At 50.1% G+C, this 69886-nt stretch overlaps 3 protein-coding genes across 3 annotated transcripts; 2 read left to right on the top strand and 1 right to left on the bottom strand.

Moving 5' to 3' along the window:
* Positions 1 to 8764: 8764 nt before the first annotated feature.
* On the bottom strand, positions 8765 to 10576 carry LOC132076538 (C-type lectin domain family 2 member D-like). Its single transcript, XM_059477673.1, has 6 exons — positions 10562 to 10576; positions 10034 to 10337; positions 9556 to 9654; positions 9271 to 9452; positions 8970 to 9070; positions 8765 to 8879 (listed from the first exon to the last, which is right to left on the bottom strand). Exons 1-6 carry the CDS (start codon positions 10574 to 10576, stop codon positions 8765 to 8767), a joined length of 816 nt encoding a protein of 271 aa, XP_059333656.1.
* Positions 10577 to 14498: 3922 nt separating this feature from the next.
* Positions 14499 to 20884, top strand: LOC132076539 (protein ecdysoneless homolog). The gene is given in 12 exon segments (XM_059477674.1): positions 14499 to 14779; positions 15095 to 15280; positions 15370 to 15514; positions 16423 to 16550; positions 16697 to 16779; positions 16782 to 16822; positions 17586 to 17671; positions 18429 to 18496; positions 18574 to 18794; positions 19326 to 19464; positions 19467 to 19529; positions 20832 to 20884. Coding segments are annotated over 12 exon segments (1494 nt in total).
* Positions 20885 to 39742: 18858 nt separating this feature from the next.
* On the top strand, positions 39743 to 53440 carry LOC132076332 (microsomal triglyceride transfer protein-like). The gene is made up of 18 exons (XM_059477361.1): positions 39743 to 39809; positions 42161 to 42339; positions 43701 to 43844; positions 44305 to 44412; positions 44956 to 45072; positions 45871 to 46010; positions 46088 to 46241; positions 46409 to 46566; positions 46775 to 46940; positions 47909 to 48016; positions 48130 to 48342; positions 48439 to 48653; positions 49227 to 49324; positions 49962 to 50083; positions 50624 to 50851; positions 51129 to 51253; positions 51463 to 51633; positions 52574 to 53440. Exons 1-18 carry the CDS (start codon positions 39743 to 39745, stop codon positions 52719 to 52721), a joined length of 2661 nt encoding a protein of 886 aa, XP_059333344.1. The 3' UTR covers positions 52722 to 53440.
* Positions 53441 to 69886: the final 16446 nt, after the last annotated feature.

The following is a 69886-nucleotide window of genomic DNA, read 5'->3' on the forward strand; positions in this document are numbered from 1 at the left end:
CCCATCCCAGGTGCAGAATCCATTCTCCACATCTGCACTCACTACACGCTCCGAGGTGGCATCCCCCTGCTTATGCCAAGAGGCTTCTTGGGCCCCAGGCAAGTGTGGAACCGTGGCTGCTGGTCCCTCCTTGAGATGCTGGGGCTCTTTCTCAGCTCCACGACTGGCACAGGATTCACTCTCCTCCAGCTCACAGCCAGAATCGCTGTTTGTGGAAGAAACAGTCTTTTGCCTCAGTGACATCAGGAGGGCTGCTGGCAGATCCTTTGGGAGCTCAGCCTCGGGAACAGCTTTCCAGCCGCGCTGATGGCACCCTGAAAGGGACACGGTGAGAGGTCGCTGCTGGTGCCGGCCGTGCGGGGGCTCAGGAGGGCGGTGGCAGCTGTGGCTGCGCTGTCGCCGCTGCCCAGAGGTGCGGCAGCAGGTGCGGAGACAAGCGCAGCCTCCGGGAGCTCTGCGGTGGCCGCAGTACCGAGCTGGTGCCAAACCGACCGCGGGCCCCACCTGGGCTGGAGGCGCCTCCGAGCTCCGTGTTCCGCCCTCGCTGTTCCTTACCCGGCCAGACTCAGGGAAAAGAGGAACTGGCGACGCAATTTAAAGCCTCCACGAGTGTGTGGGAGGGGTCTGGACCGCGGGGACATGGGATGAGGTCATACTAGGCCATAGGAATCTACAATAAAAGCCCATTGAGGCTTGTGAAGAACCGCAGCCCCAGGGGGGGAGCTTCTGGGCCTTCTAACCCCTAAGGACCGTAGGGGTTCTTGGGCTGGGCTGGGCTGGGCCAGGCCAGGTGCCCGGGGCCAGCAAAAGCGCCCTGAGCATCTGCTCCTGCCCCTGGGCAGGCAACAGAACACAGCAGGAAAGGCTCGGGGATCGGCAAAGGCCAGGCAGAGATCTCTCACCTGTCACTGGTATAAAGGGACACGACTGGGGGGAATTCTTTGAATTTATTGTGACACAAATCACGGCAAGAGAAGGAGCGGTGAAGCAGCAGGGTTCAGCCTCGGAAGCAGGACTGTGCCCTCGGCCCCCGGCAGCCGCAGCAGGGGATAAAGGATCCCCGGGCCGAGCAGCGGCTCTGCCCCAGCACGGGGATGTGTCCGGAGCCCCCGCTCCGGGCCGGGCTCGCAGGGCCGAGCGCGGAGCAGGCGCTGAGCTGCTCCTGGAGCTTCCAGCGCTGCTGGATCCGGCGGGCGCGGCACAGGCACTGCCGGGGGCATCGCTCGGTGCCGGGCGGCGTTTGCCGTCCCCAGGGAGAAACTGAGCCCGGCCCGCAGCGCCAGCTCATCCTCACCCTTCTATTGCAATTGCTCCATGGTTAAACCAAGGGGAAACTCCCTCTTGTCGCCACTTCAAAGCCTGGAATCAAGGGGAGAACGGAGGGTCCCTCTCGATTTAGATCCCTAAATGATGCATAAGGAAGCTATCCCCCCAATTTAATCCCAAATAAAAAGTGAATCGAGGGGGTTTTTTCCCTCAATTTAGCCTCCTAAAAAGAGCGGAAATGCAGTTTCCCTCCTCAATTTCCCTCAACAAAGACCGTTCTGGGGGCTTTTGAAAACCTTTTTCATCTGTGAAGGTCCCTTCAAATGGAGGCTCCCCCTCGATGGAACACTTACAGTGGCACATCTAGAGGTTCCTCTCAAGGGAAGCCCTTTCAGACCAGGGACAGCCCTGTTTGCTCACAGTTTGAGCCTGAAGATGATGAAAGTGGGGCTCTTTCCCTCAATTCAAACAGCACGATGAAAGTTTTCTCCTTCCATTTAAACATGAAAACCATGGAAAACGGTGATTGACCGCCTAGTGAGACACCCAAAGCATTAAAAAGCCAAACACACAAAATCTTGGGTGCATCACAGATGCATGGGGTTCCTCCCCAGTTCAAACACAATTACAGAAAAGCTTTCCCCCCTCCATTTCAATCCCATTTTTAGGGCACTGGGGAGGGACTGGGGGCACTTCCCCCTCCTCACTGCTCACCCCTGGGGCTGCTGCCCCTCGCACAGTGCTGAGCAGTTCCCTCCCAGTTCCCTGCCAGTTTCCCTCTTCCTGGCGAGCCCCGGCAGGGATGGGGAGAGCACTGGGCAGGAGCTGGGAGCGCTGTTCCTTCCCAGGGCTCCTGATATCCCTGCCAGTGCTCCTTCCTGCTCACTCCCGCTGCTCCCACTCTCCCTCCCAGTTCCCTCCTGGCATTCCCTGTGCTCCCAGTTCCCTCCCAGTGTTCCCAGGATCTCTCCCAGTGCTGCCAGCGGCAAAGCCCTGGGGGCACAGCGTGCTCTGCTCTTGCAGAGGCGAGACTGGAGCTGTCAGGAGAGCAAACCCGGCTGGAAGGAGCCCGGGGCGGTGGCGCCCGGCAGGGCTGGCCCGGGAGCGCCCGGGGGCTGCGGAGATTTCCCTGCAGGGCCGGCCTGGAGCCCACGGGCACAGGGGGAGCGCGCAGGGAGCTCGGTGCTGCTCGGGCTGCTGTGACAGGGGTGCAAGTGTTTAATTTGCTTCTGTTTTATGAGAAGATGGCAAAGCTTCATCTTTCTTTCTTCCCCCCATCCCCTTTGTGTTTCTTCTTCCTTTCTTTTTCCTTTCCTTTCATTTCCTTTTCTTTCTTTTTCCCTTCCCTTCCCTTCCCTTCCCTTCCCTTCCCTTCCCTTCCCTTCCCTTCCCTTCCCTTCCCTTCCCTTCCCTTCCCTTCCCTTCCCTTCCCTTCCCTTCCCTTCCCTTCCCTTCCCTTCCCTTCCCTTCCCTTCCCTTCCCTTCCCTTCCCTTCCCTTCCCTTCCCTTCCCTTCCCTTCCCTTCCCCTGTCTGTCTTTCTTGACCTGTATTTACTCAGCACACAGCAGCTGCAGGGTACAGAGTCTGTGGTTGGGGCAATAACACACAGAAAGAAGCAAGTCTCCAAGTCTGCAAAGAGAACAGGACAAGTAACAAAATTATCCAACACGCGCTTTGCGTGTGCTCTGTGTTTCTCCTCTCTTTTACCATTTCCTGCCTTTGTGTCCCTTTCTCTGTGGTTGCTGATGTTACGTTGGAGCAATGTGAGAGCTGCCCCTCAGCATTCAGAGGCAGCTATTCCGTGGCTGTTCAGCTGTACAGCGCTGTTACTCCAGTGTGAGCCCACGCTGCCCTTTCCCTGCCCCTGCAGCAGCCCCAGCAGTCGGGGCACTGCGGGAAGGGCAGGCTGGGCACGGAGAGGCGCGGCTGGCACCGCCTGCCCTCCCGGCAAGGTGCACGAAAGCATCTTCACCGAGGGACAGCGAGCACGGCTGTCAGCACTGACAGACCTTGGGAGGGCCGGGGCTGCCTGTGCAGCACCGAGGGCACCAAAGGGACAGCAGCCACTTCTGTCACCGAGCTGCCAGGCTGCAAACCACGGGGGTGCAGGGCTGGGCTCCCAGCGCTGTGGTTTTTCCTTATTCGGTCCTTTGTTGTAATTTTTGTCTAGGTTTAATAAACTTTTTTAAATTTTTAAAAGTGAGAGTAGTTTCTCACACTGATTTCCAATCTGCTCTTGTAGCAGCATACTGTCAGTAGTACTGAAGGTTGTTATTGTGAGAGGACAGAGAGTTGGCAAAGCTTTGCGAAGCTTCTGCTCCTCCTTCCTCCCCTTGAAAAAGCCGAGTCCCACAGTTCAAGCTACCGCACTGATGCCCTCAGGAAGTTTAGTTTGTGTGATCCATCTTGAAAATGTGACTGAGAAAATACCTGAAATACAGTGTTGATTTCTTTAAGATTTTTCCTGAAATCGTTGGTTTCCACTTGATTTTGATGCTGAAACCATTCATTGTAGCTGCTCTGCACACAAAGAAACCTTTAGACCTGTTTACTCTTACTGCCAGTAGAAGAGAATTTTCAGTAATTTCTGCAGTTTGCAGTAGTAGTCCTAGGATTTGTGTGCATCAGTAATTGTTGTGGTTTGCAATAGGAGGAAAATTTGAACCGCTGAGAAGCTGGACACGGCTCTGTGAAACACACAAGTTAAAGAGGAACAACCCAGGAACCTCCTCTTTCTTTCTTTCCCAGTGGGCGAGGAGGCGGCGGGCCCCGGGCCCAGCCCCCGTCTCGGCCGGGCCGGGCCGGGCAGCCCTGCCCCGGGTCGGACCCGTTCCCCCGGGCCGGGCCCTTCCCCCCATCGGCCCCGTTCTGTTCTGGCCGGGCCCAGCAGATCAGGGCAGGAACGGGAGGAAGCTGCAGAGACCACAAAGGAGCAGGGCTGGCCCGGCTGTGAGATCTCATCAGCAAATCCCCTCCCCAGCGCGGCTGGAACCGAAACCACAACAGCCCAGAACCCACAGTGTAACCCTGCAGTGAGAATTCAACACAGAAAAATAAGTGAACAATCATGAAACCAATCCTATCACAGTCCCAGCTACAGCGTCCTGTCACATGGACCCCTAGCAAAATGCTAACCTTTCAAAGCTTCAATCCTACCTCGAGTAAAAGAAAAACAAAAACCAAAATACAAGCATATAAAAAAGGAACATACAACCATCAAAATCAGTAAAGAAGAAGTTAAATCCCAAATTTAAAAAAAAAGGGAACAATATCCTAATTTGAAAACTGAAATCCTCTTATAAATTATGAAGAAATAAACTTCTTATAAACTTTGAAGAAAAAATAGAAATTTTTTTCCTATTGCACATGAAACTATAGAAAAATGAAAGTATACAAAAAATATCAAACCTCCTTCAAATAATAAAACCTCCATACTAAAATAAAAAAATATTAAAATAACTATAATCCCATAAAAAGTTGAAACAAAAAAATAAAGAAAAATAATCCTATACTTCCAAAAAAAGGAAAAAAAATCTCTGTTACCAGAGATGAAAATAATTTTAAAAATAAATAATAAAATCTTCTACCTTTAAACAACTTATCTTAAAAACAATAACCTGTAAATCAACATAATCCACCAACAAACTATTGAAAAATCGATCAAAATAAGAAAAACTTCACAATAGCAAAGTTCCACAAAAAACTACTATCCATAAGAAAATTAAAAACCACAAAAAAACTGTTTTCTTTAATCTTATAAAAAAGTCTCCATAACATTAACAAAAAAAAAATTCTCTCCAAAAATGAACTAAAAAAAATATTTTAAAAGTAATAAACTGACTAGAAATTTTAGGTTTAGTTTCTTGACATTATCAGTAAAAAAAAAAGTAAAGGAAAAAAATGGGTTCTGAAAACTTTATTTTAATTCTTACTACTTTTTTTCTTTCAGTTACTTTCCATAAAATTTTATACCCTTTAAAGTTTTAAAACTACGTTAGCTTTCTCCTAATCCTACTTCACAACAAAATATAAATACCTTAGTAATTAAGCAACATGAAAACCCACCACACTCAACAACGCATTAATTTAAAAATCTCAAAATTAAAGAAATCTGAAATTGACAAACCAAAACCACAACAATGTACAATATGTACAAATGTACACTTCATGTACAAATAGAATTGCCAAAAAACAAATATTTCAAGTTGGAACTAAAGTGTTTATGGATTTTATGTTCTTTTGTGTGTCAGAGAAGATTTGGGCTTAAAAGATGAAAATCTGCCTCTATTAAAAACAAAGAGAAATTTTACTTTTATGTCCACTCATTTTACCTCAGATGTCTGTGACTCCTTATTGGTTTTGCCCCCTGAATGTGAATGCAATTTTCAGCACCAGCTGGGCTTTGAGGGAAATGGTATTGGGGACCCTCAAGAAAAGTTCCTCATTTGAGTGGCTGAGACCATGGTGAGGTTTTTAGCATTTCCTTCTCTCAGGTGGGATCTGATGGCCTGAGGTGGCCTTGTCTCCTCAGGGATTTCATGCCCTGAGGAAGCAAAGGCTGATGCAATGTGCTTGATCCTCTCCTGTCTAATGGGGAGGAGCAGCACCCAGCAGAGCTGGAATCACCTTCTCCATTCCTGATTTCTGCTGCCAACAGATCACTGGGCTCTCTCAGGGTCCAGAAGTCACTTTTCCTTTTGGATGGATGGCCTGAAGGCACCCAGGGGCTGCAGGCTGGGACTGCTTCAGAAATCCCTTTGGCTTGGAAGGATCCTTCTACCTGAGAGCTGAACTGAGAAACAGACAGATGTAGTGAGGCCGGGAGCTCACTCAGAACTGTTAGGAGGATCCCAGAGAAAGAGATCCCTAGAAAAGACTGCAATTGTTTTTTATCATAAAGTTTCCAGCAGAAGTTTCTGGACTCCAGAGGAACCATGGAACAGTTTAGCAGTATCAGAAACACAAATTCCACTCTGGGCTGGGAGTTAGGGTTAGGGTTAGCAGCTAACCCTAAAACTCTTGCAGTGGCAGTGGCAGCAGCTCCTGTCAGCATGTTTACCAGCTGAAAAAATGCATGTGACCACAAGATGTGACATTCTCTAGCTAAACAGCTGCAAACCACATAGAGCTCATTTCCTCCATGTGGCTGCCCTCTGACAGCTGGGTCTCAAAGGCTTGGTTACACTGCAGGGATTCAGATGCTCCTAGAATCTCTAGCACTGCTGTAGAAAACTGAATATATGCCTTGTAAAAGTTTACCTCAAGTCGGCACTGACAACTGTACATCAAAAAGTGATTTTCTATCTGACTGAACCAAAACTTCTTTAGAAAACAGGAGACCTTACATTGATGAGAATAATTCATTCGAAATTGCAGTGATTTTCCACTCGAATTTCCATGTGTAACACCGACACTTTTCCCCCTTTCAGTCTGAGATGAAATCTTGATGAACACCTTTGTTTCAAAGTCCCTGTCCCCCTGCAGAGAGGCCTGGAGCTTTCCTTTCCCTGTGCCCAGGGCACTGTGAGCTGCCCTCCCCAGCACCAGAGCCACACGTTCCCCTGCCCAGGTGAGGAGTGAAAGGGGCCCTGGACAGAGCACAAGCTGCTGAGGCAGTGGGCTCAGGCTGTTGTGAGTTCCTGCCCCAACAGCCCATGGGAATGCAAGGGGTGAAAAATGCCCCGAGTGCTGAGCACCAGCAGTGACCCTCAATCAACCTTCCCAATGCTCTCCCTCGAGCTCCTCAGGCTCTGGGGAACACAGGACAGCAAAAGGGGCTCAGTTTGGCCCTTGGATGGTGAGAGGCAAGCAGCAGAATCCAGCCTGGTCTCTCTCTGACCTTTCCTTTAGCACAGGCCTGTGTGTCCCCAGCCCAAAGGCACAGAGGGGGCTCTTTAAACGGTGCCACAGTGTCCCCGTGCCCACCGTGTCACTGTCCCACGAGGAGAGAGCCCGGGGGCATCGGGGCCAGGAGAGCTGTGCCAGAGAGCTGTGCCCGAGTGTGCCCGGCCCTGTGTGCCCGAGTGTGCTGTGCCCAGGTGTGAGGGCACACGTCCTGCTCTGCCATGGGCACTGTGTGTGTGTGTGCTGTGCCCAGGTGTGAGGGCACACGTCCTGCTCTGCCATGGGCACTGTGTGTGTGTGCTGTGCCCAGGTGTGAGGGCACACGTCCTGCTCTGCCATGGGCACTGTGTGTTTGTGCTGTGCCCAGGTGTGAGGGCACACGTCCTGCTCTGCCATGGGCACTGTGTGTGTGTGCTGTGCCCAGGAACACAAGCAAGCACAGGCGCACACTCCAGCCACAGAGAGCAGTAGATGAATGAAAGGTAGGAAAGGTGAGTTGTATGGAGTTCTGTTGGGCTTTATTTCAACCACACACGAAAGGGCTGCAGGGACAATTTTAATTTCATTTATTATTAAACAAATCAGAGCAAGAAAGTGAGAAGTATGCCAAATCCTAAAAATCCACCTTGCCCACATTGTTCACCCCTTCCTGGGCTTAACTTCATCTCCGATTTCCTCCCTCCCTCCTCCCCACACAGTGGCACAGAGGGATGGCTTGTTTTGGTATGAAAGACAGGGATCTGCTAAGGAAGGCAGGAGCCTCCCTGGCAATGGAAAGTGTAAATCTCTCCCCTCTAAATTATTATAATTTTGAAATTAAGAGGCTCTCAGGCAAAGATATGAGAATATTCATACAAGCCTTTATTAGTATAAAAAAGAATAACCAAGTCTAACGCGCGGCGCTGCCCGAGCAGGCCCAGCCCCAGCCCCGCCTCTCTCGCTGCAGTTCCGGGCGCGGCCGGCAGGGGCGCTGTGGGCAGCGGCAGCCGGGTGTGAGCAGGGCAGGGAGAGGCGAGCTCAGGATCCCGGGCACCCGAGCAGGGGGGACAGGGCCCTGCGGCACTGAGGGGTGACACTGAGGGGCCCGTGCAGGGGCTGCTCTCACCAGCACATGCTCAGCCCACAGCCCCACAGCAGGAGAAGCAGCTCTGGGCTGGTTTGTGGCGGTGGCAGAGAATTCCCTTCCCCAAGCAACGTCCTCCTCCAAAGACGAGAGAGAGAAAGAGAGAGAGAGAGAGCAGCTGAGAGACGCTTCCTCACAGTCAGGTGCCTGACGGCAAAAGTTGGCAAAAAAGTTGCTCAAGACTTGTCAGCGGTTCTTGTTCCTCTTCCAAGGACAATCCGAAAGTGTCACATTCAGACAAGTTCGTGATGATTTCCAAGCTCCCAGGGAGATTTGGATTTCCCATTAGAGCTCATTGTGTCATGAGGGCAATGCACTCACTGCAGGCAGCATCGGTGCCAAGATGGATTGCAGAGACTTTTCCTTTGCAGCGCCAGCCCAGCGCCGGCATTGGGGATGAAGAGGCACTGAGGTGGCCCTGAGAGGAAGTTCAAGGCACAGGGCGCAGCTGAGGAAGGACAGCGCTGTGCTGGGCTCAGAGGTGAAGCTGGCACTGCCCAGCGTGGAGAAGGTCCTTTGTGCAGCCCCTGTTACAGGGGAGCTTGGGCCTTGCTGCAGACATACGGCCGCTCATGGGAGCAGTTGTCACTCCTGAATCTCCTGTCAGCCAGGTACACACAGTCGGAATTCCCGAGGACAGGAACCCTGCAGGGAGGAGCAGAGGCAGCGCTGGCTGCCAGGGGAAGCCCTTGTGCCCCTGTGCCCCCAGGCCCTGCCCGGCTCCCCGGCACTCACCGGGAGCTGTAGCTGCTGCCGTCCCCCCAGTGCAGGCGCTCGCCCCGTCTGCGCAGCCCGAGCCAGAAATCGCCGTTCCCGCGGAGGCGGAAGAGCAAATCCTGCCCAGGAGAGAGGAGTGGGAGCTGTCCCGGCCCCTCGGGGGGACACGTGCCCGGGGCTGCCCCCGCACGCCGGGGCTCCTTCCCTGCAAGGCCCCGGCCCAGGGCTGCAGCCCCGGCCCTGCGAGCACCGAGCCCGGCCCAGGAGCGCCCCCAGGCTGCCCTCAGCCACCCCACAGCGCCCGCAGCCCCTCACTCACCATGGCCTCCTCATCCTTGGCAATGGCCAGGGAGGCATTGAGCTCGGAGCACCGTTCCTGACCCTGCTCCCACGTGCTGTAATCCAGTGAGAAGTAGTAGCAGACCCCATTGTAGCCCACCCAGCCACGGGGACAGCCCAGAACCAACAGCGGTGTCACAGGTGTGACTGGAACATGTGGTGCTGCAGGGGGAAGAGGAGAAGGTTTTGAGGATTCCCCTGTGCAGGGAGCAGGGAGCCCGCTCTGCCCCGAGGGGCTGGGCCCAGGCTGCTGCCCCTCCCTTACCTGGCTGCACTGCCAAGGCCGCCCCCAAAGCCAGCACCAGCACCAGGAGCAGCAGAATCAGCACCGCCGTGCCCACGGGATGGCATCTGAACCATTCACCTGGAGCAGGAAAGAGCTGCTGGCTGCCAGAAGCAGAGCCGGCCCTGCAATCTGCTCAGCCCACAGCCAGGGAGCAGAGCAGGGAGCCCTGAGGCAGTGTGGGCCTCCCTCAGCTGGCAGCCAGAGAGCCAAGAGCCTGGCCACAGGCAGGGACACAGCTGTGGGCACAGGCAGGGACACAGCTGTGGGCACAGGCTGCAGCAGGAGAACTGCACAGCCTTGGGGGCAGCTGGGGCTCTTGCTTCCAGCCACGGATGGGGCCCAGCAGAGCACGAGGCCTCTTCCAGACATCGGGAAACAGCCACACACCTGCCAGCCCTGGCCTTGGGAGGGGACACGGGACCCTGCCTAGAGGGCACAGGGGTGGCCCTGTACTCACCCAGGAATCTTCTGAGTCTATTCCCTGTTGCTGATCTGTTCTTCAGGGGATCCTTCACAGCTCCAGAAATGGAGCAGAGTTCACTCTCCTCCTGCTCACGGCCAGTATCTCTCTGCGTGGAATAAACGGCACCTTGCTCTCGAGACATCAGGACTGCTGGCAGATCCTTTGGGAGCTCGGCCTCGGGAACAGCTTTGCAGCCGCGCTGATGGCACCCTGAAAGGGACACGGTGAGAGGTCGCTGCTGGTGCCGGCCGTGCGGGGGCTCAGGAGGGCGGTGGCAGCTGTGGCTGCGCTGTCGCCGCTGCCCAGAGGTGCGGCAGCAGGTGCGGAGACAAGCGCAGCCTCCGGGAGCTCTGCGGTGGCCGCAGCCGCGGCCCCTGTGGCTCTGCAGCCGCTGCAGCCCAGCTCCGTGCCGGGCCGGGCGCTGAGAGCGCCTGCGAGCTGCCGGCTGCTGCTGGCCCGGGGCAGCTGCGGCTCGGAGTCCGCCTGCCGAGGGGCGAGAAGCAGCAGCCCCGGGCTGCTCACCATTGTGCCCCGCATGATTCCCTGCCCCGGCGCCTCGGAGCCCGGGCACACCGAGCGCCGGCACGGCCGCTGCGGCTCCTGCCTGGGCACACGGAGCGGCTGCCGGCGCAGAGCGCAGCGCCGAGAAGCCTCGGCCCCGGAGCAGCCAGGATGCGCCGCTTTGTGCCCGCACCCGGCGCCTGCAGCGCTTTGGGCTCTGAGGCACTGGGTTCAAGTTCATGCCGTGCCAGCCCCGAGCCGGGCACGGACACCTCCCGCCCGAGCAGCGGCCCCGAGCCCGGTGCCGCACGGGCGGGAACGCTGCCGGGCACGGAGCAGCCGCCTCCGTCCTAGCGAGAGCAGCCGCGATGAGCCATCGTTGCCGCGGCACCGGCTCCATCCCGGCCATCCGGGCAAGGAGGAGAGCGCGGGCAGCCGCTCCCAGGGCTGCGATCCCAGCGCAGGGGGCACACGGGGGAAGCCGGCACCAGGAACTCGCCAGAACCCCCCGGCACTCAGCGCGGCCCCCTCCGCACGCAGCGAGCCCCGAGCTGGGGCAGCACCGACCGCGGTCCCACCTGGGCTGGAGCCGCCTCCGAGCTCCGGATGCCGCCTCGCCAGGGTCCGGGTGCTGCCGCCACTGCTCCCATCCCGGCCAGACACAACGAGCACGGCCGGTGCCGCCTCAGATTTGAGCCGATTTGACCAATCATATGCGGAACGCGGCCAATTATGGCGCGGCCCTTTTGCTCCCGTCCCCGCCCCGGCCCCTCTCCCCAGCGCTCCCCGCTGCATTTTCCAGGATCGGTTCCTTCTCCTTTCTGGCGCCTCCCGTCGCTCCCGACCCGGATTTGGGGACCTGAACCCTTTGGCTCGGCTGAGCTCATTGGAAAATCCGGGGGCTGCCCCGCATCATCCTGAGCCCACGCTACGTCCCCGCTCGGCTTTGCCCTCGCTGCCGCCGGCGCTTTCCCCGCTCCCGGGGCTCGGCTTTGCCCGGCGGCTCCGCTTGGCCCCGGGCGAACTCACTCCCCCCGTGGCTCCCCAGCCCTGCGGCGGGGCGAACCCCCGGCATTTGCCGAAGGGCTCTGACTGCCCCTGGTACTGAAGCCTCATAGAACGTGTTCTAGAATGCCTTAAAAATGTGTTGAAATGGTTTTTTAAAGTTAATCTTGAGTTTTTCGTGAATTCTGATTTCTCTGAGAATTGTTCCTGGTGATATTCAAAGCGGTAAATGCAGTGCCTTGTCATTATTATCATGTCCAGCACAACACAATCGAATTTCTTTAACAGAAATGCTGATAACATTTACCATATGCTATTACACTAACTACAATCTCGAGAAGTTCATGGTTTGTTGCATACTTTTCAAATTTTACATTGTTGTTACTTTCGGTACAATTGCACTTTAAAAATCTTGGTAAATCTATGGTTCCTTAAAATTTGTGGCTACCATGAGTTTTCCTCGATCTTAAATTACATAGGGTCAAAGTATTTGTCACACTTTTCTAATCCCTCCAGTAAATCCATCAGACCACTATTTCAGCATGCTTGGTTCACATTTTCAGCACCTTTTGATATTAATAGCAGCAGACTAAGTTACATATCGTAGTACCCAGAACTTTTATGGATATTGATTGTTAGTTTGGTTCTGTTTTTTTTTTAATTTGATTTTAGTGTTCGTAAGACTAGGCAAAGCTATGTCTGAGTGATGTTAAACTATGTTTTATAACTCAATTGAGTTAATTTTCTTAAGAGTCATTTACGTTGAGGTGGATTTCTGTCAGGTTTGAGTGTTGCTGAGTTGGGATGAGATCAAGTTTCAGTCTCCTTCATTTTAAGCCATTTCATGTTCTATTCCAGTTTTATTAAGACCAGCTTTTACTCGGTATTAGAGATGTAACTTAAATTCTCTTAAGTGTACCTCTAATTCTACTGCGGTGACATTGAATTACATTGCAATTAATTTTAGGCCCTATGTTTATTTTGTTTAAATATGTTTTTTCACATTGCAAGATGTGGTTATTTTCTTCTAGAGATAAGACAGATCCCAGTGAGGCAGCTGTGATGAAACACTGATAAACACCTGCTTTTGCATACAAGAAGATACAGTTTGTTGGGCCCTTGATCCTCTCACAGGTTGCACAGGTGTCAGTGCTGCACTGCCTGACAGGATCATTGATTGTGATCTCTTCTGGTTTAACTCCCACAGATAACACAGGAGAGTGGGTTCTTGTTCCACATTATGGCTGTTATCCATTGTAAGCTTTTCAGTGTTTCAATGCAATGGATACAGGAATGCTGGAAGAATATTGTCTCCAATTCCTGAGACAGTCACCTCTGATGTATTGGTTCCATCATGTGAATTCACTCATTTTTATAACAGGCATTATTCATAAGACACCATTGCCAAATTTATAACTGGCTTTTCATGACTTTAGACATATCTTTGTGTGACTATCTACAAGACATGGTGTCACTTTGGGATCTCTCTGTTTTGTTCTCCAGCTGCAGGTGCATATATTTGAACAGGTGTTACAGGGCTTGCAAGGGTTGCAGGGTGAAGAGAGAGACAAGGATGTTGAATCCATGTTCAGAAGGCTTGATTTATTATTTTATGAGATATATTACATTATTTCTATACTAAAAAGAATAGAGAGAAAAGTTGTCCAAAGCTAGCTAAGCTAAGAATAGAAAAGGAAGGAATAACAAAGTTCTGTGTGCAGGCAGAAAGCAAGAACAGCTCTGCTGTGAGTGATCAGTAAATCCAAACATCCACCAATCACGAATACACCTGTTACATTCCACAGCAGCAAATAACCATTGTTTACATTTGTTGCTGAGGCCACAGCTTCTCAGAAGGGAGAAAAATCCTAAAGAAAGGATTTTTCACAAAAGACGTCTATGACAAACAGGCTGTATGCAGCCGTTCCTTGCACACCTGCTCAGCCTTTAGTCCCTTCTCTTGTTCCAGCAGGATTGCTGTGCCTTCACCCAGTGCTGTCTCGTGATTTTCCTGTGTTTTCAGAGTTCCAGGATGAGATCTCTGGACTCTGTCAAAAGCCTCATCTGAGCTGAGGGTCCTGTGGTCTTTCCCGACCCTTTTGTGACACATCCTCATGGCACAGGGCTGTGACCTGCTGAGGGCAAGGCTGCTCCTGCTCTGTGGCAATCAGACACAGCCCCAGGTATTCTCACAGGAGCACTCCAGCAGTTTGCTGTGCTTGGGGCATCTCCTAGCTGCTATTATTGAGAGATTTGTTTTTGAGGTATGTGAGGGAGGCCCTCCCACTGAGGGTCTGGGCTCTGGCCAGGCCCTGGCTCTACCTGATTGGAAAATTGCCAACAAACCCAGATGTTTTCTGCCTCAAAACTATATTCAAGTCTCTTGGACTTGGCAATTTGACCCTATACCAATAGCTGGATCAAAATCAGTTGAACATAAACCTAAGATGCTGCGAATTGATGTACAGCTCCCTAAAAGCAAAGATGACGCCATTATTCCTGCAGATTCATTACATAGAATTAAATTAAATACAACAAGAATAAACGAGCCGAGTAAGTCAGAACTGACCCAACTCTTGGGTCATGGGATAAGAGCCGGTTACAGGGATTTAATCACGTTCTGTCCCACCGGTGTCCGGCCGGGACCGGTGTTCAGGAATGCCGGGAACCACCTCCCGTCGGGGACAGGGGGTGACCGGGCCGTCCCGGGGCCCTGCTCGGTGCTGGGGGCAGCGCTGGGGGCAGCGCGGGCGGCAGGCCCGGGAGCGGGGCCGGGGGATCGCGACTGGGACCGCGCTGGGGCTCGGGGCCGCGCCGGGCACCGGGGCAGCGGCGGCCACTCACGGCTGCACCGGTTTCCGCGCGTATCGCGATATCATCCTCAGCGCCACCGCCCCGCCGCCGCCATCGCGCCGCTCCTCCCCGGGGGCGGAGCGCTTTGGGCCCCGGCGCGATGGAGGCGCTGCGGCGGCCGGCGCTGCCCGAGGTCGCGGTGCGCTCCCGCCTATTGGCGGCGGCGGCGGCGGGCCCGGGCGGCGAGGCGCTGCTGCGGCGCTGCGCTGAGCTGGCCCTGGTGCGCTTGGCCCCGCTCCTGGCCGCCTGCGTGTGGCAGCGGCAGCCGTTCCGCCTGCGCTACGTGCCGGGCCGCGGTGAGCCGGGAGCGGGCCGGGAGGCGCGGCGGGAGGAGCGCCCGGTGCCGGGGAGACTGGGAGGGGGATCCGGCGGCCGGGAACCGTGAGAGAGTGAGGGGGAACCGGGAGCGTGTGAGGGGAAAGCGGGGGTGTGTGAGGGGGAATCTGGAGGTCGTAATCGAGGAACATCTGAAGGGGACCCGGGAGCGTGTGAGGGGGACCCGGCGGCCGGGAACCGAGGGCATGTGAGGGAGAACCGGAATCGTTTGAAGGAACCGGCGGCCGGGAACCGGGAGCTTGTGAGGGGGAATCGGGAGAATGTGAGGGACACCTGGCGGCCGTAACCGGGATCTTTTGAGGGTAATCCGGCGTCCGGGAACCGGCAGTGTGTGAGGGGGAGCTGGGCGGTGTGAGGAAGACCCGGTGGCCGGGAACCAGGAGCCTGTGAGGGGGACCCGGCGGGTTCGAACCGGGAACGAGTGAGGGAGAACCGAGGCCATGTGAGGGGCACACGGCGCCGAGAATCGGGATCTTTGGAGGAGAGACCGGCGGCCGGGAACCGAGGGCGTGTGAGGGGGACCCGGCGGGCTCGAACTGGGAGCGTGTGAGGGGAGACCCGGCGGCTTCCCCGACTCTCGGTGTCACAGCACGGGTTAACCCAGTGAGGCATCTGGTGCCACCTCCCTGCTGCAGCCGGGCCGTCCCCGAGCACAGGACACAAGATTCTGTCAGCAGGGTCTGGGATATCCGCAGTGAGGGAGACTCCGCAGCCCGTGTGGACAATCTGTTCCCGGGCACGGCGTTGCTGAGCCGCCTCTCCTCTCTGTGCCCCGTGCAGGTGTGCCTGGCTGTGGCAAGGGTGTTGGAACCAGGTGTTGATCCATAAGGTCCCATCTAACCTAAGCCTTTCTATGGGTTTATGAATATTAAAAAAACCCCAGCAGACATGGATTCAGAAGTGTCCCTGAGGGTAGGGAATGCTCAGGGCTGGAGTGTGGCTGTCTGTGTAAGGACACAGGCTTTGTCTAGTACAGGTGAAATAATGAGCAGACACCTTCACCCGAATATGGATGGCTGCTAATGGCAATGAATTAAAATGGAAATAATTTATTTGGTCATTAGCAAAAAATTGTTCAATTATTTTCCCCTACTCCAATACTCTTTAAAGGGCTGGAACACAACACCAAAATGGATTGCAAGTGTGTACTTGGAGCGTCAGCCTCATACTTTGTTACTGTTTGAGGGAAAAGAGTGAAGGAGTTGAGAACGTTGCATTCAGGGCTTTTCTTAGGATCAGGAACCAGCAGAGGTCGCCTGTAGCACCTGAAATGCTGTTTTTTAATGCCTGGGATGTTCTGAGGCACTTAGGATATTTGATTCTCCTGAAGCACTTCTCTAGTTGAAGAGAAACGTGGTGTTATTGTTGTTAAGGAAACAAGATATATTTGATGAAACGTGTTGCAGTTCAGATGGGGATTTTCCAGACTATCAAGGATTTTTCCTAATGTATTTAGAATGACCAAAGTTTATATTTGCTTGGGGATTTCAATTTGGAACAAACGTTGTATAGCCTGAAAAGCAATTTATCAGAAAAATCTTTCTAAGATGTATTTTGAATGCAGTCTCAGGCAGTGCCTGTAATATGGGTGCCTTGAAAGGCACTCTGGTGACCTGGAGGGAGTTTGCTGGCTGTCCCCAGCCCAGTCCCGCTGCAGGGAGTGTTTGTTTCTGCTCTGGCTGTTGCAGGTGACTTTCACTCGGTGTTTGTATGCACAGCTGGTGCAGCAGCAGTTTGTTCCAGACAGACGCAGTGGATACACCCTGCCCGCCCCAGCTCATCCTCAGTACAGAGCCTGCGAGCTGGGCATGAAGCTGGGAATGATTCCTGGGGCATTTTGGCCTTGGCTCATGCATGTGCAGGGAATGGGTCCTTGTCTGGAGGTTGCCTGCTTGTCCAGAGAAATGTGAGCAAAGTCTGTCACACCTTGAGAACCTCTTGTTGTTGCATCTTTTGTCTGCAGGCTCATGGCTTTGAAATGTTGTGCTCCAAGAGCAGTAAAGTGGCTCCTGACGCCAAGAGAAACGTGTTAAGGGGTGCTCTGTGGAGAGATTCCTCAGGAGCTTGAAGGAGAATGATTATTTCAAGGTCTGTGGCTTTTAAACATTGCAGGGAAAATACATAAAATACATTTTAACCCTTGAACTTGTGTGAGGAGATGCAGTGGAGCCAGAGCTTGAATCCTTATCTCTGTGTGAAATGAATTAATGTGTTTAAAGGGAACATGTGCAGTTTGTTCCCCTTTGAAAGGAATTTATTTTGGAAATTTAAAAGGGAAAAGCAAGATGTGGGGATTGATTCATTCATCTAAAGCAAGGGGAGAAATACACTTGAGTGAAGAAAACCCCCATGTGTGATTGTGTGAGGTGTAACTGATTTCACTGGTTTCCATTTCATTTCCACCCCTCTAGAATTCAATATTCTTCAAGATCCATACATAACACCATAGACCTATCTGGGCCCATGCAAGTGTAATTTTGATGTGTGTGTGGTTTTTGGGACTTCTGGGGGTTTTGGTGAGGTTTTGTGGTTTGTTTGTTTTGTTTTTTTAAGATGACTTTGACTACTTTTTTGATGTTAATAAATTGGACATAAATTGACTACTTACTTGAAAGTTATAAAGCTGGACAACTTTATTGAGATTCTTAGGTTAATATCCTTTAATATGCTTCAAATACAGGAGTCCCCCTTTGCTGTATTGAGTTCAAAGTGTTCATGGACAAGAGGTTTTAGTTGTTTCGTTTCTCTCAGCATTTCTGTGTGACCAACAGTCACCCTTAGGAAGCCTGACTGTGAGGAGGAAGGGGAGGGAGAATTGTTTGGATTCATGGCTGTGACTTGCATTCAACAGGGAGAAATGGAAGGATCAGCCAAGTACCTGGAGCTGTTGCACATGGCAGAAGATCACTTCCAGCAATCTGTTGCTGTGCCAGAAAGGTGAGAGCTACTTGAAATTCATGAGTGTCATATACCCTACAAATCCTGTAAGTGACCTTTGAAATCCTTGTCACAAACACCTGAACCCTTTTCTCCACTGCACATTGAACATGGGAGCTGTGGCCAGGACATACAAGTACTAATTCCTCTGGAATGCTCCACTGGGAGAAGTTCTGGCTTGAGCAACTCCTTTATCTTGGTTTTGTGAAATGCTGAGCTCTTCCAAGTGGTGACTGCAAAGCAATTTTTGCTTGGTTGACTGTAGAAAGTGTAGAAAAGTTTCATTGAAAAGCAGTGCCAGTGAATAATGAATACAGGGTAATCTGTCTCCTTTGCTCAAGGAGCTGGCTGTGGATTTCTCTGGAAGATCAAATCCAAAAAAGAAATCACTACAGAAATATCTGAGGCTTTGGCAGCCCATAATATCTTGACTGTTATTTTCTTCAGTTTCCAGTCTGTGGTGTTTAGGATCAGGTAAGATTACCTGGCACTGGTGCAGGTTCAAGTGCTGCAAGTTGAGCTGCTTTCTGTCCCTCTGTTGGATTTTGTAGTCTTCACAAATTTTCTCCTTTATTCAAAGAATTCTTCCACTCACTGTTTGATGTCTAATGCACACAGGCCTCAAACTTCTGAGGACTTTCAAATTCAATGTCCCAGCTTCAGTCCTGGCTTGAGAGACATCAATATGACTTGTGCCTGTGTCAGGCTTAGGCAAGCATAGAAGCTTCATTTCTTTAAAAATCCTTTTATATTTCAGGTCATCTGATGAATCCCAAGTTACCTTTGATGTGGATTCTTTTACAAAAGCCTTGGACAGAATTTTAGGTGAGATTGCTTCTTTCTTTGAAACAAAAGCCAGCACTGATTTCTTTGCTGTTGTACTGACACCAAATCATGTGCAGGGGCAGACTCGGAGGAGCTGGATTCTGATGATGTGGATGAAGAGGAGGAGTTTGGTTTCTCAGCTGAGGATGATGAAGAGCTGGATGCTGGGAATGGAAGGCAGGAGCAGAAGGTGTCTCCTGAGGAGCTCGTGGGCAGTCTCAAGGCGTACATGGAGGAGATGGACCGTGAGCTGGCACAGAGCAACGTTGGGAAAAGTTTCAGCAGCCACAAGAGAGGGGTGAGTGTGCCTTGAGCTCTGATTGGCAGCAGTAATTTCCAAGCAGGAAATGTGCTGCAAGTGGCCATTCTGAGTAATGGGATTGGAACCTTCCCACGTGCAAGCAAAGTGTGCTGGACCTGCACCATCATACGTTTTTTATAAACTGAAACTTAGCTAAGCTTGGAATTTGCCCATCTTTTCCAAGGCTTAGTTTTAGTTTGCCCATCTTTTCCCTGTTTTTAGTAGTAGGGCAAGCAGCTGCAGCTTCACTTGTGAGTTCCTGTAGTAGCTTTCTCCCATAGGAAGCTGAGCCAGGACTCAGCAACACTTTGTGTCCTTCTCTTGGAACCTAATTTGGGTAATGGACAGTGGTGATTTTCAGCTGGCATGAGCATTTGGTGTCTGAATTCCTGTCTATCAGGACTCAGGAGTGTACTGGACTTTGTTGGCTGCACAATTGTTGTTTCTTTTCTCCTGTGATTTACCCTTTTTTCCCCCTTAAATCTGCTCATGCAATTTGCTAAAGCTTTCTCTTTGTACTGTCTGCAGGCAAGTTCTGTTGGAGCAGCCCCATGTGAGAGTGCTGGCCCTGACTGTGGAGCTGAGGCTGCTGAGCTGGCAGCCCTGGATGTGGACATGAACCTGGTGGCAAACCTGCTCGAGTCCTACAGTGCCCAGGCTGGCCTGGCAGACCCACCTCGAGCATTTTACAGAGCCTGGGGGTGAATTTACCTGAGAGCACAGAGCTCACTGGCAGCTGAGCAAGGCAGGGAGAGCCTTGGCACCAGACATGGCTGCTGGGGAGATGGAGCACAGACACACGAGCAGGATGGGGGAGAAGAGGCCAAAGGTTTGAATTTGGAGTATTCTGTTCATTATGTGTCACTCCAGCAGAGTGAATTTACCTGCAAAAGCTTCTGTTTGCACACTGTCTTGGGTGGAAATGAGATTTTCCCAGTGCTAGTACAATTCCAGAAAACTGGAAAAGTATGTAGAATGCATGACTCAAATGATGTTTTCTTGTATTACAACACCTCTCTCCCATTTTTTCATTCAGTGATCCAATTTGCCACGTTTCTAAAATGTCCTTTTACCCATTGCTGAGTGGGTTCAATATGTGGGGAGCAGTTCTTCTTCTGAAAATGCTGCTGCTTTCAGGGGCAGGTGGGGAAATAGCACATTGCAGGATGAGTAATTGGATCAAATGTGTGAATATTGGCCAGAAGTATTTTTGAATTTTATTTCAATAAAATCAAAAATACAACGTGATTACTGATTTTTTTGAAGATATGCATAACTTCCTCAGTTCTTGGAGTAAAAATATTTTTGTAATTGTTCATTTTCTGAATGAATTCCATTACTGCTGAATGTTGATATACAGCTACTGCTGGCATGATGTGAGCCCAGGCTGAGCAGTTTGGGGTTTTTTCAGTGAAACTGTGGCTGGAAGGCATGCAGCATGTTGCTTGCATCTGGAATGAAAAATCTATTTTAAATATGAGAACTTAGGTTTCTATGGGTTAAATTTGATATAAAATAAATAGAAATTCTTGATACACAGACACCAACAGTGCAGTCCTGCTGGGTCCAAATCAGCTTCTTAATTTCTCTTTATTTCATTTTCATTCAGCAATTAATGAGTTGTCCTGCACTGATGTTGTGTAATTCACTTTGTCAGCAGTTCAGGGAGAGCACTGGCAGGTTGGACAGGGATTAGAGATGGACAGCAAGAGCTGGGAAGTGTGAAGAAGGTTCTGCTAAATTTCAAGGAATTTGGACTGCTGAGAGGTGAGAGAGACTCAGACAAATCTGCGGTGGAAAAATGGGGTTAAGAGAGGCTTTTTTAATTGAGACAAGGCTAATGAGCAGTTAGTGGTGGAAAACAGAGGTACTTGAACCTCGGGAAGGGTTGGTGTTTGACCAGGGAAGGTAATTTACTCTGAAAATACATAAAATTCTCTACTGATGAGTAGCTAGATCAAGTTTAGATACTTTAAAACATAATTGAGTTGAAGAACATGATCACGTTGAGCTGCTGTGTGGCCTGTGCTATAGAAAAGGTCCAAATAGATGGAGGGACTCCCTTAGTGCATGAGGAGAACTCCTAAGCTGGGTTCAGAACAAAGCTGCTCTTTTGCAAACACTCCAGCTGCTGTTGCTGCTTGGATAATCTGACTTTTCCAACAGTGGGGCTGGGATTTCTCTGGGGCTCTGCTCATCCCAACTCTTTCCATTTGTTCAGCAGCTTCCCAGGGGAGCCCTGCAAGGCTCTGGGAGTGCTCCCAGGAGAGTTTGCCATGGCAGAAGAAGCATTTCCATGCTGCCTCTTCCTCTGCTTTGAGGTAACACACCAGGCATCTCCACTTTTAATTCTGAGAGTGTTTTTAGTGAAGGAAGCCTGATGGAATTAATTAGGGAAGACAAGAGGTGTGTGGTTCCCTTTCAATGGATTTCTGTCCAAGTGTATTCTGGAGTTGTTTAACTGGTTAATTTTCCCTTATTGTCTGCGTTTCAACTGGGGGAATCCCCATTCACCTGCAATGCTGAGGGGATCAATGGAAAGGAGCCCTGCCTTGGCCATTATTTCAGGGCTATCAATGGATGGGGAATCCCCATTTTCTTGCTGAAATAGATCAGGGAACACCCTTTGTGATGGGATTTTATAGGTTTGAAATGAGAGCAAACCTTCAGTTTTCATCATCTTTAAGTTTAAATTGACAAGGAATCTCTGTTGTGCCTTATTTTTAGGGTTGAAATTGGTAGAAACCCCCACTGATTCCTTTGAGGCATTTATAACGTGGGGCCAAAAAAAGGCTGGAAAAAAAGAGGCAAAAATGGCCAGCAAAAAAAAAATAAAGGTGCAAAAAATGTGGTAGAAAATGCGTGGAAAAGACGGTCTCAAAAACAGGTGACAAAAAAAGGGCAGAAAAAAAAAATGGAGGGGAAAAAACGGGCAAAAATTGGGGAAAATAAGCAGCAAAAAACGGGGGGAATGCAGAAAACAGGAAAAAAGGCAGCAAAAATGGGGGGGGGAATGGGCAGCAGGAAAAGAGGGAAAGAGTGCAAAATTAGAGACATCATAATTGTGAAAACATGGTGTTTAAGAAGCAGGAAAGCTCTAGAAAGGTGATGAGAAAAGGGTGCAAAACATGCGAGGAAAAAGAATGGGAAATATTAGGGGAAAAGAGCAGGACCCCCAGAGACACCCCCAGAGCTCAGACCCCCCTCCCCAATGCCACAGACACCCCCAGGTACCCCCAAGAGAGCCCCTGCAAACCCCACAGACCCCTGGGCCTGGGTTCCTGCAGGAACACTGGGGAACAACTGGGCTCCTTGCAGCGGGATGGAAACAACGGCCAGGGCTGGGAATGTGTGCCCACTGTGCTGCCAGGCTGGCAATCAGCTGGGTGGGGCCGTGCCATGGCAAAGGCTCCTGAACAGCTGCCAGGTTTGTGGGCTGCAGCTGGAGCTGAGAAGCAAAGGGATTAGTCCAGGCAGGAGAACATCCCATCGTGGGGCACTGCTGCAAAGTGGGCATGTTTGGAACAGAGCCTCTCCTTCAGCAGGCCAACGCTGCCAGATGGAAATTGCCAAGGGCACGAGGCTGGCAAGTGAAGAGCAGAGCTGCTGTGAAGGGAAAGCTCAGTTCATTCAGAGAGATCACACAGGTCACTTGAGTGCAGGTAGGAAACAGAAAATGAGAGATTTCCAGGAAAACCTTTGAAGTTTGGTGGGGAAATGGAGTCGTGATACCCAATGGCTGCAGGGATGGTGATCTAAATTAGTTCTGAGCCGGCTTCCTTTATTTTTTAATTGGTGAGGGTTGTTAAGCTTACCTGCAGTTATAAGGCCAAACAGTTTTGGAATCTATTCTAGTTTAATCTAGCTGTCCTCCATGCTGCATACTCACAGCAGCCATATTGAACTGTCATATGATGTGTGAATTTGCTTGTGTCCCTATTCAAATATCATCCTTCCTGGGTTTTCAGCTTCTTTTTAACATGCTAGTAAATCTTCTGTGACCCTCTGCAGTATTTCCATGGGGAAAACCACTGAAGAGCACAAGCTAAAGGATGCTACCTCCAGCTGAGCACAGGGAGCAGTGGGAAAGGATGTTCTATCAGCATTTTCTGTCCCTGTGCTGATACTGTTCTCCCAGGGAGGGAGCTGGGAAATCCCTATTTCTGCTGCTGTGCTCTTCCTGATGTTTGTCACAGCTGATGCCAATCCCATTTTCCCCCTGTAACGATGATTTTGGACATCTCTGAGTGTACCTGCTGGCCTTGGAAATGCCACTGATGGTTATTGAGGAGAAGGCAAGTCCCAGCATTTCTGTGTGGGAACGGAAACGTGTGGCCGTCCCTCAGTGCAGCTCTGTCAGTGACAGCAGTCAGTGGCCATTCCTGGTGCAGTTCTGTTATCATTTTTTCTTATGCCATTCTATTTTATTCCCCTCACACTTCCCACCCTTTCCCATTCCTCACTTCTTTCCCAGCACTGCCCCAATGGTCCCTGGGTGCAGCTCCTTTAGAGAACAGGGCCCGTCCCAACAGGCGGCTGCTGCAGCCAGGGCAGGGGCAGGGCAAGGCACATCACAGCACTGGTGGTGCTCAGAGAGTGTTGGCTTTTGCAGTTCAGGCAGATCAAATGAATCCCAATTGTCACAGATGTCCACCACCTGCTATTTCTCCTCTCTTTTCCTGGATGGATTTGACAGCTCTTTCTTTCCTCACACAGAGCTGGAAAACAAAATGCCCGCCTACCCCATGGCCATCCCCACCACCCTGTCCCTCTTTCTCCCACATTTACTTTGCAGCACTTTCTCCCTCCTCCTCCTCTCCCTGCCAGCTCCAGCAAAGCCATTTCCCCCACTGGCACCAGCTGCCTCCTGTCCCTCGCTCCCATTTTGCCCACTCTGAACTCCTGGAGCCGCCTGCCCGCTGAGCCGCAGCCGCCGTGGGGCCGGGCAATGGTGCAGGGAATGCTGGCAGGGATTCTTGGGCTGGGCTGGGCCAGGCCAGGTGCCCGGGGCCAGCAAAAGCGCTCTGAGCCTCTGCTCCTGCCCCTGGGCAGGCAACAGAACACAGCAGGAAAGGCTCGGGGCTCTCAAGAAAGGCAGCCAGAGATCTCTCACCCAACATGGGCATAAGAAGCTTGCAGTGGGGCCATTAATTTCCATTGAATGTATTATGAAAGAAATCCCAGCAAGGGAGTGAGTAGGCTGCCAAATCCTAAAAATGCACCTTCTCCACACTGTTCTCTCCTTCCTGGGAGAACTTTATCCACAATTCCCTCCCTCCCTCCTTCCCACACAGTGACACAGGAGGGCAGGGGCTACAGACACATCATGTCCCTGCTTCCCCCTCAGGGAGACAAATCTGCCGTACTTTGTTATCATCTTATCACAGGGGTTCCATACTGTTGTCTCCTTATCGCAGATGTTTCACACTTTCTTGGTGTTTTCTCCTGGGCAGCTCCTCAGAGCACTGACTCTTCATTGTTGACAAAGCAGCCAACTGACTCCAGTTCCCTTCCCAACCTGCCAGCCCACTTTTTTATAGCACTCTTCTTCTCATTGGTTACAGCTGTGGCCTGTTAAAATCAGGCCTGTTCCTAATCTTTGCTAATTGGCCCAGCTGCAACTCCTTAGGGGCAAGATTACTTTCTACACCACCTTTATTTTCTTATGTTCTATCCCCCTACACTGCTCCAGCCTGGGATTCCTCCCACAGGAGGACAGTCAGATCCTTTGTGACAGTGTCCTGGTTCAGGGCAAATTTGGGCTGCACTAGGAAAGCAGATTATTTGGCCCCTCCCTGCAACCAATTTGGGAGGAAATACCTCCTTGGAGAAAAGTGGAAAAAAACTATTTATTAAACAGTAAAACCCCTTGCTGCTCCAAAAGAGATGACAAACTGAGAAAGTCCTCCTCCAGGCTGCAGTTCAGCTCACTGAGTCTCCCATCAGTCTCTCTGGTGCTGGAAATGTTGTGCCCCAGGCCCAGCCCGGCAGGCTGCAGGTGTGAGCTGCTGCTGCTCTTCTGGGTGTTCACTCCAGAGCAGGTTCAAACAGGTCCAAAAAAAGGGAAAAAGGAAAAAAAGAGTCCAGGGAACTTCCTTGCCTCAGGTAGCTAAACTAACTAAAAGCCAACAAGAGCTCGATCCCGTTGTCTGTCCATCTGCAGAAAACACAGTTCAGGAGCAGGAATGTGGAGGAGTGAGAGCAGTATCTGAAAACAAAATGCGCGCTTCTTCTCTCCCCTCTTCACTCTCTGGAAGACGTCTTAAACACACAAAACTTATTATTCAGCATAAACAGAACAAGACGATTGGGGCTAAAAGCATCATATAGTCAGATTGAACAGACAGACAGACCATTCCCCACAGTCAGGTGCCGGGTGCCAAAAGTGGGGTTCCTGTTCAGCATGCGTCAGCAATTCTTCCTCCTCTTCCGAAGACAGTCCAAAAGTGTCCCATTCTGGCCACTACTTTACGATGAATTCCAAGACCACAGGGGGATTTGAATTTCCCATTGGAGCTGATTGTGTCATGAGGGCAATGCCGTCACTGCAGGCAGCATCGGTGGCAGGATGGATTGCAGAGACTTTTCCTTTGCAGCCCCAGCCCAGCGCTGGCACTGGGGATGAAGAGGCACTGAGGTGACCCTGAGAGGAAGTGCAAGGCACAGGGCGCAGCTGAGGAAGGACAGCGCTGTGCTGGGCTCAGAGGTGAAGCTGGCACTGCCCAGCGTGGAGAAGGTCCTTTGTGCAGCCCCTGTTACAGGGGAGCTTGGGCCTTGCTGCAGACATACGGCCGCTCATTGGAGCAGAACTCACTCCTGAATTTATCATCAGCCAGGTACACGCACTCGGAATTGCCAAGGACAGGAACCCTGCAGGGAGGAGCAGAGGCAGCGCTGGCTGCCAGGGGAAGCCCTTGTGCCCCTGTGCCCCCAGGCCCTGCCCGGCTCCCCGGCACTCACCGGGAGCTGTAGCTGCTGCCGTCCCCCCAGTGCAGGCGCTCGCCCCGTCTGCGCAGCCCGAGCCAGAAATCGCCGTTCCCGCGGAGGCGGAAGAGCAAATCCTGCCCAGGAGAGAGGAGTGGGAGCTGCCCCGGCCCCCCCGGGGGGACACGTGCCCGGGGCTGTCCCCGCACGCCGGGGCTCCTTCCCTGCAAGGCCCCGGCCCAGGGCTGCAGCCCCGGCCCTGCGAGCACCGAGCCCGGCCCAGGAGCGCCCCCAGGCTGCCCTCAGCCACCCCACAGCGCCCGCAGCCCCTCACTCACCATGGCCTCCTCATCCCGGGCAATGGCCAGGGAGGCATTGAGCTCGGAGCACCGTTCCTGACCCTGCTCCCACGTGCTGTAATCCCGTGAGAAGTAGTAGCAGACCCCATTGTACCCAATCCAGCCATGGGGACAGCCCAGAACCAACAGCGGTGTCGCAGGTGTGACTGGAACCTGTGGTGCTGCAGGGGGAAGAGGAGAAGGTTTTGAGGCTTCCCCTGTGCAGGGAGCAGGGAGCCCGCTCTGCCCCGAGGGGCTGGGCCCACGCTGCTGCCCCTCCCTTACCTGCCAGCACAGCCAAGGCCGCCCCCAAAGCCAGCACCAGCACCAGGAGCAGCAGAATCAGCACCGCCGTGCCCACGGGATGGCATCTGAACCATTCACCTGGAGCAGGAAAGAGCTGCTGGCTGCCAGAAGCAGAGCCGGCCCTGCAATCTGCTCAGCCCACGGCCAGGGAGTAGAGCAGGGAGCCCTGAGGCAGTGTGGGCCTCCCTCAGCTGGCAGCCAGAGAGCCAAGAGCCTGGCCACAGGCAGGGACACAGCTGTGGGCACAGGCAGGGACACAGCTGTGGGCACAGGCTGCAGCAGGAGAACTGCACAGCCTTGGGGGCAGCTGGGGCTCTTGCTTCCAGCCACGGATGGGGCCCAGCAGAGCACGAGGCCTCTTCCAGACATCAGGAAACAGCCACACACCTGCCAGCCCTGGCCTTGGGAGGGGACTCGGGCGCCTGCCTAGAGGGCACCGCGGTGGCCCTGTACTCACCCAGGAATCTTCTGAGGTTCCTTTCGTGTTCATTGCCCGTTGCTGCTGTGCCCTGGGGAGCCAGGGGCTCCCTCACACTCCTGTCCCTGGTGCAGAATCCATTCTCCACATCTGCACTCACTGCACGCTCACAAGTGGCATCCCCCTGCTTATGCCAAGAGGCTTCTTGGGCCCCAGGCAAGTGTGGAAGCGCAGCTCCTGGTCCCTCCTGGGGATGCTGGGGCTCATTTGCCGCTCCAGGAATGGAGTAGAATTCACTGTTCTCCTGCTCACAGCCAGCATCTCTCTGGCCAGAACAAACAGCACCTTGCTGCGGAGACATCAGGAGTGCTGCTGGAAGATCCTTTGGGAGCTCGGCCTCGGGAACAGCTTTGCAGCTGCGCTGATGGCACCCTGAAAGGGACACGATGAGAGGTGGCTGCTGGTGCCGGTCCTGCGAGACACCGAGGCTCAGGCATGGACTCCTCCCGCCCGAGCAGCGGCCCCGAGCCCGGTGCCGCACGGGCAGGAAGGGTCCCAGCCACGGAGCAGCCGCCTCCGTCCTAGCGAGAGCAGCTGGATGAGCCAACGCTGCCGCGGCACCGGCTCCGTCCCGGCCATCCGGGCACGGAGGAGAGCGTGGGCAGCCGCTCCCTCGGCTGCGATCCCAGCGCAGGGGGCACATGGGGGAAGCCGGCACCAGGAACTCGCCAGAACTCCCCGGCCCTCACCGCGGCCCCCTCCGCCCGCAGCGAGCCCCGAGCTGGGGCAGCACCGACCGCGGTCCCACCTGGGCTGGAGCCGCCGCCTCGCTGGGACCCGGTGCCGCCGCCGTTTCGGTCCCGGCCTGGTCACACCCACCGGCCCGGCACGGCCCGAGTCAGGTTCCGCTGTGGATGTCAGAGCGGCTTTTGCCCGTTTTGCCCAACCAGCGTTGAAAGCAGCGAGGGTCCTGCCTTCACCCGCGGTGCGCTGATGGGCGTGCCGAGCCGAGCCCCGGCCGGTGGCGATGGCCGGGCCGTGCAGCGCAGGGGGAGAGCGGAGGGGCGCGGCCCGCGGCGGGGGAGACCGGCAGGAGCCGCTTCCCCGGGGGCTGAGGTTCTTCTGCAGGTCCTCCGGCGTGGGTCCCTTTTCCTTAGCGCGGAGTTTTCGCACAGGATTCGCAGCGGCCGTCCCCTCCCACCGCACCTTTGCAGCCCAGACAGACAAAAGTGTATTCCAGTTCTCGACGATATCCACCTGTTTTGGATTTGCACGGGAGGTATTTAGAAAAGCGATGCCAAAGTTTTAGCAAATAAAAGCTGTACAGCTTCTGAGACACTAAAGAAGAAATTAAATCCCAAACAAGAGAGGTAAAGAAATGACTCATTCTTAAAACTAAAACCCACTGATAATACTATCGAAAAAAGACTTCTTTCTGTAAGACTTAGAAGTATTGGAGAGATACAGTTCTAATTAATATCAAACAAAAGACTCCACAGCAAAGCAAGCAAATTTTAAAGTCACTATAATCGTAAGAAAAGCTGAAACAGAGAGAAGAGTAATAAAATTATGTCCCTCTATAAAAAAAAACTGTCTGGTCAGAATGGGTAAATGGGAGGCGGGGCCGGCGCCGCCGCCCGGACGGCTCCGCCCCCGTCGGCACCGGCCGGGCCCCAGGCCCCACGGCGTGGCCCCGCTCCCTGCAATGCCGCTGCCCACAGCCTCCTCCCCGCCGCCCCTGCCCCCCGACGGTCGCACTCCAGGTCTCTCCGGCCGCTGCCCGCGCTCCTGAGAGCGACACTGCCGGCCCGGCTCGGCTGGTGGCGGCCTCACCCCTGAAAGGGGAGCTGCCGGCTGCTGCTGGCCCGGGGCAGCTGCGGCTCGGAGTCCGCCTGCCGAGGGGCGAGAAGCAGCAGCCCCGGGCTGCTCACCATTGTGCCCCGCATGATTCCCTGCCCCGGCGCCTCGGAGCCCGGGCACACCGAGCTCCGGCACGGTCGCTGGGGCTCCCGGCACATGGAACTCGCCAGAACCCCGAGCCCCGAGCTAGGGCAAAACTGACCGCGAATCGCACCTGTGCTGAAGCCACTTCCAAGCTCTATTATCGTCTCTCCCGGGGTCGGGGCGCTATCGCCGTGCCGCCTCCGGTCTAATGGGCGCAGCTGATGCCGCCTCACTTTTAACAGATGGCGTCATTGTAGGAGGGATTTTGGCCGATCTGATCAATCAGCGGCGGGAGCGCAGCCAATCGCGTCTCGGATGCGGGGCCGTTTTGCTTCCACAGCCCCGGCCCACCCCGGCCCCGCCCCGCCCCGGCCGCTCTCCTTTGGCTTCCGCATCCCCTCTCCGCGATTAGCTCCCTCACCGTTCCGCCGCCTCCCGTCGCTGCCGGCCCGGATTGCGGGATGTGAACCCGAGTCCCTTGGGCCCGGCTGAGCGCAGTGCAAACCCCCTGCGGTGGCGGCAGGCGCGGGGCTGCCCCGCCTCACCCCGAGCCCCGGGCGGGTCCCAGCTCGGCTCTCCCCGCTCGGCTTTGCCCTCGCTGCCGCCGGCGCTTTCCCCGCTCCCGGGGCTCGGCTTTGCCCGGCGGCTCCGCTTGGCCCCGGGCGAACTCACTCCCCCCGTGGCTCCCCAGCCCTGCGGCGGGGCGAACCCCCGGCATTTGCCGAAGGGCTCTGACTGCCCCTGGTGCTGAAGCCTCACGGAACGTGTCCTAGAATGCCGTAAACGTGTGCTGAAATGCTTATTTGAAGTTAGTCTTGTGTTTTCCGTGAGTTCTGATTTCTCTGAGAATTGTTACTGGAGAGATTCAAAGCGGTAAATGCAGTGCATCATTATTATCACGTGCAGTATAACACAATCTAATTTCTTCAGCAGAAATGCTCATAACATTTACCACATGGTATTACACTAAATACAATCTCGAGAAGCTCCCGATCTCTTGGACACTGCCAAATTCTACTTTGTTGTTTCTTTCGGTATAATTGCGCTTTAAGAGGTTTTAGGAAATTTCTGATTCCTTAAAATTTGTGGCCACCATGAGTTTTTCTCAATGTCATAGGGTCAACTTATTTGTTACACTTTTCCAATCCCTCCAGTAAATCCATCAGGCCGTTATTTCAGCCATGCTTGGTTCACATTTTCAGTGCCTTTTGGTATTAATAGCATCAGAATAAGTTACATTTTGTACTACCCAGAACTTTTAAGGATATTAATTGTTAGTTCAGTTCTGTTTCATTTGAATATGATTTTAGTGTTGGTAACATTAAAGAAAGTTGGATGTGAGAAATGTCACCTTTATTACTCTATTGAGTTAATTTTTTTAATAATCTTTTATGTCAATGAGGATTTCTGTCAGGTTTGTGTTGCTGAATTTGGACAAGATCAAGTTTCAGTCTTCTTCCGTTTAAGCTGTTTCATGTTCTATTCCAGTTTTATTATGATGAATTTTTATTCAGTATTAAAGATGTAACTATAATGCATCAGCAGTATAAGTATAAACCTCTAATTCTACTGGTGGTGGTGGAGATGATACTGAACTACTCTACAAATAATTTTAGGCCCTAAGATAATTTTGTTTAAATATGTCTGTCTACAGTGCAAGATGTGGTTATTTTCTTCTAGAGACAAGACAGATCCCACTCAAACAGCTGTGATGAAACACTGATAAACACCTGCTTTTGGATAGAAGAAGATACAGTTTGTTGGGCCCTTGATCCTCTCACAGATTGCACAGGTGTCAGTGCTGCACTGCCTGACAGGATCATTGATTGTGATCTCTTCTGCTTTATCTCCCACAGATAACACAGGAGAGTGGGTGGTTGTTCTACATTATGGCTGTTATCCATTGTAAGCTGTTCAGTGTTTCATTGCTATGGATACAGGAATGCTGGAAGAATATTGTCTCCAGTTCCTGAGACAGTCACTGCTGATAGATTGGTTCCATCATGTGAATTCACTCATTTTTATAACAGGCATTATTCATAAGACACCATTACCTTTTTTATAGCTGGCTTTTCATGAACTTTGACATACCTCTGTGTGACTATCTACAAGACATGGTGTCACTTTGGGCTCTCTCTGTTTTGCTCTCCAGCTGCAGGTGCATCTCTTTGAACAGGCTGTCTGCAGCCGTTCCCTGCACTGCCTGCTCAGCCTTGAGTCCCTTCTCTTGTTCCAGCAGGGTTGCTGTGCCTTCACCCAGGGCTGTCTCATGGTTTTCCTGTGTTTTCAGAGTTCCAGGATGAGATCTCTGGGCTCTGTCAAAAGCCTCATCTGAGCTGAGGTCCTGTGGTCTTTCCCGACCCTTTTGTGCCACATCCTCATGGCACAGGGCTGTGACCTGCTGAGGGCAAGGCTGCTCCTGCTCTGTGGCAATCAGACACAGCCCCAGGTATGCTCACAGGAGCACTCCAGCAGTTTGCTGTGTTTGGGGCATCTCATAGCTGCTATTATTGAGAGATTTGTTTTTAAGGTGTGTGTGGGAGACGCTCCCAATGAGGGTCTGGGCTCTGGCCAGGCCCTGGCTCTACCTGGTCGGAAAATTGCCGACAAACCCAGATGTTTTCTGCCTCAAAACTATATTCAAGTCTCTTGGCCTTGGCAGTTTGACCCTATACCAGTAGGACAGCTGGATCTGTTTTTAAAGTGATCTTGGACACCTTTCCTGGGAATGGCTCTGCAGGTCCTCACTGAAATGAGGTTTGTCAGCTGCTGCAGGCTCTGGGTGATGGTGCAGTATTTAAGACATTGATAATCATCCAATTTCACAAGTGTTATTAATTACATGAATTATCTGATTTATTCTTGATTACTGTCAGTTTCTTGTTTCACTGCAGCAATGTTTTGTTTTGATGTTCCCTTCATGATCATAGCAAGAGTCATGCATGTTATTTTGAAAACAAAATCAAGGGGAATTGGCTCCTAAAGAATCTCTGAATAATGCAATATTTATACTAAAAGTATTTTTAAAGGCTTTTCTGTAGGTGTCACAGTGAGGGTGGCTGTGACAAACCTCTCTGGTTCCCTGACTTCAGGCCAGGGTGGTGAAAATGAAAAGGAGCGGGTTCGATGGAGCTGCACAGAAAGAACTTTAATAAAGGGTGAGAAACAACAAACGTGGGGAAGCCCTGCACAATAAGAGGGGCAGGATCCAAAGACCCCAAACAAAGGGGAAGCAACAATAGATACACTCAGGGATGGAACATTCTAGAACTGTAACCATATGGGGGAAACAAGTAAGCACCAGGGGAGCAGAACTTGTGCAATTTAACATAAAAACACCAATGGCTCACGGGGGAACTCTCAGGCTGGCCTTGAATTAAACAAATGATTCCCAGGGCTGGAAACCAATGCCTGGCTCTTTTGGGGTAAAATCCAGCTGAGTCTGAGTCCCAGCTGGGCCAAGTCCCACACATGAGGATCTCCAGGTGAGTGTGCAATGGCAAGGCCTGGCTGATTGATGGACTGAGGCAGAAGGGGTGCATGTGTTTTATCATCAGCAGCTTTAAAGGGGTCACCTGCTCACCTGCTCAGGCATCGATGGCCTCCGAGCAAGCGAGGCCCAGGGAGAAGAGAGGTGACCTTGTCCCCACTCAGCCTTGGTGGCCAGGACAGGGACAGAGGCAGGACTGCCAGCCCATGGCTGTGCCTGGGGACTCGGAGAGGAAACTGAACAGAGGCCTTCTGTCCTACAGTATTTACCACCCTGATGTTGTGTTCTACCAGCCCTCTTCAGCTATTCCTGCTCCAGGCTTCCAGAAAGACATTCAGTGATGCCAAGGCCAACATTCCCAGCTGCTGGGCTTCCTCCTGCCAGGGCAGCACAAACCCTGAGCTCCAGCCATAGGGGCTTTAGAGCTATGGTCATTTATTTCCATTCCCTGAGAGATATTGAACATTATCTTTGTGTTCTCCCATGCTGCAAGACCTTTTGTCAGTGACATGATGATTGGACTTGAGAATACAAAATTTGGGTATTGATTGACTGTAACCTGTCTTTCATGTGCCTTATCCTGTACCTAAGATATAACCAGCCGTAAGCTTAAAAAGATAGTAATCTCACAGGAGCAAACTGATTTAACATCAAAATACATAAATTTTTCTTTTTAACAAAAAGAAAAGGGAATTGTTGCATATTGGTAGAAATCCTGTGAAAGAAAAGCCTTATAATATCATGGTTAAGGCCTGCTGATTGGGTTGGGTGCAGCTCACAGCTTGTCTGTTAATTCCCTTGAGAGAGAATCAGAGGAATGAGAATCAGTCTGCAGAACAATCAATTGTTGTAAAGAAAAACAGGTTCACACTCTCAAAACCAAGAAATCTGTCCCTTGCAAATCAGTGAATATGTGTAAACTAACTAAATATAGAGAAGTTTAGTGCAAATGCAAAATGCCACTTACTGACCAATGAACTAAGTGTTAGAGTGTTGTGAGCCAATTAGATCTAATATGGTGCCAGCTGATAATCTAGTAAAATATGAGCTATGCAACAAAGATGAGACTTTTCTGGGTGAAGAAATGGAGTTCTGGCTGATTACAACAAATCAAGGGGGAATTTTCCTCAATTTAGTCTTGTAAAATGAAGGGAATTTCAGTTTCCTTCCTCAATTTCCCTCAATAATAGACCACTCTGGGGGCTTTTGCACGTCTTTTTCATCTGTGAAAGTCCCTTCAAATGGAGGATCCCCCTCGATGGAACTCTTACAGTGGTACATCAAGAGGCTTCTCTCAAGGGAAGCCCTTTCAGACCAGGGACAGCCGTGTTTGCTCTCAGGTGAACCTGGAGATGATGAAAATGGGGCTCTTTCCCTCATTTCCAACAGCACCATAAAGGGTTTCTCCTTCCAATTCAACATGAAAATCATGGAAACCGAGGCGCCACCAAGGGAGGCACCCAAAATGATGAAAAAGGTGTGTTTTCCTTCAATTCAGACCCTTCAAATCGCAGGTGAATGGGGATCCCTTCAGTTCAAACACAATTACAGAAAAGCTTTCCCCCCTCCATTTCAATCCCATTTTTGGGGGCACTGGGGAGGGACTGGGGGCACTTCCCCCTCCTCACTGCTCACCCCTGGGGCTGCTGCCCCTCGCACAGTGCTGAGCAGTTCCCTCCCAGTTCCCTGCCAGTTTCCCTCTGCCTGGCGAGCCCCGGCAGGGATGGGGAGAGCACTGGGCAGGAGCTGGGAGCGCTGTTCCTTCCCAGGGCTCCTGATATCCCTGCCAGTGCTCCTTCCTGCTCACTCCCGCTGCTCCCACTCTCCCTCCCGGTTCCCTCCTGGCATTCCCTGTGCTCCCAGTTCCCTCCCAGTGTTCCCAGGATCTCTCCCAGTGCTGCCGGCGGCAAAGCCCTGGGGGCACAGCGTGCTCTGCTCTTGAAGAGGCGAGACTGGAGCTGTCAGGAGAGCAAACCCGGCTGGGAAAGCGTTCCCTGCACAGGAAGGTGTCTCCCCTCTCTGACCACAGAGGGAGCTCAGGCTCCGCTCTTGACTCCAAACCCTTGAAGCTCCGAGCCCGACTGCCCGAAATTGGCTCGGCCCCACTGCCCAGCGCACTGCTCAGAGCTCACACGGCTGAGGGGGCAGTGCAGATTGAATAATGAACGCTGCTGGGCACGGCTTTAGCTCTGAACTACACACTGTCACACAGGAACAAAACCCTTAACGAGGATGGGTTCCTCTTGCTGGCACAAGGAGAGAAGCAGAAATCTGACAGGAATATTCTTCATCATTCTGCCCAGGCTTTGTCAAACCCTCCAGCTCCTGCTCCTCGGGAAATAACAAGTGGCTTCTAAGCAGTGACTTTGATGTCAGTGAGCAGGTTATTATGGATTAATCTGGCACTGGAAAGCAGCCTTCACACCCTACTGCTCCTGGCATTACCCAAAGAGTTTGGAGGCTGCTGCGGAGGTAGCTCCTGAATTGTATCTTCCTTGTCAATCTTATCTGCCCCTTTGTAATTATAAAAACATTTTAAAAATGCAGGGAATATTGCCCCAGGGATCCAGGACTTCCATATCTCCTCCAAAGAAAGGGAAAAAAGAGTGTTTGTCCCAAACAAGAGTGTTTAAAATTTCATGTTATCTACATATATTTTGAAAAGGAAAAGAGGAAGAGTGAAATATCACTTACTGTGCCAGTGTTGCTTCAGCCTATGTCTGTTCACTTCTTTCACTTATAGCATCTCTAGGAATACTTAATAAAACCCCGCAACTAAAAGAATATGTAATTCAAGCTGAATGAGAAGCAATCTGGCTGCAGGCTTGTGGCACTGCCCTGCCTGGGTTCCAGTAAGGGAGCTCATCCCCTCTGCAGTTCCAAGCCAGATCCCAAAGTCCTGAGCATCAGCTTTCAGCTTTTTGAACACTGAACTGTAAGCAAAGCTGCTGGGGAGGGCCATGCTCCAGGCACATCTGTGCCATTTCATCTCTCCAGCTCTCTCAGCTCAGCTCGGCTCTTTCCCTCTCCTTGCTGCCTTTGGCTCATGCATTTCTTGAGGGGCTGCCCTGCACTGAGCAGAGCATGAACTGACCATCAGACAAACAGCTTCTGGCACTGTGGCTCTGTCCTAAATGGACCATTGCCCAAAGGAATTCCGGGGGCTTAATTTCACTTAAAATGCCTTTTAAAGGAACCGGGATTGATGCCCTCCATTTCTAAACAAGGAGTGCACAACGCTCCTGCACTCCCTGCCGGGGTTCATTCTTTGAGCCTTGCAGAAAGGCTTTATAGCAGCACAGACCTTGTTAAGCTCCAACAACTTCATCAAAAATTCAAATCAATAGCCTGGGCAGAGCCTGATTTTAAAACCTGTTTTAAAACTGAATTAAAGAGCAATTGCATTGCCAATTGACAAGATGAGAAAGGTTTCCTTAGCAGTTGTTGAGATTGCAAAGTAAGGGAGAGGACGGAGCATGGAGTGGGGGAAAGAAGGGGAAAACCTTCATTTGTACAGTGGAGTTTTAGCCATCATGGTCAGACCTCAAGGAATTGCAGAAACCATTCTAATCTCAAGAAAGGAAAAGGTTCCAAGATATTTCTCATTTCAGCAAGAGCCTAAGGAAGCCCTCAGTAGCAGGAGACTGGGATAACTGCAAGGCTGCTTTCTGGAGCAGGGAGAGCAGGGTGTGCTCCTCAAAGCCAGACCTTCACCCACAGCAGCCAGAAGGTAGAAAAACAAAGATACAACAAAGTCTTAAGTGGGGAACAGGTTATCAAGGGTTTTATAACAGAAGAATAAGGTCTGGTCAACAGGACCTGGAAGGTGAGAGAGGAAGGAAAAAGGGAGACACCTGAGGCCTCTTGAAATTGAAAATGAGAAAACAAGGGAGGAGGAAAGAAAAGGCTGTGACTAAATTCTAACTCACCTGGGGCTGGCTTTAAAGGTAATAGAGGGAAGCTGTAGGAAAAGGAGATTTCTTTATAGTGGCAAAGTACTGGGATAAATTCACAAGAGAATCTGTGACATCTCTGTCAGCAGCAGCTCTCTGCAAAGAGGTCAGGCATCCATTCCCCATGCCAAAACCAGGCTCAGGAAACTGGGCCAGACAACATCCCCAGGTTGATCCCAGCCTCATTTTCCAAAAATTGCTCAAAATTATCATTGTGCATTAACAGAGCAAAGTCTTTTTGTTCAGCTTATCAGGCTTTGAGATGCCTCAGATTGAGATGCAAACCCAGCTCCTGTCCCTTTGTTGTGCTCAGACTTTCCCCCTTTCCCTGACCCCATCTCTTTAGCAAGCAACAGCTCATCGGGAGCCAGCCAGACCAGGGGCTTTTCCACAGCTTGTTCCAGGCAGAGGGAAGGAGAAAAATAAAGAAAAAGGAGGACAAAAGGGAGGCTGTCCTGGAAAGTGCAGCCTGGCAACCTCCAGACAATGAAACACAAAGCACTCAGACAGCTCCTTGCAAGTGGGGGGCTCACAGGGCTGGGGGGGAGTAGCTCTTTTTATACATCTCAGCACAGCCTCATCCCCAGTGTGGGCTGCTTTCCTCCACAAAATCCATAGCTGTGTGCTTGCATAGGAAATTGCTGAACAACTGCCTAAAAAATACAGGTGGGAAAGAAAGGGCATTTCTGCCTTACAGACCAGCTCAGGTGGGCTGGCTTAAAAATTATATATATATATATATATATATATATATATATATATATATACACACACATACGTGTGTGCATATACATGTACATATATACATACATACATATATATATATATATATATATATAGACATAGATAGATAGATAGACAGACAGAGAGATAGATGTATGTGTGTGTGTCTGGTCCAAAACCAGGCCTGTAAATATATATTTATATACCTTCAAACCTTTCAAACCCCAAAATTACCTGAGCAGAATTGATTTTTTCTTAAAATTGTGTGGTTTTTACCCAGTTCACACAAGCACCAGTCACACTTTCCCCTTGCTCACAGGGCAGGGGATTGGCTGCTTTGCAGGAGTAGAAATCATCTCCTAAGGAGACCCCAGCTGAGGCTCATTAGGGTCATTAAAGCTCATTAGGGCCCTCAGGTGCTCACTGGTCACACCTGGGGCCTCTTGACCCACACAGCCCCAGGAAATCTCTCTGTTCAGGGATTTTGGAGACCTTTGAGTGCCACCAGTACAATCATGTGGGAGCTGCTCACCCCCTTCAGTTTTTCTCTTCGAGGGAAGGATTGATGGAGCTTGTTGGTAGAGTCAGGGCTTTCCCTGCCACTGCAATGGCAAAAAGGGAGGTGGCAAGGCAGGAGAAGGTGCTGGGGATGGGGTGGGGGGACTTTTGGAGCTGAAGGTCATTTGGAAGAGGAGGAAATTGGGGTTTGCAGGCTGTGATGCAGCAGCCCCTGTGGCTTCCATCCAGGCGAGTGCAGCCTGGCCACCCTTTGCCAAAGTCCAGCCTGATGTCACAGCTCGGGGTGGTGAGGTCCCTGTGTGCCTCTCTGGCCTGGGCACGCTGACCTGGGCACTCTGAGTGCCCCTGCTCTGCCCTGCCCTGCTCTGCCCGTGGGTTTCAGAGCTGCCACACCAGGCCCTGCAGCCAGGATCCCCCCTGGTGGTCCAGCAGCCAGGGCCCTTCACTGGACAGAAGTGGGAGCTCACACTGGAGTGGTACACGAGGGGCTGGGGGAGCACCCAGCATTCCAGCAGCACTGACTTTAGAACCATCCATCTGAACACCCATAGGTGTCCAAAGTTCCATAAGGCACCTTTCCAAGAGCATGGCAACCCCAGATGGATTTGAGAAGAATGCTTCACAAAGCTTTCAACTCCCTCTGGCTTCTTCTGCTTTATTCTTCTTCACAGATTCTCTCAGTGACAGAAGGAAGAAGCAGGTTTGGAGGAAGAAAAACCAGGTTTTCTCCCAGTTTTTCACATCCCAACCCTGGAAAGTCTTGGCAGCCAGACCTAAACAACCAACCTGCCAAAGTTCAGCTCCCCTTTGAGGCCTCCTTATCAGCAGGTTTTTTTCACAGGCTATTTCTGTTTGCCTTTCCTCTCCAGGTATTTTGTTGAGCTGCAGCCAGCAAACATTCTGGGACCTCACCTTCAGGGCTCAGACCCTCCACAACCACCTCACCCTGAAATATTTCCTTTTTCCCCATGCTGGATAAACAGCTAAGGCTTCCTGTGTTCAGCAGGAAGTTTTCATGCTCTGAGAAGTGTGCTTTGCTCTCACTGCAATGCAGAGCACAGATCCCCCAGAGCCACAACATGGTTTGTGTTGGAAGGAACCTTAAAAATCACCCAATTCCAACCCCCTGCCATGGGCAGGGACAATTCCCACTATCCCAGGCTGCTCCAAGCCCTGTCCAGCCTGGCCTTGGACACTTCCAGGGATCCAGGGGCAGCCACAGCTGCTCTGGGCCATGGGCTTCTCTGCCCTTGCCAGGGGGTTGAGAGAAAATGGTCTTTAAGGTCCCTTCCACCTCAAACCATTCCATGAGTCTAGAAAAGCTAAATGAAAATACTGAAGAGAATTATATTATTCAAATTAAATATGGGGCATTTGTCCATAAAGACCACAAAAGACCAAGTGAAGACACCACAAATGGGAAAGCTATAACTGGAATTTTCCCAGATTTCTCTCAGCTGGATCTGCTTTCATTTTCTGATTACAGTAGAGGCCCAAAAGCCCAGTGGTGATGCAGAGCTGGGAGACTTGCCCTTGAAAATGCCAACACACCAAAGTCCTGGGGCTCTGATCCCACTGCAATGTGCAGATCACTTCCACAATGACACGTGAAGTGCCCCCCTCTTCCACCCCCCCATTCTTTTTAGCAAAAAGCCTTCCCAGGACCCTGATCTGCATCAGCAGCCCTTACTGTGGTGTCTTTAGAAAACAATTAAACTCAGCAATCAGAGGGTTCATGCACTAATAAAAATGCTGTATGGTCAGTGGGCCAAGCGGTTTAGAGATGGATTTCCCAAGCCTTTCCCATTTCTTTCTGGGGGTAGCAGTGCTCCCCGTCCCCTCCAGCCTGGCCCTTTAAGTAACTTGAGCCTCCAGGCTGCAAATCCCAGTCTCCAGCTAAAAGGATGGAAAAGCTGTTTCCCCCTTCCCCCTTCTGGGGCTTTTCTTTTGAAAGGAACTGTTTTCTATCCTGTGATGGGAAGAGATAGATCTCCAAAAGACAGAGCAGCTTTCTGAGCATCCCCCTCCCGTATCAGGACAAACTGACAATTCCTCCTCCCCTCAATGCTTCTGGCTGCTCTTTTTCTCCCAGCTTTCCTCCCCTCCCGCCGGCCTTTGGCGAACCCCAGCTGATTTCCAAACCCTCCGCGGCTGCTGGGGGTTGGTACAAAGGTTTAATTATTTCCCTCTCCTTGGGTGAGGCGGGGACAGGAGAAGGTCGGGCCCCATCGCCCGGCACTGCTGATCTTGGCACTTTTGCTGTGCGGTTCCTCTCTCCCGGCCCCCTCCCTTCCCTGCTCCTGCCCTCTGGATGGGCCCTGGAGCCCAGCATGGACCCACAGGCACTGTGGGGATGCTTGTGCCTGCTTTGCTTTTCCCTCCTGAGAGCAGCAAAAGGTAAGAGAGGCTTTGGGCTGGTTTGGGACCAGGGACTCGATGGGGTCCGGATGCCCGGAGAGGTGAGATGCTCATCCCAGCATTTATCCTCCCAGGCTGCAGCCAAGCAGGGAACAGGGACTGGCAAACTGCACACAGCATGAGCATCTCCTGAGGCTGGGAAATTTTGGGGATTTTGGAAGTCCTTTCCATAATGGAAATGGGGAAAATCAGAGAGCTGGAGCTTTTTAAACTGCACAGAGTGCAGAACTGTGAAAACTCCTCAGTCTGTCTCACAGAGGAAAGCCCCAGGGACTGAGCTGGATTTCCATTGATTCATTTGTTGTTAAAAGCAGAAAAGCAGTAAAACATTTCAGAAGTCCAGCAAGTGCATCAAATTTGCCAGAGAATTTCAAGTGACTTCAGAAAACAGATCTGACTGCTTTTGTCATGGCAAAGGCAACCACCCCCCCTTCAAACACACTTGTATATGAGCAAGAGAAGGGACTTCAAATAAATCTAGAAAAAAAAGATTAAAGCAGGGATTTTTGAACTAATGCTGTCCCACCAACTTCATTTTGCCTTAGCACGGAGACAGTGATTTAATTAGGAGTTAGAAGTTCCAAATGGAAAACTCCTAAGATGAAGAATTCTGCTTCTTTTCTCCCCTAAAAGTGTTGATTGTACCCCAGTTAATGCCCAGAGCTGAAAAGGCACTGGAGATATCCCCCCTGTCCATGGGCATGCTCAGGAAACCTCCCTTCAGGATTAAAGTGTGTTTCTTGGGCATTTCCAAAAGTGCCCAAGCAGAGCTGCTGCTCCAGCCATCCTTTCTGAGGCAGGGCTGGAAACACAAGCAGGAATCAGCTGTCAGCCTGGAGATCACCCAAATATCCAAACCACAGGCACAAATATTTGCCCAGGAAAACCTTTCCATCAGCTAGCCTGCCCTCCCAGGGGGTGCAGTGACCCAGGTCATCAGCACCTGCGAGTCCAGGTGCCCTCTGGGATGGAGGTGATCCATTGTCACCATCGAGTCAGGAACAGCTGTGGAAGTGACACAACTCCATACTGGTCAGAAGACCAAACACTTACTTTATTACAGTCTCGTGATATTTATAACCAACATAATTCATCCAGAACCTGATTGGTTTTTAATAACACATGTCACCCAATAGGTTAATTAAGGAACTGCTATTGTAGGGGTTTCTCTGATGTGGGTGTAATTAGTATTGACTCTAGGATGTAGAAGGTTAAACTACTGTTTTATGTTTTTATACTATATTATTATTATAATTTTAAGAAACTCGTAACTTTCTTTAGTTTGTTTGATACAGCTTTGACCTTTTGGCTAACTAATTAAAACACTATTACTCTTTGGTAAATAAATCTCTATAACACATTCTATATATGTTTAGTAACAGGTGTAGCAGGTGGAGATAAGAATTGTTTCAATTCTGTCTCTGAGCTTTTTCTCAGCCTTCCCCAGGGATAAATGCCTGGGAAAGCCTGTGCCTGCTCTCTGTGGCCATAGAGCTGCTGCCACAAGGGACCACCATTCTAAACAGCTCATGAAAAACAACTGCTCAAAACACCAGCTGCAAAACCTTAAGATAAGAATTGTTTTGATTCCTCTCTCTGAGCTTCTCACAGCTTTTCCTAGGACGATGCCTGGGGAATGATCCCTTGCTCTCTCAGCATCCACAATCCATGACTATAGTAGGAGTCCTAGTAAAATCTATGTATTGTATAAGTGCCCTTGCCCCAATCCTAGTTGTTCTGCAGCTGTGATGTCCTTAATGGGCGGCAGCTGTGGCGGCCTGAGAGCTGGGACTCCAGAAATATAACAACAAGAAGACGTGATAGAAGACAGCACAGCCAAGAGCTGTAAAGGAAACATGGCCTTTGAGTCGAGGAGCTGTGACAACCAGGAGCTGTGAGAATGTGGCCTTTGAGCAAGGAGCTGTGTGTGTTGTACATGGCCTTTGAGTCATGGGGAAATGTATGTATTGTACTTTAATATCTGTATTGTATTTGAATATCTGTAAGTAAAAGGAAAGGGGGAAATACAGTAGCAGTCCTAGTAAAATCTATGTATTGTATAAGTGGCCTTGCCCCAGTCCTAGTTGTTCTGCAGCTGAGATGTCCTTAATTGGGCGGCAGCTGTGGCTAATGAAGATCACTGGGATAAAAGGGGGTGGGTTGGCCAGTCACGGAGAGCCTTGGAGGAGCCCTGATGAAGAAGCAATGCTGTTGTGAAGAGCTGCCCCCAAGAACTATCACCCAGAAAGTATGGGACTTTAGAGTTACGGTAACAACAACAAGATAACAACACATGACTGCTTCCCTCCAACACTTCCATCTTTCCCCAGGGAATCTGCTGCCTTCTTTCCACCCCAGGAGCCTGTATCAGTACCAGTACTCCCTGGCTGTGCAGCTGCAGCACACCTCCACACCATCCCCGTGGGGAGCCCGGCTGCAGGCTGAGGCACTGATCCATCTGCAGCAGCTCTGGAGGGACCCAGGCGGGGAGGAGCTGCTCCAGCTGCAGGTGGGTACAGGGGAGTACAGCCATTCCAGGTAGGAATTCCTGCTGGGAACACCCCAGGAGCTGCAGGTGTGTACAGGGGTGTACAGCCATCCCAGCCAGGGGTTCCTGTACAGGGGTGTACAGCCATCCCAGCCAGGGGTTCCTGTACAGGGGTGCTACAGCCATCCCAGCCAGGGGTTCCTGCTGGGAACACCCCAGGAGCTGAAACCCTGTTGGTTTTTCTGGGTCTGGATTGAAGGCACTTGAGACAGTAACTCATGTTCAGACTCAGGTGTTTATTGTTTCTTACCAGTAAAACAGTCTCACTGCTGTGAGTTTGGCCGCTGTGGTCACCAATTGTTGTGGTGTAGTGGGTCCCCAGGATGAGGTGAGAGATGAGAATCTGACTCCAAGTTCTTAGAAGACTGATATTGTACCTCTTTGTCTCTTTCTCTTTGTCTCTCTTCTTCTCCCACACCTTCCTTCTTTCACATCTTCTTACACTATACTAAAGAAAGAGAGAAAGGAGACATCAGGAGGCTTGACAAGAATGAATAATAAAACTCATGGCAGACTCAGAGAGTCCAACGCAGCTGGCTGGGATTGGTCATTAAGTAAAAACAATTCATATGGAACCAATCCAAGATGCACCTGTTGGTCAGCAACCTCCAGACCACATTCCAAGCAATCAGATAATTATTGTTTACATTTCTTTTCTGAGGCTTCTCAGCCTCTCAGGAGAAAAATCCTGAAGGGATTTTTCAGAAAATATCACAGTGACAGGCAGCTTTTCATTAGAAGGCAGCAAATGGCCAACAATCTCTTGTTCCAAGGGCTTTTAAGACTAAACTATCCAATGAAGAACTGACACCTGGATTATTTTCCATTTTAACCCAATAACTGATCCCAAAGAGCTGCAATGGGGACTTTTCCACCCAATTACAAAATGCCACCCAAACCCATGGAGAAGGAGGAAGAAGCAGCATGAAGAAGAAACCCAGGATGACACCCTGTGCCCTCCATCTTGCTTCCATCCACAACACACTAAAAATCCCAAACCCTCAATTTCTCACCAAGTGATACACCTACACTGTTCTCTATAATCTATTGCACACTTTTGTGGGTCCCAGTCTATCTTGAAGTCTGGGAAACTTTCTCCATGAATGAGGGTCAAAGTCAGGGCTCCCTTGGGGGTCAGGACACCCCAGGGCACACAGAGAAATATTCCCACTGCTCTGGGTTTCCACACAACCCCTTCTGTTTCTAGCCCATGACAGCTGAAAAATGACCTCTCTGACCAAATTCACTGCCTGCAGGGGAAATGCACACCAGCCTCAGAGCAGACACTTGGTCACTGCTTTCTGCATCTTCTGCTGTTGTAGATCCATGACCTGAAGGCCCAACACCAGCCAGAGGAGCAGAGGAGCCAGGACAGCAGTGGAGGCTCCCCTGTAGAGATTGCTCTGAGCCCAGAGGCACAGGCAGAGCTCCAGCAGCCAGTGTTCATCTCCTGGAGCAGTGGCAAGGTCAGCTGGACACCTCCTGGGCATGTTCATGCCCTCTGCAAAGCATTCCTGTCCTCATCCTAGATTTTCTGGGCTATGAGGCCCATGGGAGCTCCATCTCCACCTCTGATTTCAGAGCACTGGCCAATGTTGGACCCTACAAGGAGTCCCGTGCTCCAGAAGGACTCAGCTGGAGCTGCAGAATCCCATGTTAAAGCTCTTCAGCCCTAACCATGGGATATAAGCTCCTTTCTGGCCTTCTCCTCTGAGGCTGTGGGACCCCAGGGTGGGAAGGAAAGGGAAATTTTGTGTTCCTGCATTCACAGACCTCACGCTATTGAGGGATAAGGGCCTCCTTGAGAAAATTCCTCGGGGGTCTGCAGGGTGTTCTCAGGTTCCCTTTTGTCAGGGAAGGCAGCAGGGAGCCTGCAGGGACCCCAGAGATGTCCCCTCAGCCAGGCACCCCCTCCTGCCCTCCCAGGTCAAAGCTTTCTACGGGAATGAAGCAGAAAACATCCTGATCTCCAACCTGAAACGAGGCATCACCAGTCTGTTCCAGCTTCAGCCCCATGCCGGCACCACAGTGGAGGTAGGTCCAGAGCTGGGACCAAAACCCAGAGATGGACCAGGAGAGCTGGCCCTGGAGCCGAGCCAGCCCATGAGCTTCAGCAGAGGGGGCAAAATTCAGGGTAAATAACATTGGGTCTGCTGCTCCAACCGGGCTGTGAGCAAGGGTGACTCTTGGAAAGGCAGAAGAGTTAAAATAAAATAACCTAATTTTCAGCAATTGGCATCCCTTACAAAATCACAGCCTTTCCCTGGACAGTAGGAACAGCAGAGAAAAAACTCCACAAGCATTCCTGCCAACAGGATTTGCTTTGCCAGCAGCCAGCTGGAATGACCTGTGAACAACATGAAATAACCTCAGAATCCCAAATGCAGTCACAGGGGTGCTTAATTAAATCTTAATTTAGAGCCTGAATTTACAAAGATGGACTTGGAGCTATCCAACCACCCTCTGATTTGTCCCACATTCTGGATTTTAGCTGCTGTTCTCTTTGCTGGGTTGGCCTTTGTGTCTGTCCCCTCCACAGAGTGTTTAACACTCGTGGTCACTCCTGTTTGTTTTCAGGAAGATGCCTCTGGAAGCTGCCAGGTCACCTACACCGTGTCCAACCATTCCATCACCAAGACCAAAGATCTCCTCAGCTGCTCGAAGCCAAAGTCTGGATTCACCTCCATGAACAAAGCAAGTCCATTGCTCTCACTGTGGGGGGCTCAGCAGGGCCACCCCTAAAATCCTTTGGCAGGTGGGCTTGGATTCCCATTCCCAGCTGGCTTCAGCCTTCGGCAGCAGCTTGGGATGGGACTCTTAGACCCATCCCCAAAGTGGGATGCACCAGCATCCCTCAGGAGGGTCTCGAGGTGGGAAGGAGCAGCAAAGGTGCTCTGGGTCACCCCATCCCCACTCTTGTTATCAGTTCTGAGCTGTCAGCTGATCCTGCTTGGGAAGCTGCAGATGCAGGGATGGTTTCTGGGTCTCGCTGCATGGGGGATTATTTTGACAGGATTCTGTTTTGCTGAAAGCAGTAGCCTGTGCTCAGCCCTGACATAAACAGAGGAAATCCTGTGGGTCTTGATGCAGTCATACCTGCCATAACCAAAATTTACGAGTTTTTTTGAAAATATACTAATTCTACTGAATTCAGTATAAAAGTGGACATTCCCATGGAGATCCCAGGGGCCCTGGCAGGGGTCTCAAGACCTCCTTGTTGTGCAAGTCCCTGTGGTGTCACCCCTCTGTCTGCCTGCATCAGCCATGGCTGGGGGCATCCCCTTGCTGCTCCTCACCTGGTGGTGCCTTCTCCCACACCTGGGAAGAAGGTGGGCTCTGATGGATTTTCCTTTCCTACATTTTGCAAGTGAAGTAGGTGACTTGGTGGACTGGAAAGTTCTTTTCCTGCTAATGTAAAGAGATAAATCTCCTGGGGAGAGGCCAAGGGGAACAAAAGGTTGCTTTTTTCCTCATTGCCTTTCCTTTCCCAAGATTTTTGGAGTGGAGTGGCAGCCCTCCAGCAGAAGCCAGTACGTGGTGAGGGACAGCCTGCTGCAGTCAGTCCTGGCAGAGGAAAGCCACGTGGTGGCTCCAGCCCTGAGATCCCGCTCTGGCATCAAAATCAGCTCAAGGTGAGGGATGATCCCAACCCCTGGCCATGGAGGGTGGGAATCACAAAACTTCCCACTGACTGTTTCTGCCTTCCCAGGCAGCAGCTCCAGCTGGTGTCTCCTGCAGTGCCTGGGCTGGCAGAGGTGTCTGGACAGAGCTTTGAGGATGTGCTGGCTGGCATGGGGGCACGGCCCCAGCCCCTGGGCACGGCCAGCCTGCCCTTCAGGAGGGTCTGCACCCACTGCCCGTCGGTCAGTGATGCTGCTGAGCCCCAAAACTCCCCCTCAGGCTGGGCACTCGTGGGGTTTGGGGTTAAACCCCAGTGGTGCTTTTGGAGGGGCTGCTTTGGTGCAAATGTTACCCTGTGATAACGTGGGAAAAGAGGCTAAATCCCCCCTAACAAACCTCACCTTTGCAGCTGAGAGCCTTCCTGAAGGCGTTTGACAGGCAGAGAGTCAGAACAGACACCTCGAGGGTGGCGACAGCCTGGCAGTTCCAGAGGTTCATCCAGATGCTGCGCAGTGCCAAGAAGAGGGATGTGCTGCAGCTGCTGAGGAGAGCCCCCGAGGAGGCACGGTGAGAGCCCCTGGAGCTGTGGCTCCAAAATTCCGAGCGCTGGGCAAGACAGACGGGGATGGTTGGTGCTGCTCCATGGCAGCTTCTCCATGCTCCTCCATCCTGGCTAGAGGCAGTGTTCTCTGGCTTCTCCCAATGCCTGTCCTGTCCAAGCACTGCAGGGTTTTTGTGGGCTGTGCCTCTGCTGATTTCCCTCCTCCTGCTCCAGCCCCTTCCTGGTGGAGGCAGCGGTGGCCACACAGTCGGTGGCTTCCTTGGCAGCGCTCTCAGAGTTCCTGGATTTCAGCCAGGAGCCCAAATCCCTCCTGGAGAAGTTTCTCTACGCAGCAGCTTTCTCTCCCCGGCCTTCAGGAGAGCTTCTCCAGCTCGTCCTGGTGAGTATGGACATCTCCCTCTCTTCCCCATCCTGGGATGGATCCACACACACCATGGAACAAGGGAAACCTTTCTGTAGAAATTGATTTTCCTGCTCATGGGTTTGGTTCATGTGCATTTAGTGGGATGGGAGTAGATGATTTCCAGAGCAAAAGAATCCAGCAGAAGATGCTTTGTATCAGTGCATTAAAGATAATAAAATCTCAATTTAGAGCCCGAGCATTTTATCCAATTAAATCATGCATGGCCTCCTTCAAGGCAGGTAAGAACTAGTTTTCCCCCACTGTGGGAATCCACAAAATCAGAGGGTTTTGGGGAAGCTGCAAAAGGCAGGCCCCAGAGACAGCAGAACTGTGATTAGAGCTAAGCAGCAACCATGAGAATGGTCAGCAGAAAAATTATTGAAAAAGTAGAAAAGGAAGGACAAATAGAACAATGCTCTGTGTATTAACACTTGTCTAGAATAACTCCCTAAGCTACAGAAAAGTTTATCTAGTGAGACATTAGGAAGGTTGAAGTTTAATAATGGAGCTCTGTGCATTGTGTTTTAAGGCTTACAAGCAGGTATTGTATTTGAAATAAGCAAGCATTGTGTTAACCAAAGGTACCTGTGCTTATAGTGGTTGGATGGAACTACTGTCAATGTGCTTTTGCTTTTTGTGATTGGTCAAGAAGCTTATAAGTAAGTTGTAACACTAAGTTTTTTGGCCTGCTGCCTGGGATGTGAGCTGGTGGCCTCTTCCCATTGTCATAACCATGTAATGAGACTGATGCTGGAAAACAAAACAGCTCAAAGCACATTTCACAGCAGCCCTGTCCTGTTTGTGATTTGTACACAGCCCCCAGCCAGTGACACCTGACTTGCTTGAGATAACAGGTAAAGCAAACTCCTTCTCTTTTTTTCCTTTTATTTTTCTCCCTAATTTCTTTTTTTCCTGCTTCCTGTTACCCCTTTCCTGATGCCCAGGACAAGCTGGATGGGAGGCAGCTGGCACCTGAGATCTGGGAGACAGGAGTAGTTGCTGTGGGCTCTCTGGTGGGCAAGCTGTGCCAGCAGAAGCTCTGTGGGCTGCAGGTGGGTCCTCTGCAGTCCCTCACACTTGGCTTTTTGGGACACCCCCCAATTCCAGGGGTGCCCAGAATATCTCCTGTCCCTCACTCTCCTCTCCTCCTGCAAATCCCAAGCAGGTGGTGGAGCGTGGGGTGGAAACCATCCTCGGGGGGCTCAGAGGTGCCCAGGAGGAGCCCAGGGTGGTCATTTCCCTGCTGGCCCTGGGCAATGCAAGGCTCCCTGAGACCATCCCCACCCTCCTGGAGCACGCTGAGGGCGGTCCCACGGCTGTCACCACCGCTGCCACCTCTGCCCTGCAGCGATTCCCCGCTCCCCACATCTCCAGCAAGGTAGGAGAGCAGGTTGTGTGAGGCTTGGGGCTCCCCTCCCCACTCAAAGCCAAGCTGCTGGGGTGCCCTTCACTCTCAATTACCCCTTCCCATCAGGTGAAGCAAGTGATGAGGAGGATTTTCCACCAGAAGAGGAAGAGTTATGACAAAACCTGTCGCCTGGCAGCTGCAGAAATCCTCCTGGATAACCACCCCCTGCCCATGGATGTCATCAACATCCTGCTGGCCACCACGGAGATGGAGACAGAGGTGGCCACGTTCCTGCTGCTGAAGGTGCAGAACAGCCTGCGTGACCACCACCACCTGGCAAGGTGGGGCTTGAGGGCACAGGGACATTTTCCCTCTGCTCTGTATCCCCTTTTTCTCCTCCTCCTCCTCAATCCAGCTCGGGGGTTTGGACCAATATATCTTTAAACTGTGCTGACATCACTTCATGGGGGCTGCCTGGATATCCCTGGAGTAAAAACAGGGATGCAGATGTCACACAGGCAGAACCAGATTTTGTCATCCTGCCCCATGGCAGCAGAACCCAGGCTGTGGGTTTAGCAGAGTCCTTGGAGGCTGAAGCTCTGGCTCCCAGGGCAGTGCACAATTTGTGCCTGCAATAATCTTCCTGTCTGCACAGAACAAACCAAGCACTCACACTTTTCACAGCTACGTAAAAACTGCACAAAAATATCTGCCTGGTTTATCCTAGTAATCCAGGGGAAAAGGAATTCCAGGGTAGCCTACATCTAAAGCTTTCACTTTTTCCTCACGCTGCTCTGGACAGTCAGCAACCATGAGAAACACTTTGGCAAATTATATTTCCTTCTGTGGTGACCACTGACCCCTTGCCTTCCCTCCCTCCCAGTGCTGACACATCCTTTCCCTCTCTTTTCCAGGAAGATACTGAAAGACATCATGGCAGACCCACGGATCAACAATTACAACTTCTTCTCCAAAGTTGGCATCTCCTCCTCTTTCTCAGGACCTCTGGCAGGTGACAGCACAAGGGACACCTTGGTCCCCTCAGAGGGTTAAAGGAGGGGTTGGTGGGAAAAGGCAGCTCCAGAGGAGGATCCAGGTCTGTAGAATGCCCCAAAATCTCAGGGAGGTTTCTGAGAACGTCCCCCAGTACCAGAGATATGAACATGCCCTTCTCTGACACAAACTTTTGCCAAATCCTGCTGGTTTGAAAGAGGAACTTCAGCTGGAAATGAAACCAACAACGGGTTCCTGGTGGGAGTTTCCATGCTTTCCCTGACAAGTTCCTTTTGTATTTTTAATAAGATCTTCAGAGAGGAGGATTCTTGCCCTGAGATTTAAAAGAAAGAATCAAAATTCAGAGACTGCAAAAAGCAGCGCTTGCTAAATATCTGCTGAATTCTTCACCCCTCATTTCTGTCCCCGTTCAAATTAGATCAGTCTGGCCTTGCAGAGGGTCAGTGAAGGTGGAATAGCCAGGGAGAAAAAAAACCAACCTTGCAATGCTGAATCATTTGAGTGTTGCCAGAATGGAAGGAGAAGATGCGGAGTGGTGCCACAGGTTTGGGTTGGAGGGACCTTAAAGTTCATCCTGTTAGCACCCTTTCCACCAGACACCCAGGGGTGCTCATGGGCATCTCTCTGCCCTTCAGTCACCCAGGACCTGACCTCCACTTTTGGGCTGGACCTGCTGTTTGTGGAGGGTGGATTCCTGAGGAAGAGCGTCTCCGACTTCTCCCTGCTCAGCCACGGCCAGCGGCTCCGTGCAGCTCAGGTGCCACTGAGAGAGGGGCTGGGGGCTGCAGGGGGGTGACAGCACAACCCAGGGGTGCCACTGCTGTCCCTGTGTCCCTTCTTCACCTCCTTGTGGTGCTTCGCCTCTGTGCTCAGCACGTCCTGTGTCAGAAAAAGGCAAATTCCCAAATTGCTGGTGTGAAACCAGACTCCTGCTCTGGAGAGGGGAGCCCCCTGCTCCCCAAAAACCAGAGGATGGAACACTGGTACCTCAGGGTGCTCAGGGAAGGTTTGGATGCCTCAGTGGCACCTCAGAGTGCTCAGGGATGGCTTGGATGTCACACGGGTACCTTGGAGTGCTCGGGGATGGCTTGGATGTCACACTGGTATCTCAGGGTGCTCAGGGATGGTTTGGATGCCACACTGATACCTCAGAGTGCTCAGGGAAGGTTTGGATGTCACACTGGTATCTCAGGGTGCTCAGGGATGGCTTGGATGCCTCAGTGGCACCTCAGCTTGGATGCCTCGCCCAAGTCACTCCATCACTGATGTCCTGCTCCTGTCCACTTCTGTCTTCCAGGTGACCTTTGAAGCACAAGGGATGGAGCCGATGATGGGAGAAAACCTCTCGGAAGGAGAAGAGGAGCCAGAGCTCATGGCTGGGATGGCAGCCACCTTCTTTGACGTCCAGCTGCGGCCAATTGTCTTCTTCCAGGGATACACAGACCTGATGGGCAAGGTCCTGCTGAGCAGTGCAGAGCCCACCAGTGTGGTCAGGGGGAACCTCCTGCTGATGGACCATCACCAGGTACTGGCTGGGGAGGAAGCAGTGGCCAGTCTGCACATCCCAACTGAGCCTGTGGATGTTGCACACCACAGACACAAATCTGAGAGCGAGGTGGCACTGCCAGATGTGTCTTGGGGGTTGGTAAAGCGGTGGGATGGCTTGTTCTGCCATGGGAGACCCGTGGCTGAGGTGCAGGGTTGGGATGGACATTCCCAGCAGCCACAAGGCCCTGCTGGTGCCAGCACTCATCCAGGAGCAGGGCCTGGCCACAGGGAGCTCTGCCTTTTCCATCTTCCAGGTCATTCCTCTGCAGTCTGGCCTCCAAGTGACCGTCAGACTCCAGGGTGGGCTGGGGCTGGACATCTCAGCTGACATGGACGTGAGCATTTGGGAGCAGGAGCTGAAAACCAGCGTCAGTGCCAGGTCAGCCTGGCTCTGGGAATGGGAATACCTGGGGGGCAAGGGTGGATTTCCACTGCTCCCTGCTCTTCTCCTGGTGGGTCCAGCCTTTCCTGGTGCTTACACAGACATTTTCCATGGCCAGACCTCTAACTGAGGTGTTTATGGAGTTGTTTAGTGCCCAGCTCAGGCCATTGCTCTGTGACCAGACCCTTCGTGCTTCTGTCTCCCAGGGGAAGCCTTGCCATGGATTTCCAGGCTGAACTGGATTCCCCTTTGCTCCAAGCCACCCTGAGGAGCCAGACAGAGGTGGAGACCTCCATCCACTTTGACACCAAGCTGAGGTTTTCCAGCAGCCCCGTGCTCATGTGCCTGCAGCTGAGGGAGGAGCAGGTCCCATACAGGTAGCACCAGATCCTGCAGAAACATCCTGGTGGGCTTGAGAGAAAGGAGGGAAGAGGAGAGGATTAATGGTTGCACTTATTGGGTGGGAATTGGTAGGGATGAGGGAAGGGCACCACTAGTTCCTGATATGGATGGAAGCATCATCTGTGACGGTGTTCACAGGGGTTCTTGGATGAGGGAAGAGATGAGGATCTGACTCCATGTTTCAGAAGGCTGGATTTATTATTTTATGATATATATTACATTAAAACTATACTAAAAGAGTAGAAGCAAAGATTTCATCAGAAGGCTAGCTAAGCTAAGAATAGAAAAGAAGGAATGATAACAAAGGCAGCTGTCTGGGACTCTGTGTCTGAGCCAGCTGACTGTGATTGGCCATTAATTACAAACATCCAACATGGGCCAATCACAGATCCACCTGTTGCATTCCACAGCAGCAGATAATCAATGTTTACATTTTGTTCCTGAGGCCTCTCATTTTCTCAGGAGGAGAAATCCTAAGGAAATGATTTTTCATGAAAAAATATCTGCGACAATCATCCATAAGTGTTGCTCTGATTTTTTAGGATTCTCTAACCCTTCTGATGTTGACATTCTTGTAGCAAACTTTCTCACACACTTTCTGTAAATAACTGATTGTTTTGCATTCTTTTATAGAAGAGGAGAAATTTGATAGACTGTTGGTTTGTCCAGTGTCATTGGAGAGGTGGCACTGTCACCCTCCAATCCACTGTCACTTTTAGAAATCTATAAATGTTGGAGTCAGAAAATAAATTTCCCTTTTCCTCACCTTGAGAGCAGCGGTGTGTGCGCTCGTGTTGTTCCGTGTCCTATAGTGACACATGAGACCATCAGGAGATGGTGGCTGGGAGGAGAAGGGTGAGATCCACCCCCCCCACCAGAGGCTCCTGCCCGTGCTGCTGTCCCTCTGTCCCACAGGGAAGTGCTCTCAGTGTCCCAGTCTGCCGGGAGCCGGAGCAGCACCGCTCGGAGGGGCCGGCGCGGCGCCGTGCCCGGCAGGGAATTTGCCCTGCACCAAACCAACTCCAGGGTCTGCAACCTCCTGCTGGCTGCAGAAAAGGAATAGGGAGCCAGAGCACCTCGGGATTCTCCTCCACAACCACCTTTGAATGAGGAGAATGCTGCAATAAGGGCACCAGAAGGATGATGAGGAAGGACAAGAGGAGCTGCTGAAGAACAGACACACCCCGTGCCCCCAAACCTGCCCTCACACCCCAAAGGCTCAGATTTCCGACTCCTCCCCTTCATGGGGCAGGGCCTTGCTGGAAGCCAAGCTATTTCTCATGAAAAACAGCCTTGTTTTGCAAGTGGATTAGTTCCTGAGAGCCCAAGAAACCCTCCTGGAGGACTGCACCCCAAAATGCTGAGTTTTCTCCCTGTTTACCAAAGCTGTCAGGAGGGGACACATCTGCAGCCAGCTGGAACTCCCCAGTGGAGGGAATAAATGACCTTCCTTGCCCAAGCTGGATTGCTGTCATCCACCCCACCCAACACCTCCAGGATCAGAGGGCTGGTGAGGAAAAGGCAGCATTTCTCCATTCCTTCCTGATAGTAATGTGCCTTGGAAGTCTTTTTAGCCCTTTTTCTGTGGTGTGTGTGCTACAAAACAACCTTTTTAGGAAAGAAAAGAGGAATATGGAGTATACATTCTTTTGTTAATTATGAGCCTGAAATGTTAGCACTGAGTCTCCTGGTTCAGGGGAGGAGACTTGCCTGGTTTTCCATCTGGAGACACCAATTACAAGCACTTTGGTTATGTACAGAAATAAATGCCCTGTGTTTTCATACTGTCTCTGTTTGACTCGTAACTGTCCTGGACACATGGAAAGGCAGAAGGAGGAGGCATTTCCAGCAAGAACCTGCTTTCTAGGTCTGCATTTAGGGTGCTCCCTTTCCTCTTCCTCCTCCTCTAGAGACTGACAAAGGCGGATTTGCCATCCAGCTGATATTTACCCCAAATCAGCTGAACTCCTAGTCCCAAAGGATACCTGTCCTGCCAGAGGGACCAGGTCCTGTAGCTGGGATTGGAGTTGGGAATGTGTTTCCAGACCCTTTGCAAGGGGGGAGGACATCTGAATACAGATTTCACCAGTTTGCATTGCTGCTGGCAGCTTTGCTGTCCTGCTGAATCCTGATGTTTTCCAAGCCCTCACAAGGATTTTATTTTTCCCAGTCCTGGTTAGATGCTCAAACACAATGAAGGACCATGGGCCTTTTGGTGAAGTCACCCATTTCCTTGGCAATGGCTCCAAACCCTCCCAGAAGGGACCTCTCAGCCCCAGGTCCCCAGTAAAGGTGACACTGTGCCCGCAGAGCTGGAATGGAGTCCCCTCAGTTTGGATGGGCAGAAAGGGACCGGGATGTGAATTTATTTTACCCAGCCTGTTCCAGTGCTTGCCAGCCCTCTCCGTGAAGGAATTTTCCCTCATTTCCAGCCTCCCCTGGCCCAGCCTGAGGCCCTTTCCCCTTGTCCTGTCCCTGTTCCCTGGCAGCACAGCCCGACCCCCCCTGGCTGTCCCCTCCTGTCAGGAGTTGTGCAGAGCCACAAGGGCCCCCTGAGCCTCCTTTGCTCCAGGCTGAGCCCCTTGCCAGCTCCCTCAGCCTCCCAGAGAGTCCCTCCATCCAGCAGCGAGGGACAGGGACAATCGGGCGGGGTTGGAGTGCCAGGTGTGACTGCTGGTGAGGATCCCCAGGGCAGCCTCTGTCCATCCATCTCCCAGGGATGTCGCAGCGCTCCTGTGGCCCCTCCAGGAGCCGCGTTCCGTGCGGAGCTGCAGAGCAGCAGTGACCTCCAGCGGCTGCAGCCGCATCCCAAACCCTCGCTCCGGCTCCCAGGAATGTCCCACGAGCGGCACAGGAGCTCCAGGGACCTCTGCGATGGACCAGGGTTGGTCCTGGGCAGCCCTCACCCCCTGAGCTGGGTTCGGGATGGCAATGCTGTCCCCTCCTGCCTCCAGGTGTCACCTTTAGGTCGGACCTGACAAACACACATGTGATCAGGGTCTCAAAAGAAATAAGTTTTTTATTCTGAGTGTTCTCCAGCTTATATAGTCTTAGCAAAGTGTGATATTAAGTCGTTTACTATGTCACAATAACTTATTGTATTCATTGGTGCAAAGCAATTAACGTCAATATAATTGGCAAAAGTTTTACAGAAATTGAGTAAGGCACATACACATCTACTTATGCTCATAGTCTAGCTTGCAAAAATTCCCATGCATCTTTTCTAAGATACACGTTGACAGCTTTGTCTTCTTCCTTGCCATGGATACACTTGAAAATCATTAATTGTTATTTCTTCTATTAACTCAGCTTTGCTTGCAGGCCAGCTGTCAAGCCCCTCCATATCCAGGCTTGCCAGCACAAGCAGTTTTGGTTTTTCTTACCCCCTGCAAGTCACTCCTACTGCCAGGACATCCCCTCCAGCCCTCAGGAGAGCACATGGACACCACCCTCCAAATGGGGCAATAAAACATTGTCTGCCTGTCTGTCTGTCTGCTCCAGCTGCTGCAGAGACAAAACTACCACGAGGAAGAGTGAGGGAATGCAGATGAAAGAATGGTATGGATCAGCTCTCTTTGGGAATTTAGTGGAGAGGCAGCACTGAAGTGCTGGACAGAGCTCTCTCTGATCAGCCACTGCTCTCTCCTTCCTAGGCAGCCTGAAACACAAAGAATTGTATTTCCTGACTGCTGCCCCCCAGAGAGTCCTCAAACTCCATGAAAAATAAAACAAAAAATTAAAAATTTTAAAAATCAGTTTATAACTCACCAAAGCAGCGGTGGAAATCCCAGCGCTGAACTGTGGCAACAGCAAACCTCACATGAAGCTGCTCATCCCAAACCTCCACTGCAGGGCTGGCAGCTTCCTTGGGACATGCACATCACAGCAGGGTCCTTGCAGGGCATTCCTGGGACATGCACATCACAGCAGGATCCCTGCAGGATTTCCTGGGACATGCACATCACACCAGGATCCCTGCAGGGCATTCCTGGGACATGCACAGCTTCTCTGACAGCCACAGGAGAATCAATCTGGAGCATCCCAGGAGCAGCAGCTGGCAGGGTGCTGTTATAACCTGCCCAGCTGTCAGGAGTGCAGGGACACAGCTGGGAAGCTGCACAGGACACAGCAGCAAAGCACAGCAGCCGTGCCATGAGAGATCCCTGCAGGAAAAGCTGGGGGGAAAGCTCAGGGCCAGGGCTGGTGAGTCAGGCAGGGAAGTGGCTGAGCTGAGCCAGCAAGGCTGAGATTAAATCCTTTGGTAAAAGCCATGGGAAAGAAAGCTGAAGCTTTCCTAGAAAACTGTTCCACCCATTCCAATCCTGGCCAAGAGTGTGAGTACTGGGAGGGATGCAGTGGTTGCTGTAGGAAAATGAGCAGTGAAGAAGGTGAGACAGAGCCATAATTCCATTTCTGGTGGGGACAAGCACCTGCTCTGCCCCATCTCACAGAACCCAAATCCCTGACTGGTTTGGGTTCGAAGGGACTTTAAATCTCACCTCATTCCACCTCCTGCCATGGGCAGGGCATTCTCCACCAGACCAAATTGCTCCAACACCCATCCAGCCTGGCCTGGCCTGGTCATGCCAGCAACAAAAGCCACAACCACACCAGCTGCAAGCCTTTTCTGTCTCTTACAAACACCAAAATCCCTCCTTGCCCAAATATTGTGGCTGATGCAGCCTAAAGACCTGAAGGTGTGATGAGCTTGTTAGTGGAACCCTGGAAAAAGTTAAAGATAGAATCTAAAATGTTAGGCTTTGTGCTTTCCCAGATCAACTGCACCTGCGTAAGCAGTATGGTAAATTATATAATTGTTAGAAGTGATGAATGTTTAGTAATTAAATGTAATTATTATATAACCATAAGAAGAATAGTGAGAAACTATATTGGAAGTTCAGAGAGGGGCTAAATTTATGTATACAATAGAACAATATAAGTTTAATAATTAACATGAAAGTTATGTAACGATAGAGTATAAAACATGATCATTTCGGATGTATGGTCGGAGTCAGATTTGGGTTGAATATACCCCGATTCCCAGAGCTCTTAATAAAAAGCACCGCATATAATCCCCCGTGATTATGTATTTTTGAACGCTAACATTTTGGCGACCCAGATGAGTCCCTTGTGAGTGCTGCTGAGCGAGTTCGCGACTCGATCACGCTCCAGCCGGCACCGAGGGATTCTCGGGGAGCCTATCGGCCGTGACCACTTCTGCCGCTCACAAACGTCCCTGGGAGAAAGGTAAGGTGCTTTTTACTTTGGTTTGGATGCCTGCCAATAAGACGCAGCAAAAGCTACGCTTGGTTGGGCTAAAGGAATTCCTGTTGGTGTAAGCCTAGGCGCCGTTCCGTAAGACAATCGTGAAAGCGTTGCGGGTTCGGCATTTGTGGTATTTTTGAAATGGAGAAACTTAAAGGGATTTTGGGCAGTAACACCCCTATCCCGCAAAATTCTCCTTTGGGGTGCTTATTAGTACATTGGAAACAAAGTAACTTTGGGGAAGGATTACGGAAAACTAAGTTGATTGATTATTGTAATTCATGGTGGCCAGAATATGCCTTGGAGAACGGTGAAAAATGGCTAAAACATGGTACTCTGCAATATAACACTATTTTGCAGTTAATGTCGTTTTGTAAACAAGAAGGAAAATGGGATGAAGTCCCATATGTTGATCTGTTTTTCTACTTATGGGGAAAGCCAGAATGGCAGAATGAATGTGGATTATTAATGGTTAAAACATCTGCAAAGTGTGGGGTTTGTGAGGAACATTGTTTAGAACACTTGGCATTAAGAGAAAGCTTGAGTAGGGAAAATTATACAGATATTGATTTACAAGTAGCTCCAATAGGAACAAGAGAACCTAACCCTATCCCACCTGTTTCATCTGTCCCTATCCCACTACCTGCTCCTCACCCACCTACCCCTGAACCTGTCTCATCTAGTACACCTTTCCCTCTTTATCCTCCTCTCCCATCATCACACGATCCCTCTTCCTCTGAAGATGAGCAAAACCTAACTGTGATAGAAAGGGGAAAGAGGTATGCGAGGGAAAAAGATAGCAATGGTAATGAATCAGTGACCCCAACAGCCCATAGAACCCGGGGTCAGGCAAAGCTTTCTCCAGTTGTGCATAGAGATGGCATAAGGAAACAAAAACAGACTGTGATTGCCCCCTTGCAACAAGATGTCGGAGTGGAAGGGCCAGTAATTATAAAAGTGCCTTTTTCCCCGGCAGACTTAGTCATTTGGAAACAGTCAGCCGAAATTTATAGAGAAAATCCTGATAAAGTGGCACGCGTAGTAAAAATGGTTATGAAAACTCAAAATCCCGACTGGGATGACATACAAGTAATATTAGATACTCTGATGGATTCTACTGAAAAAGAAATGGTACTTAAGGCAGCCAAAGAGAGGGCAAGAGAAGATATTAGAAATGGGGTGGTAACAGGGAATTTAGATGTGAATTTCCCAATTGAGGATCCAAATTGGGACCCTAATTTATTGTGCGATATGAGGACATTACAGAAAAATCAAGAGTGGATGCAAATAGGAGTTCAGAATGCTGTGCCCAAAACTATAAATTGGTCCAAACTATATGAGGTTCGACAGGAAAAGAAGGAATCTCCCACTACGTTTTTGGAGAGGCTTAAGGAGGTAGCAAGGAAATATACAGACCTCCAAATGGATACAGAGCAAGCAAAGGTTCAGCTTGCTCTCATATTCTTGGGTCAATCACAGTATGATATTCGTAGAAAATTGCAAAAATTAGAAGGGGAAGAATTAAGGAATTTGGATAAGTTACTCAAGGTTGCTTGGAAGATATATAACAATAGGGAAAAAGAAGCTAGTAAAAGGCAACAGCAGAATCTTTTGGCAGTAATACAGGGGAGAGGGAACCCAAATTTCAGGGGGCATAACAGGAATGGTCGGGGTAGGAGACCAGTTACCCAGGGGTTAAGCCTGAATCAATGTGCATATTGCAAGGGGGTGGGACATTGGAAGCGAAATTGCCCAAGTTTGAATAACCAGTTTGACCAGGGCAATCAGTTCCAGCAGGCTACCAAGGAGATGGTCCTGGGGGAGTATACCAGCTGACTAGACATAGAACCAGTAGAACAAGTTAAGGAACCTGTTGTAAATATAAAGTTAGGGCATAAAGAGGTCAGATTTCTAATAGATACGGGAGCTACTTTTTCTGTATTGAATGATTTGCAAGGACAAATTGGGGACAAGGAAACGACAATAGTCGGCACTACAGGGAAAGGAAAAACGGCCTTTCCTGCAACCCCTAGATGTGTGTTTTGGAAACAAGGTTATAACACATGAATTTTTATATGTACCTGAGTGTCCAATTCCGCTTTTAGGGAGAGATTTGCTAGCAAAACTTGATGCAGTAATAACCTTTGAAAATGGAGAGCTTATAATGAAAACACCTGAATCAAAGATGGGACAGATATTAATGATCAAAGAAAAACCTGTTCCCTCTATCCCTAGGGAGGTAGAAGATGCAGTGATTCCCTCTGTATGGGAGACAGATATACCAGGGAAATCTAAATTGGCACAACCAGTGCATGTAGAGTTAAAAGAAAGGGCAAGGGCTGTACAAGTCAAACAATATCCCGTAAAACCAGAAGCACGGCAAGGAATAGTAAAGATTATTGAGAAATTCTTGAAATACCGAATTTTAGAAGAATGTGAATCAGAATTTAATACACCAATATTTCCAGTAAAGAAGCCAAATGGTGAATATAGATTAGTGCAGGATTTGAGAGCAATAAATAAAATAACAATGGACATTTATCCAGTGGTAACAAATCCTTATACATTGCTAACATCCGTAAAGGAGATATATAAATGGTTTACCGTAATTGATTTAAAAGATGCCTTTTTCTGCATCCCCCTTGACAAAGAAAGTAGGAAACTGTTTGCCTTTGAGTGGGAAAACCCAGGGAACGGAAGAAAGACCCAGCTCACCTGGACACGACTCCCACAAGGCTACAAGATCTCGCCCACCCTATTAGGATACCAACTGGCAAAGAACTGGAGATTTGGACTGAAAATGGGCAAGTACCAAGAGACCAATACTTATTGTTGCAGTATGTTGATGATATACTAATAGCTACAGAAGAAAGAGCAACCTGTATAAAGGTAACCATTGAGATTTTAAATTCACTGGGGATGGGAGGCTATAAAGTATCCAGAGGAAAGGCACAAATCGCACAACAGACTGTGATTTACCTGGGATGTGAAATTTCACAAGGGCAATGAAAACTAGGTACTAACCGTATCCAAGCTATTTGTGCTATTCCAGAGCCCCAGAATTTACATGAGCTGTAAGTCTTCCTTGGGATGGCAGGATGGTGTCGCTTGTGGATCATGGGCTATGGACTGATTGCGAAACCCCTGTATGAAGCTCAGAAGATTCAGCCATTCACCTGGGGCAAACCACAGAAAGAAGCCTTCCTAAAATTAAAGGAAGCACTGACAACTGCTCCAGCATTAGGGTTACCTGATTTGTCTAAAGATTTTCAGCTGTTTGTACATGAAAGGCTGCACCTAGCACTAGGAGTCCTGACCCAACGTCTGGGAAGCTGGAAAAGGCTGGTGGGCTACTTTTCCAAACAACTCGACAACATAAGTGCTGGGTGGCCCCCATGTCTGCGGGCAGTCGCAGCTACTGTGATCCTGATACAAGAAACCAGGAAACTTACTATGGGAAGGCACATAGATGTCTATGTACCACACATGGTAACCACTCTCTTAGAACAAAAGGGGGGCCATTGGCTATCTCCCAGCAGGATGATGAAATTCCAGGTAGTCCTGACTGAGCAGGATGATGTCACATTAAAAACAACTAACCTTTTGAATCCAGCTTTGTTCCTAGGTACAACTGACGAAGGCCCATTAGAACACGACTGTGTAGAAGTAATCGAGTACACCTATTCACAAGAGAGGACCTGAAAGACATCCCACTAGAGCAGCCGGAGTGGGAGCTGTTTACAGATGGGAGCAGCTTTGTGGAAAACGGAACCAGATACGCTGGATATGCGGTAACAACAGTCAATACAGTAGTGGAGGCAAAGGCATTACCACCAAATACATCTGCCCAGAAGGCAGAACTGGTTGCTTTAACCAGGGCACTAGAATTAAGTGAAGGGAAAAAGGTAAATATCTGGACTGACTCAAAATATGCTTTTGGAGTGGTGCATGTACACGGAGCACTGTGGAAAGAAAGAGGACTGTTATCTTCTCGGGGTACGCACATTAAACATCAGGATGCAGTCCTGCAATTGATAAAGGCAGTACAAAAACCTGAACAAGTGGCAATCATACACTGCAAAGCACACCAATCAGGAAACTCCAAAATCTGTGAGGGAAATCGAAAGGCAGACTGGGCAGCCTGACAGGTTGTTCGAGAGGTACAAACAACAATGGCATTGATACCTTTGAAGCTTAATGTATCCCAATTCAATTTGCCTCCAAAACCAAAATATTCAGTAGAAGATGAGAGACTGGCACATTTGCTAAATGCACAAAAGAATTCAGAGGGATGGTATGTAACTGCACAAGGACAAATAGTGGTACCCCCCCTGATAATGAGAGAAGTTCTACAAATTAAACATAACGAATGTCACTGGGGAGCAGAGGCATTGGTAAAATTGCTAAAGCAGACTTTAATTTCAGTCCGGATGTTAACAATGGCAAAATCAGTAATGACAAAATGTGATATCTGCTTGAAAAACAACCCGGTGGCCAGGCAACAGGCACAGCTAGGAAGAATTTGTATAGGAATAGAGCCAGGAGACTATTGGCAGGTAGATTTTGTAGGACTACCAAGGACTCGAGGATACAAATACCTGTTAGTGGGGGTTGACACATTCTCTGGGTGGCCAGAAGCCCTTCCCTGTCGCACAAACCAAGCAAAGGAAACAGTTAAGTGGTTACTACAGGAGATTATTCCCAGGTTTGGGGTACCTCTAGGGGTATCATCAGATAGGGGACCCCATTTCATAGCTACAGTAGTAAGAGAGATAAGTAGATTGCTGGGGATAAACTGGGACCTCCACACACCGTGGAGACCCCAGTCAAGTGGACAGGTAGAGAGGATGAATCAGACACTAAAAAGGCAAATCAGTAAAATATGCCAAGAAGCCAAATTGCAGTGGCCGCAGGCTTTGCCAATAGCACTGTTGAGGATTCGGATAAAGCCTAGGAGTGGGATGTCAGTCAGTCCTTATGAGATATTGTATGGGAAACCATATGAATCTCCTGAGCCTAACCCTAATGTACATGTCACAGGAACGCAGGAAGTGTATAATTATGTTCTGTCTCTTGGGAAAACTTTAGCTCGGCTCCGGATTATCCTCATGTGGAATAGACCACTGACTCTCGAGAACCCAGTCCATAACATACATCCAGGAGACAAGGTGTACATGAATGTAAATTTCATTTTTCTCCCGGCTGATTTATGTCCAGGGACGCCACTTGTATGGTTTTCTTGTGTTGTTTAGGTGGCCTGGAAAGGCCCAGGGATGGCCTTGAAGAGCCGACGCTTCAAAGGACGAGGAGAGACTTCTGATCTTGTCTCGGTCTTGGTGTTTATTAATTGTTTATCTAAAAGATTTTCTTTCTGCCCAACAGAGGTCTGCACAGCAAGTCAGCCATGGGCACACTCCGTGAGCCCCCGGGGCGGTCACTTATCTTTATACCCGAAGTTACGTGTACAATATTTATCATTTCTCCCCAATACCTTCTACTCTTATTAACCGGTGCACTTTTAGTAATAACCAATCCCAAAGTGCCACCACCACCACAGAAGATGGAGGCCACGAAGAAGAAGAAGAAGGACAGGACACGCCCCAATTCCTCCATCTTACTTCTTTAGACCCCCCTGTACCAAAATCCTAAACCCTGTGTTTTACACTTTAACTAACTTATCCCTTCACCATTCACCCAGTGAATTCCTCCCAGTCCTCATACAGGTCTCATCTCCTGTGTAGGATCAAAATCCTGCCACCAGACACTTCTGGCAACATTCCAGGATTCCCGAGCCCCCCAAGGGTGGTCTCGGCCTCTCTGCACCTCCATCCTGAGGTGCTGAGATCCCACATCTCCCCCTTCTGTTTGCACCAGGAAGATCTCTTTTACTATCCGATTCATAGCGTGTTTTAAACATGCAAATATGCATGGGACGACAAGTATGAGGAATAGGAGAATTATTAAAACATAGAACCCTACTCTTAAAATTCCTCTCCAAATGGGAGAGATGTCAAAGAAGTCTACCATACATTTTGCTTTGGCTGATTAATAGGTAAATTATCCCCATTGCTTATTTCAATGAACGAAAAGATGATGCGCATAAGCATCATAAAACTCATGGCTTCACTTTTGTGTGACATCATTGCTTTGCTTTTCATTCAGGACCTTAACAGAGAATTCCCCCAAAGTCCTTAGTTTCTTTTTATTTCTCTTCCGAGTCGTCTTGGCAATCTGAGTCTCGACCCCTGTCTGAGTACTCGTCTCTTTTTTTTTCTTGTATCTTTGTTTCTGGGATCCGCGTTTTCATGTTCTCGCACTCGAAATGGTTTCACGTGTCGTGCTGACACCCACGTCTCGATCTGTGGAGATACAAGCGAAAGCCTTGCCCCCCACTAGGTGGCGCTGTCACCAGCCTCCCCAGCTCAGATGACAGCATGAGCTCGACTGCCCCTGTCCTGTCGACTGCCGTGTTCGTGATCTCATTTGAGACCGTGTCTGCCTGGCTTTTAATTCAGCTGGAAATGGAGCTTGAACACCAGAACGTCTCCCTTGAAGGGAAGGGACTGGGACTCCGAGGGTTAAAACCGAAGGTGCCAATTCCGAAGAGGGTGTGGAGCCGCTGGGACATAGGATCCCGAGCACGGCCCCTCCTCGCCCCAGACGTCACTCTCTCCCCCTTGCTCCACCTCCGAATCTCCTCCCCTCGGTCTGTCCCGACTCTGTCTCCTCTCCCTCTGACGTTGTGTCCCTGGCTCCTCCCGCCGGTGTGTACAGCCCGCCCCCCGCCGGCACCCGGGCCCGCCCCGCAATTCGAGCCGACTTTGCTCCCAGGTTGCGAGTTTTGCCCGCCGCGCGCGTTTCCGCTACTCTGCCGGCCGGCCGGAGCGGCCGCCACCCCCCGGCGCCGCGCTGATAAAAGCCGCATCTGCACTCATGTCTCCCTTTATCTCTTCACCCGCGCTCCCCGCCGGCTCCGTCGCTGCCGCGCCGTGCCCCCCGCGGGAAACGCCCCCCCCCCCGATCCCTTCTCTCCCCCCTGCACCCCCCCTTCCGATCCTGACTCCCCTGTACTCTCCGGAGTTTCAGGACGCTTTAGGAGCTTCCTGGGGTTTCTGGGTTTTGGGACCGGGGCTTTAATATTATTTCCTGCTCTCTTTTCTCGAGAGCCCTTTCCCCTGGCTTCTTGAGGCCAGAGATAATTAATTTTTTTTTTTTTTCCTGGGGCATTGCCCCCCACCCTCCTTCTGAGGTGCCGCAACTTTTCGTTGCTCTCCCAGTCTTTTCGACTGTGCCGAGATGCCTTTCTGGCATCAATCTTGCCGGCGAGAGCAGCTTTAACGCTGTCTCGTCTTTCTTTGTTGCTAAAAAATATAAGTGCCTATTAATTTCCTGCCAAAACCCCACTTCGAATAGCAGGCATGTTTCGGCCAGTGGGTAATTAAGCCTTGCCCACAACAACAGCTGTTTTAATTCTTTCTTTTGAGATCCTTTCTGTATATGTTTGAGCCACGCCTTGTAAGGCGGACAAAATTTGTTTTTGCTCTTGGGACAGTGTACCCCCCATATTCTTATTTTTTGACCTTCTCACCGAATCGGTCGTCAGAGCTGTCCGGAGGCTCCTGATCTCTGTCCAGCAGGTCACAGGAGAAGGATCCAGAGGCGCCTTCCGGTTCTGATCCGGGCTGCTCTGCTACGAACTGTCTTCAGCAGAAGCTGAGAGATGTAATTCTCAGTGACTGCTGTTTTTTTGCAGACTCTTCTGGCTGTTTTTTTCTTTTCTTCTTTCTTCTTTTCCTTTTTTTTTTTTTTCTCAGGCTTCTCTCCTCAGGAGCTGCCCTCTCGGCTCTTCAGCTCTTCAGCTCTTCGGGGCTGATCCCCCCCCCCGAAAGGGTTGGTGGGGGGTGCCCACGCAGTGAACGCCACTTGTAAATTTCATTTTTCTCCCGGCTGATTTATGTCCAGGGACGCCACTTGTATGGTTTTCTTGTGTTGTTTAGGTGGCCTGGAAAGGCCCAGGGATGGCCTTGAAGAGCCGACGCTTCAAAGGACGAGGAGAGACTTCTGATCTTGTCTCGGTCTTGGTGTTTATTAATTGTTTATCTAAAAGATTTTCTTTCTGCCCAACAGAGGTCTGCACAGCAAGTCAGCCATGGGCACACTCCGCGAGCCCCCGGGGCGGTCACTTATCTTTATACCCGAAGTTACGTGTACAATATTTATCATTTCTCCCCAATACCTTCTACTCTTATTAACCGGTGCACTTTTAGTAATAACCAATCCCAAAGTGCCACCACCACCACAGAAGATGGAGGCCACGAAGAAGAAGAAGAAGGACAGGACACGCCCCAATTCCTCCATCTTACTTCTTTAGACCCCCCTGTACCAAAATCCTAAACCCTGTGTTTTACACTTTAACTAACTTATCCCTTCACCATTCACCCAGTGAATTCCTCCCAGTCCTCATACAGGTCTCATCTCCTGTGTAGGATCAAAATCCTGCCACCAGACACTTCTGGCAACATTCCAGGATTCCCGAGCCCCCCAAGGGTGGTCTCGGCCTCTCTGCACCTCCATCTTGAGGTGCTGAGATCCCACACATGAAGAACTGGAACGAGGAACCGCTGAAAGAAAAGTGGAGTGGACCCCATCAGCTACTACTGACCACCTTTACAGCAGTCAAAGTAGCCGGCGTGGAACCCTGGATCCACTATACCTGAGTGAAGAAAGTCCATCCTGGATCACAGACTGTATAAACTCTGGAATGAACAAAGGCTGCAGATAAGACATGTTTAATTGCTTTCAGGATGCTATCAGTAATTGTGCTAATGTTATGGTTATTAATATCTTTGGGATGTGGAATGCAAAATTATCAACTAACCACTCTTCATTCTAGAATGAAGAGAGGGGTACAAACAGAAACACAGGTGGTAAAGGTTTCTAATGCAGTTCGGGCTGAGAATGTAATGATTGGATTAGTCAAAGATTTTGCCAAAATGCAAAACACCAGCTGAATAACTGCCTGTCTGCCAATACCAAAGGCAGCAGGAGACCCAGTAAATTGGGGAATCATAACATCAAAACTACCTGAAATACAAAAGAACAAAATAATTACATGTAAACTGGTACCCGAATCGAGGCAAGTTACAGAAACAACTCTGGTGTGGGAATGTGAGGCCAAGGATAAGAAAGATCAGATAGAACCTTGGGACAGTGTGTGCTCTGTGAGTATTCTTCAAAGATTCCAATATATGGCAAACACCCCTTGGTGTATTAAGTGGGAAGGCCCCGAGAATGAAACAGATCCAGCAATAACGAACACTGACACTAGTAGCAGAACAAGGGCAGACAAAGTAAGTTGGTGGGCATGTAATAAAACTTACGACTGCACTTCAGATGATGAAGAGATAAAACAGATGCCACCCCTGGCAATAGCCCTACAAATTGGTTGTGCTTGCAGAGGGATCAAACATAAACAAGGCAGAGTGAATTATAAAGTAATTATAGGGTGTACAAGGATTACAATCCAAGGTCCAGGACAATTTGTATGGGCAGCAAGTGATGGTACCTGGACAACACATCTGCCTGTAGACGGGAAAGTAAAGGAGATTACTTTAGGCCTCCCAACCTTATGTCCAATTTGGAAAAAGTCCCCATTTAATGGAAAACATTAACTTCTGCAGATAAGAGCAAGATGAGAAGTTCTAGACAATGAAAATCCAGATGACACTTGGCAAGAACCCTCTAGTGGAGTGAAATTTGGATGGGCCCTAGAGTCATTGCTTGGTCCTGTAGCAAACTATAAGAGCAGAGAGATGCTGTACAAACTTACAGGTCAGGTAGGTAGACTGGCAAGAGTCACCCGGGAAGGATTTAAAGAATTAAATATACAGTTACAAGCCACCACAAAAATGACTTTACAAAATCGATTTGCCCTAGATATGTTACTCCTGAAAGAGCATGGAGTATGTGGATTTTTAAAGGGACAAGTTGATCATTGCTGCGTTCGTATCCCAAATGTAACTGCAGATGTAGAATATGACATCAATTGGTTGAAACAAATAGATCATGAAGCACAAGAAGAGCAAAAGGATTTGGCTACAAGCTGGTTAGGAAAAATCTTTAAAGGATTAGGGTGGAATGTGAGTTCATGGATTAAATCTATCATGGAGAGTGTGATAATCTTATTAATTGTATTCTTAGCAATTGGGTTAGTTTACAGCATCTTAAAGGGAGAGATACAGAAGAAAACATCCTGGAACCAGATGATAATAAAGGCACTAACACGAGATCCATGCCCACCATCTTCTGGTTCTCCAGTTCGTAACAGCATCCACGACAACGTTTACATCAACCCTGGATTTGAAGAACCAAGTACGAACTGAGGAATAAAAGACTGTATCAAGTGAAAACATTTACACCTATAGTGAAGTGAAAATGCTTTCAAAGGGGGGAGAATGATAGTGGAACCCTGGAAAAAGTTAAAGATAGAATCTAAAATGTTAGGCTTTGTGCTTTCCCAGATCAACTTCACCTGCGTAAGCAGTATGATAAATTATATAATTGTTAGATGTGATGATTGTTTAGTAATTAAATGTAATTATTATATAACCATAAGAAGAGTAGTGAGAAACTATGTTGGAAATTCAGAGAGGGGCTAAATTTATGTATACAATGGAACAATAGAAGTTTAATGATTAACATGAAAGTTATGTAACGATAGAGTATAAAACATGATCATTTTGGATGTATGGTCAGAGTCAGATTTGGGTTGAATATACCCCGATTCCCAGAGCTCTTAATAAAAAGCACCGCATATAATCCCCCGTGATTACGTGTTTTTGAATGCTAACAAGCTGTAGTGATGCTCTGTGGAAGGGAAGCACCCAACAGAGAGGTGGAAGAGTTTTTCCATGGTAATATCCAGGCAGGGTTTGCAAAGCACTTGTAAAAGCAGGCACTGCAAAGATCCAGAGGAATCCAGTGTGGCTGGGATTTAAGGAATGACCTGGTGGCGTCTGGGTTTCACCTTTTGGGAGGGGCCATGAAAAACACAAGGGGAAGGACAGAGTGACTTCATTACACCGAAAGAGGCAGTGGTTCCACCATCACTCTGAGAACCAGAGGGCTGCAGGAGACATTTCAAAGGGTGTAAAGCAGGAAAGAGGAAAATAAAGGCTTTTTTGAGGGATTACAGCAGCACCAAGGGCCACCAATGAAGTAAACTGTCAATCACAGTGAAGTCAATCACCAACACCTGAAGTTTCCACAGGAAGCCCCAATTTGAGTGAGGTGACTTTAGAGCAGCTCCCACACCCCTGAGGGCAAAGCCACGTTGTTCTCACCTCCCTCCCATGCAGGTGCCACCAGCTGGGCATTGCCACCATGGTCCTTGATAAAAAGTGGCCCTGGGGACCACCCAAGTGTCCCCTCCCAGCCCTGCCCTGCGTGCAAAGGGCAGGAAGCAAGGCAGGAGTGGTCCTTGAGGGGGAACTGCTGCTCTGAGGATGGAGCGGAGCATCCATGAGCTGGGACAACTGAGGCAGCACCAAACCTTTCAGAGAGTTTCCCTAAAAACCCCAGCAACAGGAACTGGGTTTTGGCATCAAACAGGAAAAGGGGGGCTGCCAAAACACACCCTGACAGTTCTCTCTGGCCTCATCCCCACCCTGGTTTCACCTCTCTATATTTTTTACCTGGCTGTGCCATCAGGGGCTCTTTTTGGCCTGAACCAGTGACACATCAATATTTATTTTTGCACTGGTTTAACTATTTATGTGTGTGTATCTATATATGACAGTGTTCACAGGGGTCTTGGATGAGGGAAGAGACGAGGATCTGACTCCATGTTTTAGAAGGCTGATTTATTGTTTTATGATATATATTACATTAAAACTATACTAAAACAATAGAAGGAAGGATTTCATCGGAAGGCTAGCTAAGAATAGAATAGGAAGGAATGATAACAAAGGCAGCTGTCTCAGACTGTCTGAGCCAACTGACTGTGATTGGCCATTAATTACAAACATCCAACATGGGCCAATCACAGATGCATCTGTTGCACTCCACAGCAGCAGATAATCAATGTTTACATTTTGTTGCTATGGCCTGTCAGCTTCTCAGGAGGAAAAATCCTAAGGAAAGGATTTTGCATAAACGATGTCTGCAACAGTTCCTTAAAATTTGCAGCTACCAAAAGTTTTTCTCAATGTTAAATTACATAGGGTCAATTTATTTGTCACACTTTTCTAATCCCTCCAGTAAATCCATCAGGCCATTATTTCAACCACCCTTTGTTCACATTTTCAGTGCCTTTTGGCAGCCTTGATAGCAGTAGAACTAAGTTACATTTTCTAGTGCCCAGAACTTTTAAGGATATTTATTGATTGTTAGTTCGGTTATGTTTTATTTGATTATTATTTTAGTGCTGCTAAGATTAAGCACAGTTAGGTGTGAGTAATGATACGTTTAATTGTTCTATTGAGTTAGTTTTGTTGAGTCGTTTATGTCGAGGTGGATTTCTGTCAGGTTTGAGTGTTGCTGAGTTTGAATGAGGTCAAGTTTCAGTATCCTTCACTTTAAGCCATTTCATGTTCTATTCCAGTTTTATAAGAGCAGTTTTTATTCAATATTAAAGATGTAACTTTCGGTTCTCTTAGGTATTCCTCTAATGCCACTGAGGTGACACTGAGTTACACTGCAATTCATCTTAATTGCTAAGTAAATTTTGCTTAAGTATGTTTGTCTACAGTGCAAGATATGGTTATTTTCTTCTAGAGATAAGACAGATCCCACTGAAACAGCTGTGCTGAAACACTGATGAACACCTGCCTTTGGACAGAAGAAGATACAGTTTGTTGGGCCCTTGATCCTCTCACAGATTGCACAGGTGTCAGTGCTGCACTGCCTGACAGGATCATTGATTGTGATCTCTTCTGCTTTATCTCCCACAGATAACACAGGAGA

The sequence above is a fragment of the Ammospiza nelsoni genome, chromosome 8 (assembly GCF_027579445.1).
Source record: "Ammospiza nelsoni isolate bAmmNel1 chromosome 8, bAmmNel1.pri, whole genome shotgun sequence".
NCBI lineage: Eukaryota > Metazoa > Chordata > Aves > Passeriformes > Passerellidae > Ammospiza > Ammospiza nelsoni.

Bases quoted from the DNA above. Each gene is read 5' to 3' on its own strand.
- LOC132076538 (XM_059477673.1), bottom strand. The intron at 9,655-10,033 runs GTGAGTACAGGG...TTCCTGCTCCAG, and splicing joins TAGACTCAGAAGATTCCTGG to GTGAATGGTTCAGATGCCAT. The intron at 9,071-9,270 runs GTGAGTGAGGGG...TCTCCTGGGCAG, and splicing joins CCAAGGATGAGGAGGCCATG to GATTTGCTCTTCCGCCTCCG.
- LOC132076332 (XM_059477361.1), top strand. From the start codon at position 39,743: ATGGACCCACAGGCACTGTGGGGATGCTTGTGCCTGCTTTGCTTTTCC. The intron at 46,242-46,408 runs GTCAGTGATGCT...TCACCTTTGCAG, and splicing joins TCTGCACCCACTGCCCGTCG to CTGAGAGCCTTCCTGAAGGC. The intron at 49,325-49,961 runs GTGACAGCACAA...TCTGCCCTTCAG, and splicing joins TTTCTCAGGACCTCTGGCAG to TCACCCAGGACCTGACCTCC.